Below are 70,991 nucleotides of genomic sequence, written 5' to 3' on the forward strand. Positions count from 1 at the left end.
GCCAACACGACCCAGTCCACTCATTCGCCAGACACAGCGCGGCGCACGGACGCACGGCCGCACACCTATCGAGTCGCGGATCACGTCCGGGCTCCGCGAGACGCCACCGTCCACATGCCTCACGCCCAGCAACCGGCTGGCGTCCGGCGGAGACGTGGGCCTGCTGGCGTCGGCTACGCCCGTACGCGGGCGGCACCGGCGCCGGGCGCAGAGCCGCCATGTGCACGACGACGACGAGTCCACGACGTTGCTAGCTGCTCTGCGCCTACTATTCAAGTCTACAGTTATCTAGCAGTAGGAGCACATGTTACGGGGCGGACAGTGCAACGCCAACGCGCAGGCAGCGACGGGCGGGGGGGCACTCCATCCCCGTATTTTCCTGCGGCGTTCACGCTGCGCGGCACGTGCCAATGCCAAGAGCTTGACCCGTGCTAGCCAGGTCTCGCCGCCGGTCTCCTCGTCGCAGCGTCTATTGAAACCAACCAACAACCTTGCGATACTCGTCGGTCAGTCTCTGAGACTACGCTTAATCTGCCCCCCCAAAATGTTAATGTCGATCGCATCACCCGGGCGAGCAAGCAACCGGTGACGAATCACCCATTTTCTTTGGGTTAGTTTTACGAGACTCCACGCTTTGGTCAAGAACAAATTGGAGGTCGGATTAATATAATTTGGCCATATAATTGCTTGACTTGACCAAATTTGCACTGCCCAGTTTGGCTCCACGCTAAACCTTAAATTTTGATCGAGTCGTGAGTCATCCCGTGATGCAATCATCTGGAACGGATAAACTGGTTTAGTTACAGCTGCTCCCTGCAGATTAACACAGAGAGCTTTGAACCGTACCGGTTGTGACGACGTGCTGATAAAGGGCTTCTTTCAGAGTGGAGTGGTTCCTTTTTCGCGCTACAGGAAATAAAAGGTGGTGGAACACAATTCTTTCCTTCCGTGCTGGCTGCCCCGATGGTTAGCGATAAAGTTCGGCTGCGTAGGCTTAGGCACGGCTACCGTGCCAAATTTGCTCTTAGCGGGGAAACGGAATGGCGGCAGCGGCGCACTAAAGTGTGCATACAAAGTCAAGAACTTATTGCCTTGTACACATGGGTCACGGGGAGCGTGCTATGATTCACAAAAACAAAACGATAACAATATTGAATAAGTCTAGCAATAATACGAGTGTATAGGGTACACGACTGGATCACTTGAATCGAGCATGCTATGATGATGATGTAGTCTTCACCGGCGTCCTACTCTAATTATATCCAGCCTTGTTTGACCGAAATACACACGATTAGTCATTTCAGTGGTTGTGGTTGTAGTAGCTTCTGGTTTGTCCTAACAGGATGACAATAGGCTCGTCTCTTTCTTTTTCCTAACGAAAGATAACACAAAGCTAGTAACCTCTCAAATCGGTAAGGCCCTAGGGGGGGGGGGGGGGGGGGGGGGGGGGGGGGGGGGCGCATAGCTTCTTCATAACATCAGAAATGAGCCAAACGTGCTAAGACAATCATTCTTGACGTTCAAGAGCTCTACAAAAAAAAAGTTCTAAAAAAACATCATCGTCAATAGCCATAAATTAATGGCACATCAAACACAACGAATAATTAAACAACTTTATGTTCGGACGGTACATTAACTGCTGCGATTAATAGGGTGTTCCTACAACAAACACCCATTAACCTGTCTCACCTGTCCACACGGAGAAGAGAGGGAGATCGAGCTATCTAATTAATTACGATTTACGCATACCGAATTTACCGATTACATGGTGGGTCTTTTATCAGTGAGGAGGGTAGGGTAGTAAGCCCGGCGCCGCGAAGGATGGCGACCACCGCCCGGTGAGCTCACCGGCCGGCCACCACCCAACGACGAAGCTGACGCGGACGCGGACGCGGACGCACGTGATGACGTACGTGCAGCGTCCCCCCGTCTCGTCTCCTTTGGCGCGGTGTAGGTGCGGAGCGCGGAGCTGCGCCGCGCGCGCTACGCCGGGACGCGCGCCGACCGCGGCGTGGCCGGCGTTGAGGGCGCCTCGGGCTCCGGCTCCGCGTTCAGGTCGAGGCCGGCGCGCGGCTGCGGCGGGGGGGCGGAGCGCTCGGCTGCGGCGGCGGTGACGGGCTCGTCCTCCGGCCGCGCCTGGGCGGGCGGCGTGGTCGGCGGCGGCGGGTCGGCGAAGTCCTCCCAGCAGAAGCTGGGCCGCCACGCCGGAGCGCGCGGGGCGGGGCGCGCGCCGGCGCCGCAGATGCGGCGGGAGGCGTCGCGCATGCGCCGGAGGATGGCGTAGAACTCCTCGACCTCGGCGTCGGAAGCCTCGTCGACGGCCGCAGGGGCAGGGTCTTCGCCGGCGATGTCGGCGGCGGCGCGCTTGCGCTTGGCGGTGGCGGTGGTCGGTTCCATGGTCTCACAGCGTGTCGGGCAGTGCGCGCGGAGGCGTTTGGTGGCTCAGAAGTGTTTTCGAAGAAAAAGAAAAAAAAGGCTGGTGGTTTATAAGCAAGCGTAGGGAATTAGGGGGGGGGGGGGGGGGGGGGGGGGGGGGGGGGGGAGGAGGGGAAGGCAATTGTGCCGGAATATTTTTCCTTGGAAATTTGGCCAGTGAGTGGTCTTCTTTTTCTAAGTAAGCTGGGGTCAAGTGTTGTGTGGGATATACTGTTATGGTTAACTATTCGTTCCATAACGTAAACATATCTTTGCAGCTAAAATCATTTGGCGCTATTATAACCAACTTCTTCACTTTAATTTTGAAGGCACCCCAAATTGTCATGGATTTGAAATGGTTGTGTCCAAAAAAAATAACCATACCTTTTTTTGAAAAATTGCCTATGACTTTTTGTTGGGCAGATTTAATCAATTTTCACCTAAATTCCTAACTAGTTGAAATTAGAAACCAAAGTATCTTTCAGCGACCAAGGCATATATTACTTCCGCGACCGCCACATATAATTGTGGCAAATTTCAACAATGCCCTTGATAAATTGTAGTCATATGGGAGCGGTGGCTTCAATCCGTGCACACAGATTGTCGTCTTGTACCTTTTTTAATAAGGTCAAGTGGAGGCGGCAAAGTTTTGGAATTTTCTTATAGTGCAGAAATTTTGGTAAAAATATTTTCACGTCAATTTGGCATCTACAATTGCTTCGACAAACTACATGTCCGTGTTTGTCCTCGAGCATAACTAATGCAACAAAAAAATTTAACGTACACCCAATGTAAAGCCACCAAATTAAATGATTACGTAGATAGAAATCAAAGTATCTTTCAGCGACCAAGGCATACATTACTTCCGCTACCGCCATACGATACTTGTGGCAAATTTTGAGAATTTTCTTGATAAATTGTTGTCATATGGGAGCGGTGGCTTCAATTCATGCAGACAAATTGTTGTCTTGTACCTGTTTTTTAATAAGGTAAAGTGGAAGCGGCAAAGTTTTGGAAATTTATATAGTGTGCCAAAATTTTGGTAAAAATATTTCCACATCAATTTGGTATCTACAATTTCTTCCACAAAACTACATGTTAGTGTTTATCCTCGACCATACCTAACACATCAAAAATGTTTAGCATACACCAAATGTAAAAGCCACCAAAATACTTCCACTACCGCCATATGATAATTGTGGAAAATTTCAACAATACCCAAGATAAATTGTCATCATATGGGGGTGGTGGCTTCAATTCGTGCACACAAATTGTCACCTTGTACCTTTTTAATAAGGCTAAGAGGAAGCAGCAAAGTTTTGGAATTTTTGTATAGTGTGCATAAATTTTGGTAAAAATATTCCACGTCAATTTGGCATCTACGATTGCTTCCGCAAACTACGTATCCGTGTTTGTCCTCGAGCATACCTAACGCAACAAAAATGTTTAGCTCAAACCTAATGTAAAGCCACCAAATTATATGATTACGTAGATAGAATCAAATTATCTTTCAATGACCAAGGTATGCATTACTTCCGCTATGGCCATATGATAATTGTGGCAAATTTTGACAATTAATACCGTTGATAAATTGTAGTCATATGGTAGTGGTGGCTTCAATTCATGCACACCATATTGTCGTCTTGTACCTTTTTTAATATGGTCAAATGGAAGCGGCAAAATTTTGGAATTTTCGTATAGTGCAGAAATTTTGGCAAAAATATTTCCACGTCAATTTGGCATCTATGATTGCTTCCACAAACTACATGTTTGTGTTTCTCCTCGACCATACCTCACGTAAAAAAATATTTAGTGTACCCTATGTAAAGCCATCGAATTAAATGATTATGTAGATAGAAATCAAAGTATCTTTCACCGACCAAGGCATACGTTACTTTTCGCTACCGTCATATGATAATTGTGGCAAATTTTGACAATGCCCTTGATAAATTGTAGTCATATGGGAGCGGTGGCTTCAATATGTTCACACAAACTATACTTAGTTTTGCGATATATTTAATAACGCAACTACGCAAGGAGTAAGAGTTAAATATAGAGTTTTCTTATTCAACCATTACTTGAAAATTAGACCAGATCATCGTAAGACGACATGCCTTGCCTCTCTCAAGGCCTTGACTATAGAAGCCAAAGTTTGGGCAATGGGCTTGGAAATTTTGGGCCTGTGATGCCTCATCCGAGCCCGTCCCAGGCAAAGGTGCCTTCTACCCTTGGGCCTAGGCCGGGCCTGGACCCACACGGTTAAGGTTGGCCAAGTATGGAATCTCAGTAATTTCACCACGTTACAAAATACTGAGGCCTGGTTTGGTTACCCTTGCTTTTTTTTATCACCCGTCACATTGAATGTTTAGATACTAATTAGGAGTATTAAACGTAGACTATCTACAAAATTCATTACAGAAGTGGAGGCTAAACGGTGAGACGAATCTATTAAACCTAATTAGTTCATGATTTGACAATGTGTTGCTACAGTAAACATTTGCTAATGATGGATTAATTAGACTTAATAGATTTATCTCGCCGTTTAGCCTCCACTTATATAATGGGTTTTGTAAATAGTCTACGTTTAATACTTCTAATTAGTATCTAAACATTCAATATGACACGTGGTAAAAATAAGCAAGGAACCAAACGCCTCCTGAGTTGCTGACGCTGGTCCCATTTGTGCGGGCAGACAGAGGCCAGAACTCTCGGCTGCCAATGCAATCACCAATAAATGGAACCTGTCTTGATTCCTCGCCAGGACTACGGAGCCCCACCTCTTACGCGCTTTCGTGCTATAGGGCCAGGAAGAAGAAGCCGCTTGCACGCTGCAAATATCATTTTAGCCTGTAGCCTCCCAGTGCAACGTCCCCTTCGCGCGTCTGAACCCAAGAAGTGGACGGCCGGCTAGCCGTCCGTGCAGTGTAGCAGCAGCATGTCGACGGGCTCGGGGACGCCTCCGATCCGCCCCGGCTGCCCGTCGCCGACTGACGTCACGAGACACCGTGCCCACACACCACTCGTGCGTCACGTCGGAGTAGGACACGACGTCCGCTACCACCGCTAGCTGCTGCTTCCTTATCGGCGTTTCCCATTAGTCAAAGAAGTTGCTTTCGGCGCCGGAAACTGCGTTAACAACAGCTGCATACGTCCTTGTTGAACAAGGACAGTGGCTGCCTACAAGTTATTCAGAGTACATGCTAGCGTGCTAATGCTAATTACCTGGAAGAAATACTGAAATTTCAGTTCTGTCCTTAGTGTCCTTTCCTCTCATCCATGAAGCATCCCATCTGGGAAGACGATGATGCCATCTGGTAGCTAGTGGAATGGGAGGAGGCCATTGGGGAACACGGAGGGCCAAAAGCTAGCTCCGAATCAGCCGGTACTAGCTTATTACAGTCATCGCAACACTTTATTTCCTGGTTATTCCCTGCTTTGCCTTTGATTTCTCGATTCCTTGGAGCGACGGTACGCTAAGAGAATTTACCTTTGTGGACAATTTGCAGGGAAAAATAGAGTAAAGTTGGCGCGCACTTGGTCGGGAATCACTCAATTTTTTCAAAAGCCTCGTAGATGATACCAGAGGCTAGTAAAATTCCCTCTGGGCTTCTACTTTCCAGAGAACTTCTCTATACCTCGCAGTTTTATAGCACACCAACCTTTACTTTTGTAAAGCTACATAGATCGATAGATCACAGATAGATACAGTGCCTTTTTGATCCTGAGATGCCCGTTTAAGTGAGTGCACTTCTTCTCGGCCAGCTTCCGGGAAGACTACTTCGTGCGTGCTAGGCCCATACCGTACTAGTTTAACAAACAAATGGAAAAAAGAATAAGGGAAACTTTGGGCGCGATAGATTTTGCTCAATCAACGTCAGTGTCAGAATAGTTGTTGAATGGACAATTATTGTTGTTCGGAGAACCGAGGGACCGATTTTTTTTTTATACGACTTACCATGGCATGTGCTTTACACGGTGCTTCCCTGCCCCGGAGTCCCGGACCTGTTAGCTAGCTTTGGAGAAGATATTACGCTTCAGCTTATCAACCACCGAACAGTATTTTTCTCTCACAACAAATCAGCCGTTTCAACTTCTCAACCAGCTTATAAGTCTATTTCGTTCCATCTTCCCCGCGTCCACAAATTGTACCCAAACTCGCGCGACCGAAAACGATTTGAGAGGTGGATATTGGATATCGGGTCCGCAACCGCAATGATCTCCTCCTGCGACAGCGCAAATCGGCGCGGGTCGACGTCCCGCGGCTGACATCAGGATGCTATCTTCAGTGTGCTGCCGTCACCGGGCGCCGGTAGGCCGGACATCACTACGAACCCTCACACCGTTCACCGGGACCCAGCCCCACCCCACGACGAGACTAGTTTGCCGGAAGCCACCTCGTGACCTTGACCGGGAAGCAGTGACCAGTTCAAGGTCTCCTTCCCATTCCCAGCCCAAGGTGATCCATCAGGCATTCAGGCCCCATTCCCATTCCCAGCCAAGCAGATGGATTCAGACGTCCATCATCGGAGTGAAGGCATCTGGGTCGAGGACAAGTGGACAAGGCCAAATGGAAAGCGTGGCAAGATGACGAGACATCGTATCGTATATTTGTGTCGTGGCGGTACGATCGATCGGGCGTCGCACAAAGTGCTCCAACTACGCGACTAGTGGAACTCGCAATCACCGAGCACGAGAAATGAAACGCGAATAGACGAGACGCAGCGGAATGATAAGAAAAATGCGCGCCGGCGAGGAGGGTCTTGCTCGAGGTGATGGTGTTCGGACGTGACGCGACGGCGAGGTGGCCGAGGAGGATGACGCTGACAGAGCGCACCGCACTGGTAATTGGGATCAACCTATGGGAAGAACCAAGGTGCCATGGCTTTACTTTAGCTGCTAGATCTGGGCTCGTACATTTGCTTGCTGCGATTTATCTTTGCAAGCCTTGGCTTTGGCTTTATTTTCATGAGACCTTCATGGCACACCTCAGTGGCCGTCAATCGTCATCGCTCTCTCTTTTTTGACTAATAATGTATTTAAGAGGGTATGGTGTCCAACAGAAGTGACCGGTAGTCGGTAGATGATGAGGACAAATAATCCTAGTAGTATATTTTTACTGAGAAAACGATATAAGATAAAGATACTTTTACTGGCGGATTGATTGTAAAATACAGAACTGCCACCTCTCTAGCAATGAGTCGTTAACAAAGCTGAGTTCTCCTAGCTGCACCGTGACCGTTGCCGGGAGACAAGATCGGCAGTTGCAGAGTTCGTTCCATTTCTGCTGCTCCACCCAACTGGCAGCCTCCTCAATGTAGGGGTTATGAACCAAGCATTGTTAGATTCCTAACTTCACCCTTTTTATTAAAAAAAACATCCTTACTTACACTTTAGCTACGCAACTGCCAGGACTGGCAACTGCTGAATGCAAGCACCCCCAGTTGCATGGCCAAGTGTGCCAGTGGTACAAGCGGGTGGATGGCACGGCACATTTGTGGTGGTGAGACTGAGACCTGCTGATTACCGCCTTTTGTGTCTGGTGTTAGCGAGCTGCTTGCATTGCAAACTTGCACACGTCGCCTCCGAAGGTTAGAGCGTACGAGGACCAGTCAGAATTGATTCTTCCTCTTCTGGTATCTACCATCCCGCCTGCTTGGTTACACGAAGCCGCCTCGCATCTCCATCTCCACGAAGACTAGCGAGGAGCCTTAGGGATCAGGATCTTATTTGGAGGTCGTCCTACTCGACTGGGAGTCTGGTACAATTCTCGGCATCTGCCGCTTCAGCTTGGTCACAGGAAATGCGCGATTGCAAGTTGCTTTGCAGTTGCAGGATCCATTTTTTCCGGTCACCACCCAGTTGTTGAATGAGGCCGACGCGGCGAGCAGTATATGGGCTATGCTATCATCGGCCCTCCCACCAGCGCGGCCTCTTTCACAGTTGTTGGGTTGCTGCTTCTCTTCCTCACCAGGGGGGCCGTAGCTATTGGGCTGATGATGATGTTGGTGGGCTGGTGGCAACTTCTGTGGGTTAAGTCAATTGGGTGGCGTACCTCTGAATTGTTCCGGGAAAAAAAAAAGCACTACCTCTGAATTTCATGTGCGAGGTTTTTAACGTAAGATCCAGGAGTTCTTTTAATCTTCCCCGGACCAATGCAACACGCATCAACGTGTCGTTTTTTCAATCGATTATGCAAGGGCCTTCACTATTCACTCCTCCTCAATCATTTGGCTCGTGCTGTCGTGCATGGTACAAACATCGCGTACACGATAACGCGAGAGGTGGCACCGTGGCGGTGTGTACCACTACCACACAACAGCACGCCCATGGGCCCTGGTCCGTGGCCATGACTCCGTCAGATTCTGCACCAGCGCCGGCGCGGGGCAGCAGTTCACGGCGTCCACAGGATAATGTGGTCCCGTCGCCGCGCGCCCGATTCATCGCAGAGAGCAGAGAGCAGAGAGCAGGGTGGTCCCGTGGATCCTTGCATGGCGGATGGCCTGGCCGCACGCGTTGTCCCCAGGGAGAAAAAAGATCCCGGCGTCCCATATGGCCCTATGGGCAGGCAGCGCCGGCGGGGCCCCGTGAGCAGGAGCACGAGTAAAACCTTCCTCCTCTGATCTCTCTCGTCTCGCATCGCATGTGACGATGTGAGGACAGCGGCCGTGGAAATGGACGAAAGCCCGGCCGTGCCCGTGTCTGACGGTGAGGGCTGAGGTGGGGCCCGACCCCTGCGGCGCGCGGCCACGCGGTGACGTACGTATTTATTACTAGTACTACAGCCATGGATCTACCGGTCTACGCATACGGTGTAGGTGAGCGCGCTGCTGAGCGCCTGAGCCCGAAAGCGACCACTCGTGCGATGTCATTCACGTCCTCCATCAGCATCAGGTCGGTGGCGTCCGTTCTCTGTGCGACGTCGTCACCTGTCAGATACCGTCGCCGCCTCGCCTATCGGACAGGCAAGGTGTTGCGTCGATCTCAAGACGATAGGTAGGGTGTTATGGCCGTCGCCTAGTACGTCAAGCAGTGCCGGTCCATGAGACCATGACTCCATGTGCGAGCAGATCGCTTGCTCCTGAACGAACGCCGCGTGCAGCATCTTCCGGCAAATCTCGAGACCAATCATTCGCCTGTGCACCGGGGGATCTCCGGGAACCACGCGGCAATGATCCCCTCCCTTCCTTGTGTTGTTCATCGATGAGCACACTGCTCATCCAAAGCAACGTCTTGTGATCTGTTTGGGACTGCTCCGCTCCAAAAAAGCGCCGCGGTCTCAGCGCTTGATCCTGGGGAGGCCGCACGCCTTGGTGAGGCTCTGCGCGGCGGGGCCATCGACGTAGTTGCTGTAGGCCGGGTCGCGCACGTACCGGCAGAGGCACGGCTGCTGCTTCTTCAGCTGCACGCAGCACCCCTGCTTCACCGCCCCGCCGAACCGGGCGCCGCCGCACGGGCTCAGCGCGGACGGGTTGCATGCCGCTGCGTCTAGCGGCTGCGCGGCCGCCACCAGCAGGACGCACAGCACAAGCATGGTGGTGGCCGTCGCCTTGCCCACAGCCATAGTCGACGTCGAGGGAGAGGGGGCGTCGGGGAACAGGAGATCGCGAGGGAGGGGGCGTCGGCGGGACAAGAGATCGTGCGTTGGTTTTTTTTTCCCCTCGTAGCGGTACGTGTGTAAATAGTAGTATTGGTGGGTAATTTTCATCTAATTTTTTGGAAGCACCATTTGAGGAACTTCAGAGAAACCTTGGAGTTACCCCAAATCAACCTTTTTTAGAGCTGGAGGTGTTTGACAAGATAAATTTGAAACGGAGCTGCAAAACTTGAAGCGAAGCGGTACGCCCTCAAACATGCCCTTACTAGGTAGTTGGCCCGGTGGAGACTAACTGATTTGCCGGGTGGGGAGGCTGGTTTGCCGGGTGGGTTTGTTTCGACATTTCGTGGCCTACCCGCCGGCCGCAGTCACGCGAGGCTGCCCGGCGCCGTGCCGACGGATGCGGAGGCAGGTCCCGGTGTCTGGTCTCTCCACTCTGGAGGTTTGCCTGTGGTTGGCTTGTGTCGCCTTGTACCGCGTTTCGCTGCTCGCCCCTTGTCAAGCTGCCAGCTCACCCCAACATTTTGCTGTTTGCGAAATGCATCAGCAAAAGATTCTCCAGTACGAGCTTGCGATAAACTAGTATGGTTAGCTAGTTGCCTTCTGAAATGGAACGACGACTGCCGACGAGTGAGCAATAAGCGTATGCATAAGTGGCCTGACCGTGAGAAGCGATCGAGGGAGAGGGAGGTCGGCTTCGATCCATCGGTCCATCCTGCCTTCGTGCTCATGAGGTGTCCCGAATCACTGCCCAATTCACGCAAGTCCAAGCGCGCGTGGCGTGGAGTAAAGGCTAAAGTGAGCGAACATGGGCGTGGATGGATATACGGATACAGACATGCGGTACAGTCACACTCACGCGCTGCCGGTGCCCGCCATGGCGTGCTCCACCAATCCGGCCAAGGTAAGGTGCGGTGCCCATGTTTCACGCCCTCTGCCGCGCTCTCAGTTTCAGCGCCTTGAGAGCTGCCAAATACTCAAGACTCAGAAGTTGGGTAGTCTATCTATCTTTATCTTATAATACAATAGTATTAAAAAAAAGCACCACATTCGTTGAGGGGTCTAGAAATTCCTATGTTAATTGGAAAAAAAGAAAAATATAAGATGTTAGATTTTATGATGATCTAACGATCCATACTAACCCGATCCATACTAACCCAAAGAGTTAACGTTCAATACGGTGAAAGCTTTATATAAAAAGAAAGAATCCGTATGATGGCCAGATCATATATATGTTTGTTCATGACGTCTGTCTCCCTTCTCAAGCAAACGAATATCCAGCCAAATCTCCTCCCAAAATAACAGATCAATCTTCGTCTCTTTTTACATGGAGTAGGAAACGGAAATATATGGAAAGAAATAGGAACTGGCTTGCCCCTTGATACATAGATGACCATCATCCCTCTGCATCAAGTATGCAGTCCCCTTGATACATAGATGACCATCATCCCCCTGCATCAAGTATGCAGTCGCAGGGTTGATTCATACTGCAACTCAGCAGCAGACACGCAAGCCTTGGACGTGTACACGAGGACTGCTACGATTTTGTAGGGCGAGCAGCATCTCCAAGGCACAAACACTAACACTTGCATGCAACAGTAGTGCAAGCAGCACACGATTGCAATGGCGGTCGAGCTCGCAAGCTAATTTAGCCAATAACATGAATTTCCGCTCTCATGTGCACATGAACATGCATTCTCTGCTGTAGAGCCAATCTCAGAAAAGTCTCGATTGTTTCGATTTATGGAATGTGCCGGCGGCAAATCCGTTGCTGAGGATTACGACGTGGTTCATCGACCTCGCAAAGGTCATTGTCTTGCTGAATGGACGGAGAGCATCTGCAACCTCGCACTCTATATGTCACATGAGGCTGTTCCAATACAAGATTATGGACTAAAAGATAAGACTAGATTCCAATACAAGATTATGGATGGCGTTTTTTGACAGTGGCGTCCTGCTAATACTCTTCAGAGCAATTTTCAATGTCAAATAAAATTAACAAATAGCTAAATTTAGAATAAAATAATATAAATGTTTTTTTATTCCACTGGTATAGGGAAGCAAATTCTTTAAATAGTAAAAAAACTCATTTAGAGTATAAATATTTAGTAGATAATTTCAAAAATAAAAATAATAAAAAGTATTTGATACCCACGTGGAATCAAAGAGTAAAATTAATGGTATAAAAAGGACAAATAGTTTGATTCATTAATGTAAAACAATGAGTACAAACAATGTAACAATAGATATACCATAAAGGGTGGAATTTAACCAAATATAAATATAGCATCCTTTGTCCATTGGAGTTGTGATAAGAGAAAAGAAAATGAATCGCTCCATAAAAACCAAACAAGTGTGACATATCCTCTCACCTTATATATTTCTTTTCATGTCATCTCTAACGTCGCCGACCACAACCATGGTAAGTGCTAAGGTAATAAGTTATTGATAATGGTCATCAAACCTTTAAGAGATAGTGTGTTGGTACCATCAACATGAAGAAGAATACTTCTCTAAGAGCAACTCCAGCGAACCCTCTAAACATCTTACTACCCTAAATGTAAAGGGTCAAGTAAAAAAATGCACTCCAGCAAGCCCCCTACTAGGCTTCCCATTTTGGGGAGACCTCCAAATTCCCCTATCCACGCTCCATTCTTGGGGGGTCTCTAGGGAGCTCTCTATCCATGGGGGCTATTGTTAGAGTTGGACACATTTTTGTGATTAAAAAATAGAGAGAACCCCATTTGACCTTTCGAGGATTTGGTTTGCAGGCTATTGCTAGAGTTGCTCTAACCTTACCAACAAAGGAGAAGGGCTCCAGAAGAGATAACCCCAAAGAAATTAGTACTTGAGAATTAAAAGAATATGCCACATAGTTCTGGAGTGCTAGAAATTTCTATGTTAACTGGTGATAAAAGAAAGATATATATTTTTTATTTATCATGGGCCCAGGTTATAATGGTGAACTAATTACATGAACATTGGAGACTTTAAAATAAAAAATTTGGATTAAAAGGAATTAAAGAAAATCATGAATGTTGTTGCACATACTAGCTAGAAAGACTAAAATAAATAGGGGGGGGGCATAACACAATCACGATATGTAGTGTGGAGCCACTCCAACATTGGAAAGAGAGTGAAACCAAAGGCACCCATTGACCCAATGTCCATAACCTAATGAAAGAACACATTGCATGTACTGCTCGCATCCCCAAAACATAAAAACTAGGTGAAAGAAATATTGCACGCATCTAAAAAATACATGCAAAAAAAGAAATATCATCAATGTTTGTGTTCCAGCGCACTGCCACACCAAAGTTAGAGACAAAGTATCATGGGACAACGCTTCTACAAGGATTAACACAAGAGTGCAATGTATATGCACCTCAACAAATTGGTGTTAATACAATTGGTGGGTGCAATGAGGGAGATGACAAAAGAGTCAAGGAGATCTATTGTGCCATAAATTTCCACAATCGCGGGTGAATGAATATGAGGTAGTACTGCATTCAATGATCAACGACAGAAATCATGCTACAACCTTAGCACATATTACGTACTCTATTCAAAACAATTTCAACATTAAAAGATATACTAAATTAATGAAACAATAAATAATTTTTAAAAAGGAGATTATGGTAAAATCAAAGTTCTACGATGGGTCCAAGCAGTTAATGTAATTAATTGAAATTAGCACTTCAGTTTTCATATGGCTTTGGAATGAAATAACAAGATAAAAGTCTATTTCAAATAGATATATACACCTCAACAAATTGGTGTTAATACAAATGGTGGGTGCAATGAGGGAGAGGACAGAAGAGCCAAGGAGATCCATTGTGCCATAATTTTTCACAATCGTGGGTGAATGAATATGAGGTAGTACTGCATTCAATGATCAACGATAGAAATCATGCTACATCCTTAGCACATATTCCATACTCTATTCAAAATATTTCAAAGTTAAAAGATATACCTAAATTAATGAAACAATAAATGAATTTTAAAAAGGAGATTGTGAACAATAAATGAATTTTAAAAAGGAGATTATGATAAAATCAAAGTTCTACAATGGGTCCAAGCAGTTAATATAATTAATTGAAATTAGCGCTTCAGTTTTCATATAGCTTTGGAATGAAATAAGAAGAGAAAAGTCTATGTCAAATAGATATAAATAAATACCAAAGTTTTTTAGTAAAAATAAACAAAACAGTATGTAGTTATATTGTCATATCTATCAGGAACAAAAAGACATACAAGACCCATACAAAATCTAATTCACAATAACTAAATTGTATACTAAAACTGAACTGGCTCATCTTCTTTATGGTGGAACCTACCAATCTAGGTTTTGAGTTCTTGACTCGCCATGAGTTTGCATTTTTTTTCTGTTTATTCCATAAATTAACTGCCGCTAGAGATCTGCCAGCTCAGTCTCTCAAAGGTGCTCCTAGGGGTAGGGTTGTGTGTGTGTATTCATAGGGGTGAGTGTGGAGATGTGTAAGTGGGTGCCTGCTTATGTACAGTTTTTTTGCAAAAAAAATTATACTAAAAAAAGGTGAAGAGTCTATATATTGAATACAATGTGGGAAAAAGTAAAACATACCCTCTACTTTTTGTGTTTTGCTCTTAATGACACCATTTCTCCAAACTACATAACACTAATAACGTAGATTGGGAGGGTGGACCTAGAAGCATCATGAAAAGACATATGTAATCATGTTTGTTAAATCCGTCAAGAAAATCTAGATAGTGTGTATTGATTGATTGTAAAAATTTATGATGTTTGCAGTAAAATAATCAAAAAAATAAAATAACAAATCTAGCCGCGCTATTTACGCGGGCCACCTTGCTAGTTATCTTAATACAATAGTGTCAAAAGAAGCCACCACATTCGCCGAGAGGGGCTAGAAATTACCATGTTAATCTGAAAAAATAAAAAAGATATAGACCGTTGGATTTTATGATAATCTGATGATGTAGATTCACTTAAGAGTCCCCATCGAATACAATTAGTAAATAAATAAATTCAGCATTAAAAAAGAAAATTAACACTAGCAGTATAGGAATCGGAAAGCAAATTATAAATAAATAAAGAGTCTATGTCAAAGTTGCCAGGTTGATCGGTTAAAAAAGGAAATTAACATTAGCAGTATAGGAATTGGAAAGCAAAGTCTATATTATAACGATGTGCATTTGAAGTCGAGCTGACCATTGCAAAATCCATCGTGGTCAGCGAAAAAGCTATAGTATACAAGAAAAGGAACTTTTCTAATTATCAATAGATGACAAATTTAGGTATACCATTCTTTTTTAAAAAGATGTAGTAGCTAGGAAATCATGTTAATCATGGGAAAAGGAAAAGAAGTGCACCAATTTGTTCCAGGTACGTCAGTATGTTGGATCATATATGCTGGACATAGCGTCTTAGAGGAACTTCAACAAGACTCCTACTCAAAAAGTAGGGACCAAAGCTAGAAAAATGAACTCCAACAGGTCCCTACTCAAACCCCTTGAGTAGGGAGGCACACAAATCCACCCTCTCAGCCCTTCTCCTTGGGTGGCTACATAAACCCCTACTTTATAATTGTGGTCATTTTTCTCTTCCCAAAGCACGTGTCACCACTTGGACCGCTACATCCCACCCTATGCACGAGCACCGCCACCTCCCCCGTCATTCCCATGCTCCCACGCCTAGGTCCTACCCTTCCCTAGGGTCACCACCGACCCTACGCTTCCCTGTCACCGCCTGAGCCCGGGATCTGCCATCGCAGAGTCCAAGCTCCCCCATCCCGCCACTCAAGCTCGAGCATAAAAACGAGTAGCAGGAGGAGAGGAGGGGTCGTTCCCCCCACCGCCAATCGAGCCCAAGCTCCCCGCTACTGCTCGAGGACGGAATGAGTAGAGGAGGAGAGGAGGGGCCGTCGGTGATCCCAAGCTCCTTCGCCGCCGCCGCCGCCCGTGATTCCGAGCTCCCCTGCAGTTGCCACTCCTTAGCTCGAGCAGACCCGAGACCGCATCATCACCCGCCATGCCTCGCTCATCACAGAGCTCGAGCAAGGGTGGCCATGCTCAGGGATGAGAGAGAAGAAAAGGGTGGGGGAGAGGAAGAGAGCAATATGGGAGAGAGAAGTGGGCGGAGGAAGCTAGTGGGAAGAAAAATGAGAGGGAAAAAAGAGTTAAGTCACTTACACATGAGTCCCACATTTCATAATAAAAGTAGGGGCTGATATTTAGGGGATATTACTGGAGTTGAGCGCAAAAAACCAAACCCAAATAAGTTGGAGCAACCCCTACTCAATAAAGTAGGAACCTGACGTAGAGGCTATTGCTGGAGCTGTTCTTAGAAACCCAACGTCCGCAACAGCGGCTCTATGAGGACAAGAATAATTAAAGACATCGAGGACTTGATAGCCGTGGAAGAAGCTAGGCAAGTGAAATCGAACCCCTTACTTGATGATTATGCAACTAGAATATGGCAACAACTTATGATACATTCAATTCAGGCAGTGGACTTCCATGGCAACATCGGAGGCGGTGATAGATTACAACGCATGCATGCGAAGCTGACAGAGATGGAGGTAAGCAACAACGGTTGGCAACATAGGAAAGAGGTGGTTCGGGACTACAATTGGCGCTAGATTGGCCATTGATGACATTGCTCTGGTTTGTGGGATTGGGGAAGGATGATGAGGTCGAGCAAGAAGAAAGAAGGGGCCAATGCATGGGCTCAGCTGGTGTGGAAAAGGTAAGTAGGAATGCACTATTAGCATAAGAATAAAACATATTAACTAGAACAACTCGACAAACATGCTGGCGGAGGGGCAAAGAAAAGAAGCAAGGATCACCAAACAACGGTATGCTCATGGTAGGCATGATGTCTAAGGTTATGTACTTTGTGTGCATATCGATGGAAGGCCAACACTTAGCATGATCCGCTCTGCATATTGTTGATGCCTTAATAATTGGTAATGAGACAATTCATCATGCATGGTAAAATATGTTGTATAGAAGTAGATTATACATTTGTTCCTAGAAGAAAAGGAAAGTCCGATTTGTTACATGCAAAGTCCATTACAGAGCACATACACTTTTACTTTTTTTTCTAAATTTCTTCAATGAATTTGATATATGTTTCAATGGATCTAAGCAGTCGATTTGAGATAATGGTGACATAGCTTATGGGAGGTCGTAGGAGGATCTGGGCAAATGAGAATCAAATGATGGAACGACACATAAATTATTTGGACAAAGTTTGGAAGGCAATGGGAGGGTAAAGGGTCGAATGGAGGGAACCGGATGAAGCACAGCTGTGCATGTGTCATCGAAGAACGTGGATGTGAAGCGGACATGTATATTCAGCAAAAGCATGCAGTGCAATGGTGATCTTGGTGAAATTGTTTAGAAATATTAGGTACAAAGATCGTAGGAAAAGGGAAGGCGGTACATGTACACATTGCAAACAAGTGATGAGGTAAAGCCCTTGATGCCTCACTCATAGCTCACGAAAGGAAGGCACCACTAGAACAAGAGGATGTTACAGTTACCGCAATAGCAGAGTAGTAAATATGCCACTAGAAATCCAAGAGGAGAGATCATGTTTGGATGCAAAGTATTTTTGCAACATTGAACATATACTACATTTTTCCAAAATATTTTAGATTTTAAAAGCTGACGGGTATTTGGATGCAACAAACTTTCTGGTTTTAAAAACATGGTACTATCAAAACCATAGTATTTTTGGAATTTTAAACAGTCCACTCAAGACCCTTTTTTTAAATCGTTGTTTTGCACGTCTTTGGCTTATAAAACTATAGTTTGTTGGTACTATAGTTTTTAAAACTATAACACCCAAACAAAAAATAAAGGGAATTCTTTTGAACCTGGTCTGCACTCGGCAGGCCAAAAGGATTGTGTTGTGCTCGCCCATTAGCGTTTTTGCTAACTAGGTTCAACTAAATTTGATATAGTTTTCACTTTATCTGCTTTAAATTTAAATTTCATAACAATTATATTAGTTCCTTAGAAATATGATTTTATTAGACAATAAAATAATGATGCTAAACTGTCTAACCTCATAACCAATTAATCAAAGGACATCAAATATAACCTCACACACATAATACTAATATATATGATTTTACATAGTGAATCTAGCTGCGCTACTAGCACGGGTAACCTTGCTAGTTTGGTACGTTCCACTGAACGCCCTTAAGAAATCAGAATGTGTTTGCATTTGCACGTAAAAACATTGCTTCCCGGCCGGCCCCAGGTCATTACTACACGCATGTCATTGGCGGGGGTAACCATCTTTGCAAGGCATGAGCAGCCAGACAAGGGTGCATGTGAACTCTGGAAGGTTGCAGCGCCTCGAGAACGAACATGCCTCATGGACATTGGTGCGCTTTGGCCTTTGGGGGCCTACCTCTCCGACGATCTCTATCTCCCTCTGCTTTTCGGTGATTATCTGCTTGTTGAGTGGCGTGCGTGGCAGTTTTCTTTCTCTCTCCAGTCACGAAAGTATCACGTCTTTTCCTTCCCTAGAAGAAGGAAACGCATCTTTTGTTGTCTTGTGGCGCCACTTCTTGACCAACTTCGTTCTACTGATTCTGTGATCACTTGATCAGTACTGCAACTGCCATGTGTTAGGCTCGATTAAAGCAAGGCTCCTGGTTTTGCAAGCGATGGATACTAGCAGTGCACACAGAACTCGAGTGAAAATAGACTAGTTCTTCTTTCTTTCTTAGATGTTTGAAGATTATTTATGTACCATGTTTTGGAGGTGCCAAAAAAAACCTAAAAGTCACGAGCAATATGTTAGGTGTGATTACGTGACTACGTCCATACAAACTTCCAAATTCAACGTGGGTTGTGATGACATTAACATTTAGAGGATACAGAATTGGCTAGGAGTGAGTTGCATACTTCTTTTTTTACTTTTATATCTTTTATAAATGAGATCGGATTTGAACTTCAATGTTTGCATTGACGTTGAAACTGAGTGGGAATAATGACTTTGTAAATTCTCTAACTGTTACCATTACATTCACCTAGGGAGTGTGGAAATGTCGATGAAGTCACTGGATATGGAGATGGTCCATAATCAAGTTATATCTAAGGTGCAATCAGAACAAGTTTTTATCATTTAAATTCTATAGGAATTTTCCTACTAGACACTTTTGGACCAAGTATCTTAAGACCTTATAAAACGACTTACTTTCTTCGACTCCACAGGATTCAAGACGATAAACTATTCTATCCTGTATTTCCCCCTATATGCACATTTTGAGAATTACCCATTCCAAAATCAGCCTTGAGTTTCACTTTATCGAAAGAATAAGACTTATATGCAAGTACAAATCGCAAAATACATGTGATGGAATAAGTTGACAACCAAGTACTTTGTTTAAACAGATTTCTGTTCAAAGGCACCTTTCCTTTTCTCCTTTTTGAAATGGATTAGTACGATTTCTGTTGATAAACAGCTTTTCTTTTCTTTTCTTTTTGAAATGAGTACGGAGAGTGGAAATCCTCTTTCCTAAAACCAGCAGCTGACATTCAGCGCTCTGCAAATCATCTGTCCTGGGCCCACTTATCAGTGATTGATGCATAGAATTAGGAGTGGACACGGAGCCTATAAAGCAGGAAAAGGTTCGGTATCCTCTGAACATGCCACTCAATGCACGCAGAGCTGCTCTCAGCTGCCACTGATCACTCCCCGCCATTACTCGTATTCACTACCGCAGACAGCTGCTGAAGCCTGAAGCTCTCCCTTCCTCTCCCCTCTCCTCTTCTCTCTAGGCATCTCGTCTTCACTGTCTCGCACCTCACACTGCGTCCCAGTGCCCACAGAGTAGCTGTACAAAGGGAGCTCGTGAGTGAGGGAGGGAAAAAAACAGTGGAGTGAGAACAGAGCAGCACGAAATGCTGTCATTTTCTCGCTCGCCTATCCTCTCCTACCTCCTGTGGTGCCTTGTGTTGTTGGCCTTGGCAAGCAGCAATGGCGTGGTTGCCACAGCGAAGCCAAAGGTTGGGTTCGGGTACAAGCTGGTGTCCCTGGTTCAGCTGCCCAACGGGGGAGGCCTTGTGGGCTACCTGCAGGTGAAGCAGCGCACCTCCACCTATGGCCCTGACATCCCTCGCCTCAGGCTCTTCGTCAAGTAAGAACATCCTCCACTAATCAATGGCTCTTGTTCACCCGCAAACAAAAGAATGGTAGTTCGTGTTTATCACATTTGTAAATGCTCGGTGTTCTATATTCTGCAGATGCCCTATCAATTGTTTTTTATTGGCTATCAATTGGTATTAGCACATAGTGTTGAGGAGAATGTCTGCTGTTGCAGTAATCGATTCTCTCCGTGAAGAGATATTATGCTAGATTTCAGGCTTAGCAAATTTCAAGATTGAATTGAATACTGCTCCATGCTTTTCATCTTGTTTGTCTTTCTGATGTCATCATATTTCAGAGTATGCCCCTGAGGTCATGCTCTAATGGTTTCCCAATCATGGCTTCCAATTATTCTAACACTCTCATGAGTGATGATCCAAAGAAGCACCCTGAGGTCATTTTCTAATGGCGCAATGCTGTGCAGGCACGAGACGAGGGAAAGGGTGCGCGTGCAGATCACCGATGCAGATAAGCAGAGGTGGGAGGTCCCCTACAACCTGCTACCGAGGGAGCCAGCCCCACCCGTGGCCGGCGGCAAGTTCACGGGCGCCCCCTTCACCGCCGCCGAGTACCCCGGCGAGGAGCTGGTGTTCACCTACGGCTGCGATCCGTTCTGGTTCGCCGTGCACCGCCGGTCCACCCGGCAGCCGCTGTTCAACACCAGCGCCGGCGCGCTGGTGTTCAAGGACCAGTACCTGGAGGTGTCGACGGCACTGCCCAAGGACGCAGCGCTGTACGGGCTCGGCGAGAACACGCAGCCGGGGGGGATCCGGCTGCGGCCCAACGACCCCTACACCCTCTACACCACGGACATCTCCGCCATCAACCTGAACACCGACCTCTACGGCTCGCACCCGGTGTACATGGACCTCCGGAGCCTGGGCGGCCGCGGCGTCGCGCACGCCGTGCTGCTGCTCAACAGCAACGGCATGGATGTGTTCTACAGGGGGACCTCGCTGACGTACAAGGTCATCGGAGGCCTTCTGGACTTCTACTTCTTCGCCGGGCCGACGCCGCTGGCCATCGTGGATCAGTACACGTCAATGATCGGCCGTCCCGCGCCCATGCCGTACTGGGCATTTGGTAAGCTTAGAGCCAATTTCATCTTTTTGTGCTGTCATTTACTACTTATTATCAGATTGGGATGATACAATCATTTGCATAAGTTGTGGTTAGCTAACTTCCGGATCGAAAACATATTCGCTTAAACTAATGGTTAGCTAACTTCCAGATTGATGGATAACATAAAGTTTCATCAGATGCCATGGATGGATAATTAGTTGTTGCCAGATTAGTTTGATACATTCGGTCCCTTATATTATGGTTTAGCTAGCTTTCAGAATGACTAATGAGATGTAGATCTTAGGAGACATAGGGCAGTCCATTTGCTGGATCAGATGACGTCCCAATGGATGATTGCATCATGTGACCTCTTTGCACAAAACAGAAAATCATGTAGTCTCTTTGTTAACAGATAATATACTCCAGTCACTTCATGGGCATCCAGTATGCCTTTCAGATTTTCAGTATTGCAAATATCCTCTGAAAACACTTTCCCTACCTTGCAAATTACACAACCAGATGCAATCTGTTTATGTCTCAGCAAAGTGCATGTTGAAGATATGCATGCAATGCGCAAATCTGCTAGCAGATGGGGTAGCTTGTTCTGAAGAAGTTTGGAACCTGAGAAAATGGCCAGACAGCAATTAGTTATTTTCCCTATTCAGTTCTATTGCATTGAATTTTTTATGTTATTGCTTTCGCCAGTTACATGCTTTTAGTACAAGAAACTATGGCAAGCGCGCATGTTCTTTGTTCTGAATGACATAGTCTGTACAAATTATGAATTATTTTTGCTAAAATATTCAATACTTCCAGAGTGACTGACGCTATGGATGAAACATTGTCACTCTGGTACACACTAATTTAACTTTGGGTGTTTTGGGATAGAAGATGGTAGTTTGTTCTGTAGATCAGTTGTTGTTGGACAGTGATAAGCTTGCAATATGTCCTATTCTCCAGTTGGTTAGTACCCCACTGACAGTGGTAAGCATGCATCATGTGAACTTCCTTTTTCAGAGAAAAAAAGAGAGAGACATGGAAGTTGCTCAATTTTCCTACAAGCAGATAGAATACAGAGACTTTGTTCCCTTGTGCTTGTAGCCATAACAATAACATAACGTCATAATCTGACATTCCGATCTGCCTTTCTGGAAGCCTGGAAACCGGGAGTGCTCGTATTATTGTCTTGCTTTATGAAATAGCAAGTTGATCTCTGCATCAACTATCAAATATACAACTTCCCAAATGCAGCCTTCCTTTACAAGATAGTGTGTCGCTAGTTTTGTATCTCCAGTGAGGCCATTCCAATAAGGATAAGGTCTTCCATGTGCTCTGTACTTATCTTGCCCAGTTCATGGACCACTCAGAATATATATCAACCCTGAGAACCAAATCACACTACAATTAATTTTGCCGATTCGGATGCTGCATATTGAATTTCATGCCATATGTGTTGGCCGGATACTATCACCATTTACTTGCTTTTGTGCTAGTAATAAAACAGAGTCGTAGTGTGAATGTGAATGTTCAGGGATGCAAATCATGAACCCTTCTGCTGTTATCATTCCAATTTCAGACAATGCATTATTTCCATTTCCCTGAATCAATACTAGTTGCATTTTCAAGAAAAGAAACTTGTTGTCTCTGAATACTACTATGCATAAATTCTTGTACTCTGAAATTCATCAAGTCTCTGAATGCTCCATGTGCTTGTCTTCAGGGTTCCACCAATGCAGGTGGGGGTACAAGAACCTTTCGGTGGTTGAGGGTGTTGTGGAGGGCTACCGGAATGCCCAGATACCCCTTGACGTGATCTGGAATGATGACGATCACATGGATGCTGCCAAGGACTTCACACTCGACCCTGTCAACTATCCACGGCCGAAGCTGCTAGCATTCCTCGACAAGATCCATGCACGGGGGATGAAGTATATTGTCCTCATCGACCCTGGCATCGCTGTGAACAACTCCTATGGTGTCTACCAGCGTGGCATGGCCCGTGACATCTTCATCAAGCTGGATGGGCAGCCATACCTTGCCCAGGTCTGGCCTGGCCCTGTCTACTTCCCGGACTTCCTCAACCCAAACGGTGTGTCATGGTGGATCGACGAGGTGCGGAGGTTTCATGACCTTGTCCCGGTGGATGGCCTCTGGATCGACATGAATGAAGCATCCAACTTCTGCACTGGCAAGTGCACAATCCCAAAGAAGCACCAGTGCCCGATTCCTGACTCGAAGACACCATGGGTGTGCTGCCTGGATTGCAAGAACCTCACAAACACCAGATGGGATGAGCCGCCTTACAAGATCAATGCCTCGGGACAGACCGCTCGGCTCGGCTTCAACACCATTGCAACAAGTGCCAGTCACTACAATGGCATCCTGGAGTACAATGCACACAGCCTGTATGGGTTCTCGCAGGCCATTGCCACGCACAAGGCCCTGCAAGGGCTCCAGGGGAAGAGGCCGTTTATCCTGACGCGCTCCACTTTCGTCGGTTCGGGCGCGTACGCCGCACACTGGACTGGCGACAACAAGGGCACGTGGGAAAATCTCCAGTACTCCATCCCGACGATGCTCAACTTTGGCATCTTCGGCATGCCCATGGTTGGCTCGGACATCTGTGGCTTCTACCCCTCGCCGACCGAGGAGCTCTGCAACCGGTGGATCGAACTCGGGGCCTTCTACCCGTTCTCCAGGGACCATGCCAACTTCGCCTCGCCGAGACAGGAGCTCTACGTCTGGGAGTCCGTGGCGAAGTCCGCGCGGAACGCGCTCGGCATGCGGTACAAGCTGCTCCCGTACCTGTACACGCTCAACTACCAAGCGCACCTGACCGGTGCCCCGGTGGCACGGCCAGTGTTCTTCTCCTTCCCGGACTTCACGCCGTGCTACGGGCTGAGCACGCAGTTCCTGCTCGGCTCGAGCGTCATGGTGTCCCCGGTGCTCGAGGAGGGCGCCACCTCGGTGAGCGCCATGTTCCCGCCGGGCACCTGGTACAACCTGTTCGACACGACGAAGGTGGTGGTGTCCAAGAGCGGCGCCCCGGTGAGGCTCGACGCGCCGCTGAACGAGATCAACGTGCACGTGTACCAGGGCACGGTCTTGCCGATGCAGCGCGGCGGGGTGATCTCCAAGGACGCCCGGGCGACGCCGTTCACGCTGGTGGTCGCGTTCCCCTACGGCGCCACGCAGGCGGACGCGGAGGGCGCCGTGTACGTGGACGACGACGAGCGGCCGGAGATGGTGCTCGCGGAGGGGCAGGCGACGTACGTGCGCTTCCACGCGAGCGTGCGCGGCAAGGCCGTGACGGTGAGGTCGGAGGTGCAGATGGGGAGCTTCAGCCTGCACAAGGGCCTGGTCATCGAGAAGGTGTCGGTGCTGGGGCTGGAGGGCACCGGCAAGGACCTCGCCATCCAGGTGGACGGCGCGGACGCCACCGCCGTCGCGACGTCGATCCCTTACTTCGCGGCCGGTGGCAACGCCAAGCTGCAAGGGGAAGACGGCTTGGAGGACAGCAAGAGGAGCGTGTCGGTGGAGGTCGGCGGGCTGGCACTGCCGCTGGGGAAGAGCTTCACCATGACCTGGAACATGCGGATCGAAGCATAGGTCTTCGGTGCTTCCACCTGGAATGAGGGCCTTGTTCCTTGTCTGATTTAGATGGTAGATCTTGCCATTGCTGCTGCGAGTCCAGATTCTGAAGACTTGTCATCTGAGGTGCTCTGCGCAAGGAGCAGCGCACTCGGACAGTGGCACAGAATCTCTGATTTTTCATCAGGATTTAAGCCTCGCTGGAATAAGATTGAATATTTAACGTCTGCATAATTTGATGAATGAACACTTCGACATGAGAACCAACAATCTCGACTTGGAGAGATCAGTGTTGTGAGGAATGTTTATCAAATTCTAATTCAGATTTAGATGGTAAATTGCATCTGCATGAGTGCTTAAGCCTTGTTCCATCCATCATCCATGTCTGAGGCCATGTTTAGTTTCCTCTAAACTCCCAACTTTGACACTATGCAAAAATAAGATTCCCCATCACATCAAACTTACGGTACATGCATGGAGTACTAAATGTAGACGAAATAAAAAACTAATTGCACAGTTTTGTTGTACTTTGCGAGACGAATCTTTTGAGCCTAATTAGTCAATATTTGAACAACAATTCACAAATACAAACGAAATGCTACAGTTGCGCATTTATGGCAAAATGCCAATTTTGCCACTCCCAAATTGGGAACTAAACAAGGCCTGATTTAGGAAGATCCTGCGATGCTCTATGCAAGGAACAGCGCACTCAGACAGTGGCACAGAATCTCGAATTCCTGCGTGATTTTAAGCCTTTGCTTGGATAAGATCGAATCTTTAACATTCTGCATAATTTGATGGATGAACACATGACGAATTGAGAACCAACAATCTTGACTTGGAATGATCAACGCGGCGAGAAATGTTTATCAAATGTCACCTTAGCTTATAAACACGCGCTCGATCATGTTCCACTGGTGGTTCTCGGCAGCAGCACCCGTGCCGCCGTCTCGCCCACCTCCATCGTCGGGCAAACGCGTCGCCGTGAGCTTCTTTCTAAACCGGTGATACCGCCGGAGATGCCCGACCTACACTGAAAAACCTGACCGCTTCCAGTAGATGTATGGATAGGGTTTCCCTGTTCAAAGTTTGTGGGCTCAAATCATATACGCCCATTACAAACACAGGCCCATTCCTGAAGCGTATGGACCGTGCATCTAGAACACCGGCCAATTTATGAAGCCTTGTGCGCTACAGATACATGGACAATTTTCCTTTTTCTTTGGTATATAACTAAGGAGGGAACATATTGGCAGTTAGGCACCAATGTGGAAATCATATACTTCTTTTAAAAAATCATATACTACTTACGAAATAACTTGTCACTTGTGCCATGGCTTCCACGTAATAAAAAATGGAATTTTTAAAAGACCCGTACGAACACACGCACCATACATGCAAGCTGCAACCGGTCCCTGTACTGAATTCAAGTTTGGCGCGCTCTGAACACACAGTCTAAAAGTTTACCACCGTGATACCGAGCAAGACTGTGAAAAAAAAATTCTTGCGCCGACGATTGCACGCGTGATAGTCATGTTCGATCATGGAGTGCAAATCTAATTTGCCCGTGCCTCACGGTCACGGGAGCACGAGGCGCCGCAGGACGGTTCTCGAAGGAAAAAAAAAACCGAGAATGGCGCTTGCCGCGACGGCCGGTATACAAAAGCATTTTTTTTTTGTTACAGTAGTACGGTGCCCACCGCATCGTGTCGCGACGGGAGCGTGAAGCCGCAACCGACCAAACTGCTTCATCTCCGCTCTCCGCCCTCTCCGGTGTCGAAAAAGAACGTGGTGCTCCGCACCGATCGGCTCTGTCAAGGTCACGTCACGTCGCGATGGGCCTCGCGGCGCCAACCGAACCGCGCATGGCACGCCCGAGGGCAGGCCGCGAGCAGGCGACGTCGACGGCCACGGGCCAGCTCGCTCAGTTGGCTTATCAATTATATTTTGCTCTTACAATATTTCGATCGTTTCAACTTTTCAGTTTGTTTATATGTTGAAGTGTTTATATGTTGAAGCGAAGAGGCTCGGGTCAGCGGACAGGGCAAATCGCGCGCCAGTGTGCCCCGCGGCCCGCACCGCACCTTTCGTGGCGCCCGAGGCGCCGACTCCCCGTCCCTCCTCCCAGGCTCCCACGAGGCGCACTGGCGCACGGCCGGGAGACGCCGACGACGAGCCTTGGCCGCGGTGGCCGGAGGAGCAAAGCACCGCCGGCCTCATGCTCCCCCGGCGCAGTGCCGGCGAGAAGAGCGCCGAAAAGCCGCCATCCCGCCACGGGAATCCGTGGTGCCCTCCTCGGGCGCGAACCGCCAAGCACCTTTCCCACCGTTTTTTTAAAAATGCTCGCCCGAGGTGAAGCTGCAAGCAACGCAGAGTGTGCAGTAACAACTGCGGGCTCGGTCACCAAGGCATGCCTGGTGCCTGCACTTGCACAGCGCCGCGCGGCGTGAGCCAGTACCTGACACGCCCGCCCGTGTCAGTCAGGTCCGTCCACGATCCACGGAGGAAGCGTGACAGGAAAAGAAGCCAGGCGCCGTACCGCAATGAACTCGAGCCGCAGCGGTGCGTGCGCACTGCGCATGCACACCACGTCGCGTGTCGCGTCGCATGCCTGCCTCCCCTGCGCCCGGCTGTCCCCGTGCCTGGCCTGGCCGGATCCCGCTTAGGCGTTTGATTTCCTCCCTCATTTTTAGCACGTGTCATTCAGATACTACTTAGGAGTATTAAACATAGACTATTTATAAAACATATTAAGGCTAAACGGCGAGACTATTTATAAAACATATTACATAAGTGGAGGCTAAACGGCGAGACGAATCTATTGAGCCTAATTAATCCATCATTAGCAAATATTTATTGTAGCAACAAATTATCAAATTATGGACTAATTAAATTTAATAGATTCGTCTCGTCGTTTAGCCTCCGATTATGTAATGAGTTTTTTAAATAGTCTACCTTTAAATACTTCTAATTAATAGGTGCTAAAAATAAGCTGCGGAAACCAAACGAGGCCGCCCGTCGGATGCCTGCCGCGGACGGGGGGTGTCCCTGTCGGCGACGACCCATCAATATTCAACATTCAACGCTTTGCTTCGAGAGCGGTGCTGCCGGCTGCCGCCTGCTACCGGAACCGGTCTTTACAGCCTGGTAGTCCTCCAGTGCTGCCGCTTCTTTATTTGTCGTGGCAGGAGGCGTCACTGCTCCGGTGCTGCCGTCCGCCATCTTTTCGTTACTTCGGGGGTGTTTGATCCGGGCTAAATTTTAGCTCCTGTCACATCGAATGTTTGGATACTAATTAGGAGTATTAAATATAGTCTAATTACAAAATCAATTTCACAACCCCTAGGCTAAATCGCGAGACGAATCTACTAAGCCTAATTAGTCCATGATTTGACAATATGGTGCTACAGTAAACATTCGCTAATGATGGATTAATTAGGCTTAATAGATTCGTCTCGTGATTTAGCCTAGGGGTTCTGCAATTAGTTTTGTAATTAGATCATGTTTAGTCCTCCTAATTAGTATCCGAATATTCGATGTGACACGGACAAAATTTTAGCTCCAGGATCCAAACACCCCGACGTCTTTTTACCGCGCGCGGACAACGGGTGAAAAGATCACATCGAACCGGCCAGATGTACAGTACACGGGGCCTGCAGGCCTGCTGCTGTCATATTTCTTTTCTTCTCAAGGTGATCCGTCTTTTCGGTACTGATGACTGACACAGCAGGCAGCAGGCCGTCCGGATTGCTCCTCACATCACATGCAGTCATGCAGGTCAAGGCGCCAACCGACCGGTCACCCGGTCCGTGCAATCAGAGTCCGAGGCAATCTCGAGCACCGTGGCGTGGCGTGCTGTACCCTGGCTGTCACTGCATCGGCGGGTCGTCCTCACCGCCTCGTCCCATCCCCATCACAAATCAGAATCCGCCGCAGTCGCCTGTCCACCCTATGCAAGCCGCCAAGCCCAACCCTCCCGCGCCGGCCAGTGTCGCCCGGTCGCGGAAGGTGGCGGCGGCGGGCGAGAACGAGAGGGTAGCGCCAAACCCAGGTGAGACCAGCCAGCCCGCACCCGCCCCCGCGCCTGCGCCGCCCGCGCCCGGGCGTTGCCGACTGCCTGGCCACGCAAGCCCTTTCGTACGACCCGATAAACCCACGCTCACGCCCGTCACGTGACCGCGATCCGTGGTTCTGGTCCAGCCAAGGAATTTTGGCGCACGCCCGACATGGCCAACCGGCAGCGGCTGTCGTCGCCGGCCGCCGCGCTGGAACGCCCGTGGCCTGCCCCGCCGCCCGTCCACGTCCAACAGTCTCGCGCCACCTCCACGGCGGCGGCCTGGGGGCTGGCGCGGATCGCGTGGACCGCGCCATCACCGCGCGCGTCGCACGACAAAATTCCGTCCCTTCCCTGCCATCCTTCACTCCCGCCGGGGACCAGCGCGCGCGGCCGCCGGCCGTGATCCACCACCGCGGCGTCCGCTTTCGCGCCGGCGCCTTGCCGTTGCTTTCAACCGCTGCTGGCGGTACCTACAAGTGGGCCGCGGTACGTGCTGGGGATTTCCTTTTCAGAGCCGGACAGGGGCAGCGAGCCGTGACAGCGTCGCGTGTTGGCGTTGCCTGCGCTGGCACGGGCGCGCCGAACGGGCGCGTCCGTACGCGACGGAGCCCGCGGGCGGACGCGCCACGATTTCGTGCCGTCGTACTCGTACCACCCCTGCCGACACCGCGGATTCGTCGCCGTCGTCGTGCGGCAGGCAGACGATCTTGGGCGCACGTCGTCTCGCGGATATGGCCTTGGCCCGGCCTCGCAGCGATGCTGACCGGCGTGTGCGCAATTCGAAAGATACGGTGACCCGTGGTGGCCCTTTGCTTATCCTTTTGCTTCGTCTGCGTCCATCTTACTCTTATCGGATGGGAGTATAATTCCCTGTCGTTTTACGCGATGCACTGTGTACCTCGTGCCGGGAAAGAGAAGCACGACGTGACGGCAGGGAAATCGACTTCAGCTTTCGCGTTTGTGTGTGTAGGCTTGTGCTACAACGATTTCTGGTAGCCAGCCAGGCTGAGCTACTTCTGCTACGACCCTACCCCGCCGCTATGACTATGAGAGAGGAAATTAGCAAGGAAAAGCCGCGCAATCTTCGCCGGAACACTCCAATTTGGCAGCTGCTAATGATTGGCAACAGCTCAGAGCCTCAGACAGGAACCGAACAAACGACCGGATCACTGGATCAGCAGATGGGATCCCACCGGGGCAACAGCTCGACCCGCTGCCAGTCTGGTAGTAAGGTAAAGTGCGCTTTGTTTAATGCGAGTCAAAGGACCATGAGATCGTCGCCGGCTGCCCATAAAGGAGATGGGTGGCGCATGCGAGTGCGGCCGGCTGCCGATAAAGGAGAGGTGGGGAGGACAGCCACCGACCGGCAGCAGCCCAACTTGCGAGCGAGCGAGGGCGAGACATCCATAATTCGACGCGGCGTGCGTGACCACGGGCGAACGGACACTGATTAAGATGCACCAGCAGTGGCACCGGCACACATGGCACCATGCCGCCACGGCGACCTCCTTTTCTCTCGTGTCGGCGCGCCGGGCATGGTTACCAGCCAGAAAGAGCTGCGAGCCTGGGCTGGGAGCATTGCATTGTGTAATGTACTCGTGTTTTCCAGCTTCCTAGGGACTTCCAACAGTGGGGATCATTACCAAGCGCTTGGGTGACGGTAGCTAGCCGAGCGCGCGCCAGAACGTGGCGAACGCGACATGGGCGCGTGAAGCGTGCAAACGGGAGCTGGTCACATCACGGCGCGGCAGCGACGTGCCCAGACCACTACCGTCCGGCCGTGACTGATCGATCGAGCGTCCGCACGCTCCGGACGGGACGGGAGCAGCAACAGCGATACGACTGCGCGGCGCGTCAATCGGTGGAGAATCCGAGGAGATCTGCCTCGAGCGTGGCCGTACGGAGGTCGAGGCTAGTGGGCGGCTTTTTGTACGCGCACGCGAGCTGCAACAGCAGAGTGCCGCATGGCTGCGTGCCGCCCGCCGCGCCGACCGGGCGCAGGGGTTTCTGCCGGCGTACTGGGAGCGTGAGACGCGGACGCCACGAGCGAGCGCACACAGCTCTTGAAGCCGTACGTGTGCCGTCGGCGCTCACGCTCGGTGGTGGCTGGCAGGGATCGTCACGGTCAAGGAGCAACCCCTATTTTAAAACAAAGATCAAGTTTCATAGATATAATAATATTATAAGTAAATAACAGTAAAAAAATAAATAATGATTTACTAGCACAAATATATAACTTAATCTCAAAAAAAAACTCCAAACTTCCCGAGCAATCAACTGGAGACTGCGTACGCCTAAAACTCAGCATCATCTTCATAAAACTTCACACACCTTCTTCTGAGCACCAGTTATTAAGAGTAAGTACACATATGGTTGGTACTCAGCAAGGTCACAAGAAATAAAAGGAATAACAATTTAAGTCCATCTTCATATGTTTATTAATCATCTGAGGGTTCAGGCCGTTCTTTACCGTGAGTACAGTTGATATATCAGTTTTACACTCTGCAAAGATTGTACACTTTCACCACAAGTCATGTAAAAGTTCAAAAGAACTTTGGACCCAACCATGTTGTGCGAAAGTAGGTACTTATCACACTACCAAGGTGTGACTACACACGGAGGCTGCAAGGCCTTTACAAAGATTCCCTAATAAGTGGTAACCCGCTAAGGTTTCGGGGTGTGACGTGCATAAACCTTCCTAATGGGCATAGTGTCTTAGCAAAGCCCACTTCCCAAGAGGATCGACCTATACAACGACTCAGTCCCCCCTTTTGCCCTTTCGGTAAGATTATCCCAAACTAGAGTCTCTAATTAATTAGACAAGATCAGAGCCATATAGTTCTTGTGGTTGCATTGTTTTCATGGGTGGTCACTCCATGTTCCAATTGATGCATGGTATTCTTGTAAATAAGCATAGATAGAAGGATGGTTAGGGACACTTGCCTTTCTCCAACAAAAAGTTACTCTTACTACTCTTCAGCACTTGCTCTCTTGAAACTCTTAATTGAAAGAGTTGTTTAAATAAGCATTAACCAAATTTATATTAGCTATGAAAACGTGGGGTTAAACTCTAATTAGATTTTAATTTAGAAAAGCAACTATATAAGTATTTAATTACATTAATATTTTGAATAAACTACAAAATAGAGAATATGATCAACATTGCTTGTAATGCGTAATTTAGTTTGATATGACTCTAACGTAATAAGAAGAAGGTTAAACGAATTTAAAACGTGAAATCTATGGATTAAACAAGGTTCTAATGGCTTAAATAGGATTAACTATAGATCTCAGGGCTAGCAGAGAAGATTGGCAAGACACATGGAATAGTGCTCGCCATTAGATCAAGCCTAGGGTTAGATCTGCTAAAGTGCTCGGGTTGGATTGGTTTGCAGGAATCTAAACTTTCAGGGAGCTTTTTGTAAAACTCAGAAGACAAGAAAGGTGAATAATTACAGAGTTTTTTGGGGATCTATTTGCAAGATTGGGGTCTTCTTCTTCCCATCTGCGGCGGCTTTGGCCGGCCGGTTGGGCGGCGCTCCGGCGAGCTGGGACCAAGGCGAAGAGGGGAAACGAGAAAGGAGGTCGAGGGGATCTTGAATTATTGCTCACCGGCGACGGGGAAGTGGGACCAATGGAGTCCAAATAAAATATTTGGAGCTCGTGACAAGGATTCGAATAAATTCCAATAAAATCTGAAAAATTCTCAGAGGAACTTAATCTTCATCTAGACGCATTTTTGAAACTTTTGCACTCATGAAACACCATAATGCATCGGTGTGAATGCAACACATAAAGAACCACTTTATTTAATTAAAGAAAAATAACCAATTGTTTTTCTTATTCTAAATTTCCTGTCAAGAAAATAAATGTGAAGAAAAAATTTAAAATTAGAAGAAAATTATTGTTTAATCGTTCTTTCCGATCACATCCTGAAATAAATTTTTTTTGAGGGTGTGCGACAATTGCCATGTTTGTAGCCACGCTTGGATTATAATCTAAGCGACGATTTTCTCGCTTCTTACTTTTCGCTTCTCGTAGTTCAAATTTCTGAAGCGGCTTACCACATAAGCGAGAATCGGTGGAAATAAGCAAAGCGTTTGGCGGGATTCTCACTTATTTCCACCGATAAGCCGCTTATAAGCGGAAACTAACAGGGCCAATAGCGATGGGACGAGGGGTTTTGCAGTTTGGCACAGGACTAATGAGAACAAGCAAACACTCGAAAAGCTTAGAAAGTATGTTGTCAGACCAGTGCAGAGCAAATACTGTTGATAGGCCTTATTTAGTTGCCAAAGTTTGGAGGTGCCAAATTACTGTTACAACACTGTAGCACACTGTAGCGTTTCGTTTGTATTTGTGAATTATTGTCCAAATATCGACTAATTAGGCTCAAAAGATTCGTCTCGCAAAGTACAACAAAACTATGCAATTAGTTTTTAATTTCGTCTACATTTAGTACTCCGTGCATGTACCGCAAGTTTGATGTGATGGGGAATCTTCTTTTTGTATAGTGCTAAAATTGGGAGTTGGGGGTGAACTAAACAAGCGCACAGATTTGGTCGATCCATGTGGCGACTGACTCGGGTCACAGGGCATGCTTCCACAAGCAGAGGAACAAGCTTTCAGATACGGACCAGAAACCTTGCTTCACCAAATTAGCTGCACAGAACGACAAATGGCAGTAAGTGGGAGGAGGGAGGTCCCGCCATTTTTTGGGCCCATTATCAAGGGACAATTAGTTGCCAAAACCTGGAAGTGCAAGCAAAGACCGACTGATACGGTACTTCACCGTAATCAACAAGTATATGGGTATCAACTCTGATAAATAATGCTGAAAGATTTCACAACCAAACTTTATCTTAGAGGACGTTTTCTTCCACCGACTTATTTTTAGCACGTGTCACATCGAATGTTTAGATACTAATTAGGAGTATTAAACGTAGACTATTTACAAAATCCATTACATAAGAAGAATCTAAACGGCGAGACGAATCTATTAAGCCTAATTAAACCTAATTAACCCATCATTAGCAAATGTTTACTGTAGCAACACATTGTCAAATCATGGACTAATTAGCCTTGTTAACAGTTAAGGTGATCTTGTTCATAAAAACATTGGGGATCCAAATCAAACGCGATGGAACTGATGAGACATTTTATAATGGATACGATAATATTGAAAGCAACTCGCAGATGGGAACTCGAGCAGTGGGCAAGAGGCCACACTCCCAGTATCTGGGTAGTTGCAAATTCCACTGAGAAACCTGAACTGCTAGAACATGGACATCTCGAACTCCAACGACCTGATCGCATGCCCACAGCTTCAGTTAACCAGAAACTGCAATAATCCTCCTAGTGTTCACAGCAACCCGTGCACTGAGATTGCGTGTTTATCCTCTCAAAACTTGATTAAGCACGAGCTGCGAAGATAGACTGGGATCATGCTTAGGGGCTGTTTGGCAATTTAACACCTGGACAGTAATTAGAAGTTTTAAATATACGTTAATTATAAAACTAATTGCATAGACGAAGTGTAATTCGCGGGACGAATCTATTAAGCCTAATTAGTACATGATTTAACAATATGGTGCTACGGTAACCATTTGCTAATGATTGAATTAATTAGGCTTAATAGATTCATCTCGCAAATTAGCACATGGTTCTGCAATTAGTTTTATAATTAGCTCGAATTAGCACAAAGTTCTGCAATTAGTTTTATAAGTTGCTCATGTGTAGTTCTCTTAGGATCCGAATATCTGAGGTGACCCAAAATAAAGTTTAACACCTCATAGGTGCGCTGCGCTGCCTACCACCAACGCTCGAACAGGGAAGAAGATGGCGCCAGCTTGAACAACCAAATCGCACATGATCAAGCACGGGACAGTCGAGCACAGAGCACGATCGATGGAGCAACCAAGAGCATTTTCGATTGATTGATAGCATACACTAGTCTCCTAGCTACCTCGCCTACATATTCCTCCACCGCCATTCTTCCCGGTTCCTGTACCAAAACAATACCCCGGCCGGAGCAACACGGGCAAAAGGCAGCGGCACCTGCTCCGGCGGCTCGTCCCTATCCCTCTACCCGATTTCACCAAATGCTCCAGATGTCGTGGTCGAATGCGTCCACCTCGGCGTCGCCGGCGCGGCCGCCGGTGCACCGGAAGTCCTCCTCGACGAAGGGAAACCACCCGAGCAGCTTCTCCTCGTCCACGCCCCACGTCCACCACGCCGCCGCCTCAAGCCCGGCGTCGAGGTCCCAGCAGTCCACGGACCGCGCGTCCGCCTCCCCGTCCGCCGCCGCGCACACGTCCGGGACCATCGGCGCCATCTCCGCCCCGGGCGAAGCCGCATTAGCGGCGGCGGCGGCGGCTGCGGCCGCGACCGCCGCGGCGCGAGCCGTCGCCGCTGCGGGTTTCTTGTTGGCGCCCGCCTTGGGCTGCCGCGGCTGCTTGGCGGCCCGGCGCTGCGGCTTGGCGGGGTTCGCGGCGGTGCCGGGCTCCTGCGGGTCCTCTACCTTGGGCTGCTGCGCTCTGGTTCGCTTCATGGCCGGCAGGCTGCTCTGCTTCCCGGAGGCGGAATGCTTGGCTCTGCACTCTGCTCTGGAGTTCTGAGGGGGAGGCGGCGAGGGAGTGAGAGTGTGTGAGAGCTGTGGAGGTTCGTGTCGTTTGGGCGCGCGTCCTTTTGTAGGAGTAGGAGGCCGGGTGGGGGGAGCGGCTTTGGTTTTTGCCTTGGACTCCGGGAGGAAGGGGTGCGGCGCGGCAAGGCAAGTGGGCTGGTCGCTCGTGACACGCCCCCAAGTGGTTTGGGTCGACGCCGCCGGCGCAGCAGCCGGTTTGCGCGACCAGTTCCAGTTGGTGCGTCCTTCTCGTCTCGGCGGGTTTCATGTGTGTGTGCAGCTCACCTAGGCTGGCCGACTGGCCGACTGGCCGAGTCGAGTACCCGCCGGGATCGTGATGGAAACTGGTGTCGACGGACGCGACTGGGCGGGCACACCCAACTCGCTGTCACGCATCGCTGTTGCTGAGCCCAGCCGGTAAACTTTACGATCAGATTATCTTGTTATCGCTCAATGTTTGTACTAGCCAACGACAAAGATTTATGCGCGGTTCGTGATCCTCATGCTTCGGTCTCCTGCGTCGCACCGTTCGTAGGATATACGACGACGTGCGAGCGACGAGGTCCCCGGCCGGTAGAAAACGCACGCTGGCGTGTCACGTTCCAGCCGCGCGGCACGGCAGCCTGTTACGGGTACGGTCGATCGGTAGGTCACGGCATGTGCACGTAGCTGACGCCCGGCCAGGCATGGAACATGGGGCCGCGCGGCCGGCCGAGGCGGCGCTCGATCTAAGCGCGCGCCCCGCGGTCACGTGGAACCGCCGGCGACTTGGGAAGATGGGCGGCGTGGGGGATCGCGTGCGCCCGCGCCGATGGCACGCCGACATCGTGAAGCGCTCGTACTAGCAGCGAAGCACACAGGTTGGAAGCCAATTCCGCGCGTCGGCATGCTGTGCTGCGTGCACTGGAGTCCGGGAGCTGTAAAACCTCCGCATGTGAGTGCTGTATATGTTGTCAATGGCTGCAAGATCTTCTCAGTATTTTAGTCTCTTTCTACGGGTATATACCAGGACCGTACAAGTACATTTTTTTAGAAACAGGACCGTACAAGTACGCTGCAGAAGCACAACAGGGTCCACGAGTACGAGTGAAGAGGAAGCCGTCGTCGGTGGCGTATGACTGTATCATGTTGGGCAAGCGGTTAGGGCGTATTTAAGGGCCGACAGGGCGTGGCCGCATGTCGGCAAACCCGCCGGGGTTGATTGCGAGCCGGCAGACGAGACGGACGGGGGCCTCGCGTCACTCACCTCAAGTGGCCGGGTGCAAGCGGCGCACGGCACGGCAGCCAGCAACTCAGCCAGCCTGCCTGCCGCTCTGACAGGCGGGGGAAGAGGATTAGGGTGCGGGCAGTTGGGTTGGGTCTGGCCCGTCCGGGCGCCGCTGGCGGCAACTTGGCGTTGCCGGCCGCGCGCCGCTACGGCGCTACCCGCTAGCCCCCCTGTCGGCCAGGTCGCCGCCTCCGCGCGACGCGGCGGGAGATGTCGGCGTCGCCTTGCTGTGCTCGCCCACGCTGCGCTGTCCGTTTTCGATGACGATGAGATTGAGGGCGGGTCGCGATCGCCGCCGGTGGTGCCGGAGGGCCAACTTGACGGGGTCGGGCCAACCCGCCCACGTGCGGCGGCGATCCCGGCGCATTCATTCGTGCTCGCCGCGAAATTAAACTAGTCACCGACGTTGGTTGCGGATCGGGGGAGGAGTTGGCCCACGAACTGGGATCGTGCGCTCGTGCCGTGCCGCCCGGCGGCGGCGGTGCCGACCACGCAAACAGCTGAGTAGGCGAGTAGCTGAGCTGAAAAAAGAGGTTGGGGAGTTGTGGGCTGGGCCAGGGAGCTCACATACTACGACGACTCGTACGTAGCCCACACCTGCTTAGGTTAAATTAAGGCCCATAAGCACACGGCCCACTAGCTCATGTTTATGGACATCACTAAGTAGTAACCAGGTAGTTCTCCTGGACTCCTGGTTGGGCCTCTGCGTGTGAACGAACGGGAAAGCTCATGGGCCTCGAGATCTTTGCTGGCACCTGTTGTGGCGCCCAGGGAATGAAAATGAAAGATCGAGGCGTGCACACATTAGAAAATAAGAAGCGGTATCTCGTATTGCTACACGAACTAGTGGACGGTCTTATTCTATACTGTCGTGCCAGAAAATATACTGGCGCACAATATCAATTTCCACCGACACAGATACACAGATAGATGCACCACCAGCAATCCAGCATGATCCATGCAAAACACACGCACCCACACACGAACAAAAGAAAAAACAAAAGGCAAAGGCGCCCCCGTCTCGTCCCTATCCGCGCGGTGTGCCTCGTCATCATATGCTCCGCCACGCGCGGCACGTTTCGGTGTCCGCGCGCCTCTGACCTCTGAGCTCCCCGTCCCCGCCGTGTCACTGTCACGTCATGTGATTTGGTGCCCGAGACATTCCCTCGCTCCCCTCGCCGGTCGCGTCGGACAGAGGGGAGCTTTGTTCGGCGTGCCGGCCGGCCCTGATGCTCGCCTTTGCCCCGACGATTCCCGCCCCACCCAGCTTTTCCTCGCAACTTGTTGCTTGGATCCAAGCCGCATTTGGCCGTACGGGTGCGCGACAGGGACTCGGTTTTGCTTCAAGCTTAAACAAAGATGCTTGCTAACACCCTTGTTGCAGGCGTGTTTCCGGGCGACCGTGCAACGCACCAGTGCTTTGTTCGAGGATCAACAGACGACAGGCACGGTGGGTGTGGAGTAGGAAGGGTTGGTTCTTGGTTGGTCTACCGGATCCTCTCAGTTAACTCCTTCTCAATTTATTTTTCTTCTTTTTTTTCCTTTTCCAAAAGGAACTAGTACAAACAAACTCGTCTCTCTCGATGGGTCACTTTGGTATGGTACTTGTCCTTTGTGAAGAAGCTACACGTTTGCAGTTGCAGCATCCGGAGGAGTCAGGTCAGGCCGGTGCCGGTCGCGTAACGGGAGATGCATGCCGATGCTTCCAGTCGGAGTAGACTGGTGTCGAACGGGTCGGGTGCTACACCTTGTAGCCAGAGTGATGGGCGCAGCTCTAGGCTTTGGTGGTGCTATTCTGCTATTAGTGCCATGAATTACTACTCGAGTAATAGCCTGCTGACCCTCACGTTGATTGACGCTGAAGGCTGATGAAACACTGCTGCTTTACAGCTGTACCTTATGCTGAACAAGCAAGTGAAGTTTGTATAGGTATAGCTCTCTGCAGATAAGTTTCGGTTAAAAAGAAGATCGAAAAGCGTAGGGCGCGGCGTAGGGAGTGCCTTATCCTTTTCGCAAGTAGCGTAAGCGCTAGATTTCACTGTCGCTAAATCGCCATGATCAGATTCGTGTCGCACTCGGATGGCTGCGTGTATGTAATAAACAGGCAGGACCCATGATTAAATTCATGAGAGGAGCCGCGATGAAAAGGGTCCCGTTCCTGTATTCGCTTTTTAAAAATATAAAAAAGAAAAAGAGTGGAGAACACATTATTTCTTCTCTTGTTTTATTTCGCCGTCCCTGTCATGGTGGCAGAAAATCAACACGTATGCAACGGGTACGGTTCCTCAGAAAAGCAAAAGCCGCGGTACTGAACCGGGTACTAAGGGAGCGTTTGGTTCCTCGAGATAAAAGTTTAGTCCGTATCACATTAAATATTCGGAGACTAATTAGGATGATTAAATATGAGTTAATTATAAAACTAATGCATAGATGGAGGCTAAACGGCGAGACGAATCTATTAAGCCTAATTAGTCCATGATTTGATAATGTGGTGCTACAGTAACCATTTGCTAATTATGAATTAATAGATTCGTCTCGCTGTTTAGCCTCCATCTGTGGAGTGGGTTTTGTAAATAGTCTATATTTAATACTTCTAATTAGTATCTAAACATTCGATGTGACAGAAACTAAACTTTAAGGGGAGGAACCAAACACCCCCTAAGGCTCCCGTTGGTTGGACTTTTGGGGCTCCTTTTGTTCCCAAAAGCCTAAAGCCAACCAAAGGGCACAAGGAGGTAGCGTGGCTTTGTCCAAATGTAGATTTCTTTGTAGTAGGAATGTCCCAGCCAGCTCAGACCTGCTCTCACCGGCTGTGGGAGGAGAAACTTCAGTTTATTTACCCGCCTGCCACTCCTAAGTGAGGATACTGGTTTGATTCACATGCCCCGACGAAAAACAAGGTCGCAACCTCCTCCGCCGCTGCGCAGGCTCCTCCGGTGCGAGCTGCCTCCGCCGCCGCTACCGCTGTGGGCGCGGGCGCGGGCGACCTCTGCCGCGAGCTCCTCCTCCGCCCTGAGCCTCCTCCGCCCCGAGTCTCCTCCGCCTCGAGCTTCTCCGCCACCGCAAGCCTCCTCCGTTGCCGCGTGGTCTCCTCCAGCGCGAGTCTCCTCCACCGCCGCGAGCTCCTCCACTGCCGCGCGGGCTCCTCCGACGTGAGCCTCCTCCTCCGCTGTCGCTATGGTCTCCTCCACCGCCGTGGGCGCGGGCGTGGGCGAGGCCCGGCCGCCGCTACTCCTTGGCCAGTGAGAGGAAGAAGAAGGGGCTAACGAGCGGGGTCAGCTCGTCAGTGAGAGAGGGAGAGAGTTGAGTGGGGAGGGTTGTGGATGACACGTGGGGTCCGCTTAACAGTTTTCTCAAAAGCCACAGCTGCCTAACCAAATGGCTTTCGGCTTTCTCACAGCCCATACCTCATAGCAGCTTTTCAACAGCCTATAGCCCACAACAGTTTTTCCAAAAGCCACAGCTCAACCAAACACACCTTAAGGTTGTGATTGGTAGGTTGCATAGCCCCTACCCATGCTTGTGGAATGCAACCCACCAGTGTTTGGTAGGGTGCAGAGGGGTCTTATGTAGACTTGGACTGTGCAAAATGCTAGGTAAGACCTGCATTCGGGGAAACGAAGTCCACCCGTGTTCCCGGCTATGCAGGCTTGGCAGCACCACCTTCGTGGGCCTGGATTGGCCACCCGCCCGCTTATCTTGTGCAACGAACAAAACTAGGTGCCCCCACTAGGGTTATCGCCGCACAGTCCCATTCGCGCCGCCGCCTGTTGCTTCTCGCCCTCGCTCGCCCTCCCGCTCCCGCTCTCCCTCTCGCTCGGTGCCGTTGCCATTGTTGGAAGACCATCGGAGGAGGCTTTCAGCTCCCTCTCGACATCCGCAAGTACCCAATTGTGTTGATTGGCCCCCAACCTCTGTGCTCCGCTCCCGTCCCCCCTATCTGGTTCATTGTCTCACATGTTCTTGGTTTTTGGGTTCTTCTTGGTAGAGTAGAGGAGCCGGATCTGGTGTTTTCTTGTTGTATGAGTTGTTTGCGGCCAGATGTGGGTTGATTTCACGAAAATCTTAAACAGACGTTGATGTTTGTGGTAGGATGTAGTTAGATTTGTCGAATAATCTTTGTTGGCGTTGATGTTTACAACTAGATCTGTATGTTGTGCTCTTGTATCTTGTGTGGTCGATGTTGTTTGTGATAAGATATGAGGTTGGTCGATCAAAATGTTTAGTTTTGCACTGGTATTAATTAATTTTGTTGTCCTCTTGTTATAGATATGGATGATGAACTTGCTACTAGGCGCCGCCAGCTGATTGTCAGGGGTGCAACACTAGTTTCTGTCATCAATGTATGGTTGATGATTAGGTTTTGTCGCCGTGCACTTGCCAGGCCTGATATCCCCTTTGCTCCTATGCTAGAGAGAGATGAACAAAGATAAAAGAACCTTGCCCACATCTACAACTCCACTGATACTCAATGTGTAAACCAACTTAGGATGAAAAGAGCCCCATTTTTCTAGCTGTGTGATCTTTTCCGCACTAGGGGTTTGCTCAAGGACAGCATCCACATTAACATTGAGGAGCATATTGCAATGTTCCTTCATGTTGTAGGTCAAAACCAAAGGTTTAGGTGCATCCAAGTTCCATTCTTAAGATCCATTGAAACCATCAGTAGGTATTTTCAAGACGTGGGGGAGCTTGTCACACCCGATTTTAAGGACAAAATCGAGTGCATTAAATACATGTGCGCCAGGATCAAGTTACACACATGTACGACAATAGTGAATAACAAAGATAGTGCTAAATTGAATAAAGAGAGTATTAACCATTATTACATGACCGAAAGTCTCAATAAAACATAAGCCTAACTTATTACGCAGCGGAACTTCATAGACGACGACAACTCCACAGGCAGTTGACTGAAGAAACGTACGCCTAGAACTCCTCAAAGTCGTGTAGATACTCCTCTTCCCAATTAGCTTGGTCTGAACAGCGGTTTTGCAAGGGTGAGTACACTTATGGTTGGTACTCAACAAGTCGTGGGGAATAGTATAGTGTAAGGCAAATCAAGGTATGGCTAAGGCATAATTAGCATTCGCTTTTAATTAAGTTGGTCAAGTTTTATTAGCAGTTAACTAAGTATAAGTTCATACCACCCGAAATTAAACATGATCATAAATAAAGTAAGCAACATATGCATGAAATGATAACAAGTTAAATCCATCTTCCGATAATATTATCATGTGAGGGTCCAGGCCGCTCTTAACCGTGAGCACGACTGATCGATCAGTTTTACACTCTGCAGAGGTAGCACATCTTTACCCACAAGTCGCGTAAAAGTTCAATAGAACTTTGGACCCAACCATGCGGTGTTTGCAAGGCACCATACCACACTTCCGAGGTGTGATTGCATAGGGACGCTACGAGGCCTTTACAAAGATTCATTAATCAGTGGTAACCCGCTAAGGTTTTGGTGTCTGGCGTGCACAACCCATCCCAGGCAAAATGCAACGACTCAGTCCCCCCTCTTGCCTCATCACGAGTAAGGTCACCCCAGACTAAGGTTTCTAATTATTCAGCCAAGACCAGAGCCATTTAGTCTTGTGGTAGCACTGTTTTCCTGGGTGGTCGCTCCATGTTCCGATTAATAACACATGTTCTTGTATTAATGAAAGGTATAACGGAAGTAAAGCAAGATTAAACATTGTGTGTAGTTAAACCACCATGTACCAAGTAAGCACTAAGCATAAGCTACCCAACATAAAGTAAACCGGTTGGTCAAGGCAAAGGTAAATCAATCTAGGCGAACCTTAATTGGGACCCATCAATTTAATCTTAACATGTGCATAGCATAAACGTTGAGTACAAGAAAGTAAAGGTGTATAGGACGAAAAGGTAGTGATCAAGGAGACAACTTGCCTTCTTGGCCTTGCTCCTGCTGTTCGTACTCCTCGAAGGGTTGATCTTCAACTCCCTCGAACAGCGGGACGTCTACACGCGTCACACGAGCACAAACAAGCAAATATGGGAAAAAGTAAGAAAACAGTACACCAATAATAGTTAAACAGAGAAAACAAGCTTGAAAAGTTGATCTTCGCTTTAAAACGAACACATGGATATAAAGAACACGAAAATCGGAGTTAAGATGCAAAAGATATGATTAAAACAAGATCCAGGGACTTTTGTGAGAGAAAAACAAAACTTTTAGGGCCTATCCGCGAAAACCGAGGGCTTATACGTAATTACGCGTATAAACCGAAGGTCTGACGCGCAAAAACTCAAATCCGGACGGCGGGTTGATTTCTGGAAAGCTTAAGGGTCAAACCGAAAAGTGCGAGGGCAGATCTGTAAATATTTTTCAACGCGATCTGGACTGCGGGTTGATTTGCGGAAAAGGCGGGGGCTTAAGAGAAAAAGCGGCACGGCGCGACTCGGTTGACCGTGACGCGGCCGGATTGACTTGCCGTGAGCCGTCGGATCTTGATCCGACGGTCGCGGTCGTCGATGACTCGCGGCGGCGGCGGGAAAAGAACGGCCGGCGGCAGCTAGCGGCGGCGCGCGACGGCGAGCGGCGGCGGTTCGCCGGAGTTGGCCGAAACGGCGCTCCGGAGCACGGTTTGGCGCGCGGATTGCACCAGAAGCAAGAAGGGAACACGGCGAACTCGTTTTGGGGGTTCTTGACGACCGGAGCTCACCGGAGGCGGTGCTTGACGGCGGGGAAGAGGCGGCGGCGCTGGAGCTTTGGGGGCGCTAGTGTTTCGGGTGCTTCGGCGTGGGTGCTTGAGGCCGGGAGGAGGCGGCGGCTTATATAGGGGCGGTGCTTGGAGATAGAGGCCTCGGATTTGAACTCCCCGGAAGAAACGGAGCGGGAGAGGGAGGCCGTTGCGGAGACGGCGGCGCGGCGGTTGCGGGAGGAGTCCCGGCCGAAGGTGGGAGACGACGGCGGGCCCCACCTGTCGGCGGTAGCGGGCGATAGGTGGGCCGGCGCAGCGTCGTGGGCCGTCGCGCGTTCGCGGGCCAAGGGGAAGAGGTGAAGCGGCGGGCCGCGGAGGTGGGAGCGACGGGCCGGCGAAAGGAAAGGTGGGCTGCCGGCAGAGCTGCTGCGGCTGGGCCGCGCGGGAGTAAGGAGCAAAGGGGCTGGGCCGAAAGAAGAAGAAGAAAGAGGAGGAAAGGTGGATGCGGCCCAGGAGAGTAAAAGAGAAAATAAAAGAGAGGGAGAAAGGAAAAATGTTTTGGGAAATCAAATTTAAATTTGGAAATTCAAAATTTGATTCAAACTCAAGCAATCAAAATAAATGCACCAGCATGAATGCACAATTAACTCCTATGATGAATTTAATTAAATTAAAGAAAATGAATTTAAATGTCTAGAATTTAAATGACACCCTAATTTGAGCAAATTTTAATGAATTTGAATTATTCAAAATTTTGGGTGTTACAGAGCTTAGAGGAGAGATGATCATGACTAGTTTTGTGCTACGATGGTGAGTTCCTGAACATGCCTCTGGAGAACTACCCTCAGATGCATGTCATTTTTGACAGTGGAGTGGCTACTAGGAGGTTTGCCATGGGGTCCAATGACCCTCTGGGGGACCCTGCTGACGTAGAGACAATCAATGTTGATGCAGATGCTCCTGTTCCTACTAAAGCCACTGCAAAAGGTTCTGACTCTAAGGGCAAGAGTGATGGATAGACTTTGGGCAAGAGGAAGAGGGTCACTACAGAAGAAGAAGGAGCGTCAATGCAAGGCTTAACTGATGATGTCTGGGGCTTTGCTGGGGCTGTTACCTCTTCCATTCATGCAGAAGGAACACTTGGGATCATGAAGGCTGTCATGGGGTGCTCCAAGTTCAGCAAGGTGCAGCAGATGTTCTGTTTGGATCACTTGATGGAGCATAAGCGATCTGCCCTAGACTTCATCGACATGGACAATGAAGAGAGGGACCTCTGGCTAGCTTGTCACTTGAGCAAGCATGGCATGCTTGCCTGATCCAAGAATTCCAACAACTAAAAACTTTTTGGATGACATCTAACCACCTAACTATTTGAGCCATTTGGCTGCTTTGTAACTAATGTTGGTGCCTTGAATGGTGAAACAGTTGCATGTTCTATAAATTAGGATTCTCTGGTGGTGGGTAATGCATACTAGATGGTATGCCTAGGATAGCATTCCTGGTTGCAAACTCAGACGATTGGTATGTTGTGATGTGGTAGTTTAAAATTTGAAGTATTTGTTGTGCTATGATGTTGCTTTGTGCTGTTATTATTTAATGTGCTTCACCTTGATTTACTTTCAACATCCTCTTGTCTCACTGACTGATGCAATGTTAACATGTAGAGATGAAGTGGTATGTGGTGTTTAAGGGGAGGAAGCCTGGTGTATACGATGATTGGAACACTTGCCAAGCTCAAGTTTCTGAGTTTAGCCATGCTAGGTACCAGAGTTTCAAGTCAAGGGAAGAGGCAATGATGGCGTACAATGGCAATAGAATGGGAGTTGAAGAGGCACATATTAGCAAGACGACACCGCATGTTACCGATAGAGGGTCCTATGATGTCCTTGCCTTCATAAATACGGCTCTACTAGCAATGATCATGATCCTACTGTTGTTAATTTGTGTTAAGTTGTATTCCATGTAATTTTTCATGATCCTACTGCTACCAATGATCATGATGTATTGTATAAGTAATGAGATTCATGAATGTATTGTATTAGTAAAGAGATTCAGGCCATGTTAACATTAACACATGAAATATGCCATTCATCATTCACCAATCAAGCAGTTCACCAAACAGCAAGTTCATATGGCATGCATCATACTTAAACATTAGTCACCATTTCTTGAACACAACCCAACTAGAACCCAAGCCAAGGCAAAGTACCAAGATTAATCATCACTACATTTTTACAAAACAAAAGCCTAGGAGACTTTGATGAATGGTCAGGAGACCCAAGACACACAGTTCATCAGTCACACTACCAAACTAGAACCCCAAACAAACCAAACTATCAAGAGTGTGGCCTCTTAGTCATCATCAGTCACTTGTTCTTGAACACAACTGCTAGCAGAACTGTAATGAGCACACCAAACAAAGATAGGATCGGACCATACAACATCTTCTTGTCGTTACAATCACTCATGATCCTATTCTCCATACTAGAGCGTGTTATCCTTGCAAGCCTAGTCCTCATTGCCATTTCCCTTTCCAGGCTCTCCTTCTCCTTGATGAGGCTCTCCTTCTCCCTAGTTCATTCAACCTTCTCCACCAAAAGTGCTTCTTTCTCTTCATAAACATCATTCCTAAGTTGAATAGCTGCCAATAGATCGACCTGAGCCTCATTAGCTTGCTTCTTGAACTTGCCAACGACTTCCCAAATGGATGCAACCACTTTCTGAAACATTGGTGGCCACTTGTCATCTATCCACTCAACAAAGTCACACTTGTTCTCCTTCCCCTGCAACCACAGGCAAAAAGATCAACCTATCATACAATCAATCAAAACATCTTACAGGGAACAACCTATCACAATGACTCATCAAATCTTACCCTCAGTGGACAAGCGAGTTAAAAGCGCCTGGTGTTCTTCCCATCCTAGCACAATATGCGCCTAGGACGCTTCCCATGGTGGCATCTCAACTTAGTTTCAGTGTCAAAACCTCCCCACTCCTTTTTTTCGTTCCTTCATTGAATTCACTAACAAAAACACTCTACAAAGGACATATGCGTAAAATTTAGTCAATCTACCTCTAAATCCCCATTGCACAACACACATCCTCAATCCACCTAGTGAAATCCTAGATCCCCAATCGACCTAACCCTGTTGCTAAGAATGATGCGGAGACGGACAAACTTGAGATCCGCCGATGGTGGATGAGTTGGTGTTGGGCTCGGATGACGACTTCTCGGAATCCCCAGGGGAGGAAGATCCACCGCTTCGGCCACTTCCACCTCTCCCACCGCTTCCATTGCTTCCCCCACCGGCCACTGCAGCCTTCTTCTCCTCCCGCTCCTTCGCCTTCTCCTTGTGGGCATGGTACCGAAGGCAGGCCTCACAAGGACGGCCAGCCTCACAAACGAAGAGGGTGGCCACCAGAGGGGATCTCACCTCATCAGACTGCGAGGGGCTACGACTACCGCGGGCACACCCGTTCAACCTCCAATCGTTGTCTTCTCCGCCGACCATCGCGGTGTGATGACCGACCCCAAAACATTCAAGATAATCTAATCCAAGTCCATGATCCCCTATCTCAGCTTTACCGAGTTCAAGTGCTCAACCTCCAGTCCGGCCCCGACCCCGGGAACCCGACCCCTCTCCGCTGTTTCCTAGATCCGACCCCTGCCGACCCCGAATCCCCACAACCGGATCCTTCGAAGTCTCTTAGCAGTCTTCCTTCAATCTGAGCAGTGGGCCAACCAAGACTGACCGATGGACCCACAAAATATTTTCCCCAGATCTCCCGCGACAGACGCACTCGAGTAAGCATGCCCGCTTCAAAGCTTCTCCGCCGCGTGGCTCGTTTCCTCCGACACCCGCCGCTCCGCCCCGTTGCCGGCCGCGACCGGATGGATATCCGCGCCCCCTTCCCCAATCGCAGCGGAAGCCCCCTTGCAACCCTTTCTGCAGCACCTCGGAGCCTGCGCCCATCATCACCTCGCCGGACCCCCGGCTGCAGAGCCGATGCCGCCCGTCTTTTCCGCCGCCTCTCCACCGTCGCGCCACCCCAGATGCGCTACGCGACGATTCCTCCTTCGCCAACCCCGACCTCGGTCGCGCAGCTCCTTTCCCGCCTTGTCAGTGCTGCGCTCCGACATTCTGTTGCTTCGCGCTCGCCCGCGCGACTGCAGCCCGCCTGTCTTCTCACCTGTGCGCCCTCGCTTCTAGCGCCGTTCCCCCGGTCACCTCCATCAGATCCGCCGCACGACGATGCCCACCTCCGCCAAATCTCAACCACCGGCAAAACCGCGCCTACGCCGCCCCGTCTCTGGTGCCCAATGGCCGACGGTGTCATCCCCGAAGTCCTGCTCCGCCGCCCAGCTGCTCAATCGCCGCCCCGGCAGCGCACTCCATCGCCTCTTTCCGGTCTTCGTGCTGCTCCCGCTCTCTCTCTCTCTCTCTTCCGCGCAGCTATAAAAAGGGGATGCCAGAGCCCTGCCGGAATTCCCTTCGCCATTGCTGCCCTTCCGCCTTGCTCCCTGCTTCGTGCTCAAGGTGCTACCGCCTAAGTCCTTGAGGAACTCTCGTCTCTGCTCAACACCCGCCTTCCCAAACCACCCAGCCGCTTACTCCTCCGTGGGGTGCTAGAGCTTGCTTGTGTCCACAAGAAGCACCGCCGCCGCCGGAGCACCGCCGGACATCGCCGCTGCCCAAGTCTTAGTGCTTCCATCCTTCCGCCCAAGTCTGCTCCTTCCCGACCCCAAGCTCCACCTGTGAACCGAAGGTAAGCTGCCGACCTTTTTTCCGCCTCGTCCGACCCTGCCTGTTTCGCCGACCCTTTCTCCGCCTCGCCCGAGGGCTCGGCTGTATCTTTTTCCTTGACCCGAGGGTATATGTGTAAAAATCGGGGACTTCTCTGTGTTAAGCCTGAGCACCCCCCCAGCACATCTACTCCTCTAGTCTAAGGGTTAGATCATGAGTTCCTTTCCATCCGACCCTTTTACTTGCTCTCCACCAACCCAAGCGAACTTCCCCACCTTTTTTCGTAGCTTTGCTACTAGTCTCTGGGCTAAAACTTGCAAGTGTTGCTGTTGAAATAACCGTCTAAATGCTAACTCTTGCATTGCATTCGTGTAGAGCTGCGTCTTGCCGACGGCGTCTACGAGTTGTACCCGGCGCCAGAAGACGAAGCTGTAGCCGAGCTCCCACTTCCAGAAGCCGAAGCCGCCCTAGCAGAAGAACCGTTCCCTTCCTCCTCGCTTGAAGGCAAGCCCCGGACGCATGAACCCCATGTCTTTCCCCAAACTTGCGCATGCCTTCTTCTTTATGTTTGTGCATTTACGTATAGAAGTTGTTTGAAACCGTAGATGCATGGCGTAGTCCCTTGACATGAACACTAGATGTTGGACCGAGTAGATGCTTTGCTTAAAAAGGAAGTGGTAAAAGTCGAGTGATTCCCTGTCACTCGCGAGTTGTAGGAGTTGGTTGTTTTTCCTCCTGTCACAACTATAAGGATGATGGACGGGGCATGTTTTGGTTAATTCTTTGGTGGTCGGCTGATCGCCCCGTCTGTCTATGGAACTTGCTAAGGCCCGACAGTGGTGGTGTTCGTGATCAAGTGTTTGAAAGTACTAACCTCATACTTATTATGGGATGAGTAAGCCTAGTACCGGATTGAACCTAGACGTGAGCGGTCGCCCCAGTGTCCTTGGAACGGAGTTCCCCTGCGGCCGCACGTGGTGGCAAGCGTGGTCACAGAACGGCAGAGGCCAGGTCTGTGGAACCTTGCACCAAAGGAAATGGGCCCGACACGGGTTAGGGGATTGATGGGGAAGGCCGACACAGGAAGCGACCCTCGGTGGTGCGCGGATGTCGTGAGGTTAGGTTCACCATGCATGGTTAAAGAACTCGAATCGATTCGTCTGCCTCTCACAGTTTGAGACTGATTGATCGCTATGCTACACTGAGTAATAAAGGAATCTGATGATGACATGGTCTTGATGATGATATATACACCCTTTGGTTGGTTCTATGTTTGCTTAGAGTAAGTGCCAACTTAGACCGGTTAATGAACCTAGAATCTGAGCTAAAACTTGAAAATAAGGATCCACATAGTGCTTTTGGCAAACAACCCCTCAGCCAAAGAGCCTTGCATGTCTAGAAGTGGTGGAGTAGCTTCCTCCTGTCGGTTAAGTCTTGTTGAGCTTAGTAGCTCAGCCTTGTTGTGGCTTTTCTTTTTCAGGTGAAGCCGTTGCTCCCGAGCCTTCTCCTGTTGGCACTTGGCCGCCCCAACTCCCTCCGGGTTGGACGGTCGAGTGGGATCCCTCCTCGGATGGTGAGGAGAGGGAGCACTGACGTCTTGGCTGGCCTCACCAAGGACGTCCGACCCCTGCGTTTAGCTTCCGCTCTTTTACCTTTCGTTGTTTGTTGTTGAACTAAATGGTCAATTTGTTTAACTCAATGGACTTGTTGTATTCTCTGGAACCGCTCACCTTCGTGTGAGTTTGCTAATTCGGTCCTGTTCAAGTGGTTAAATCGGATGAAATCCGACGGCACTTCGTGTTAACTTGGCTAAGGCATGAGTGTCGCGTATTAGACGACTTAACCATGTTTAATCAAGCTAATCCGAGGTGGATCCGCCACATGCGGGCAACGAATCGCCGGAGTACCTGAATCGCCAGAGACAAAAGAGTGCAAGAGGAAATGGGGGCGGTGAAAATAACGGCGAGTGACCGCTAGGGTTAGGATGGCTGGGTATATACGATGCCCTCGGATGAAGGGGTATCCTTACCCGAGCTGTGCAAGTGGTAAGCCCATCTAGGATATGCACCCTACCAAACACCACGAGATAGGCCAATTTTATGCAGCCCAATAGCTTATGCACCCTACCAATCACATGCTTGCACAGGCCAAAACTCCTTATGCACCCTACCAAACACGGGCTAATATAGTAAGCCTAGCCACGCTTGAACCGGCCATGGGCTACTCCTAGCCAGGCTCCAACCTATGCACCCTACCAATCACTATAAAAGAAGACCGAGCGTAGCTCAGGTGGCTACTGGGAGGGTGTTCGCCCAGCCTGCCCGGGTTCGATCCCTGGGATCGGACCTAGGTACTTCATTGGGGTTTTTCCCCAGTTGCGCTCAGGATTAGTCCTAAGTTTGCTAGGATACACACACGTGTGCGCGTAAGTGGTACTGCATGTTTCCCGTGCACTAGAGGTTTAGGCCTCCCAATCTTTTCCATAAGCGTGTGTGCGCGTGTGGTGTGTGGAATTCGTTGTTTGTGTGTGTCCTTGTTGTACACTCTCAAGGAAAAAACCAATCACCATAAAAAAAAGCAACGATCCAGGGCCAGTTTCCGCGGACATCACACGGGAACAAAGCGCGAAATCGTGTGCAGCCGCGGCATCTTTTCGTTTCGGTGCTCCTTTCCCAGCTTAGTCGTGATCCACAGCAGCATAGCAGTAGCAGATCATGCAGAACCAGTGTGAGAAGCTCAGGCACCGACAGTGACATGGTTAAAAGCCAGGGCCGCGGCTTGATTCTCCAGAGGCCATAGCTGGTACCATCTTGCCAAAGCATGGTTCTAGAAGAGCTTTACCTAACCTAAGAGCATCAGAGTTCATCAGTTGGGAAAATCAAAGGAAACTGGTCTGCTGATGCCCCTTTTCTATGTGTTTGGCCGGCAAGTTCAGATGAAGCTGCAGAGGGGGGTCCAGTAGTTTCCAAAGCTGATTAAATAAAAGAAAAAGGAGATGCCATGTTGGAACTGGGAGACAAAAGTGGCAAGAATTCAGGGCCATGCTTCTGGAACTAGAGTTGATTGAGCTTTCTATCTTGTACAGATTCCTATTGGATGGGTCATGGATGGCCACCAGCACCACGCACTAATAGGGATGGATTGCTTGCTGTGGCCTCCGTGATTGACATAAACAAATAAAGATATGGCCTTGTTGTACTGGTGTCCAGTGCTGGCTTCATTTCACATCAAAGGTATCCCCTAATAAAGCCATAAGATATGGTCTTGCTGATTGAAAGTCTAGTGCTGGCTTCAACTCTGAAGCAAAAGGGGAATTTTAAAAGACTAGAGGAGGCAGCACAAGGTAGTGGCAGATAGATACCACTCAGTGCAATGCGAGTTCAAGTCTACTCCGGTGCTGAAACTGAGCACACCATGCTGACCCGGGTATGCTGCTTTTGGTGTCAGGAATTGTGGCAAATGGTTGGATAATGCATCGACAGCAAATGGTGATTGATGAGCAAAAGGTGGACTGAAAGCAGTGGGAAATGATGCTAGAATTTGTCTGTCATGATTTAGGGGAAGAGAGGGCCCGGGTAATGTTGTGTGTTAGGTCAACACCATAGGTTGGCGGTCACCCATAATCTCTGGTTTCCTTTGTCTCCGACTTCCACACACGCTAGTGCTCTAGTCCACTCCATGCTCAAGCACAGCACTAGCAAGTTGCAACTCCGTCCTATGTACTTCGCTACTACCCAATACGAAGTAGGTGAATAAGCAGGACCATCTAGGCCGGTTGACATTTCCTTTGGAAAAATTTGCATTTCATGTGCACGTACGATTGCGGAGGAAACATGAGGAAAAGGCGAGGTCCAATAAAATACTTGGAAAGTCCTTATTTTGTCGCTTTGTTTTCATATCTAATCACACAAGGATATAACTTCATTCGCCAAACTGAATTTAGTCAACAAGTACTATTTTGAACTATTAAATTTCTTTTGATGGCACATTACTATATGTAGCAATCAAAATAACGAGGATAGATGGATCAAAAGTATGCTCACTTGGGCCTTTAGAGAACTTTTGTTGCAGTTAGAGCATATATTTAGTTTGTTTAAATGAACCCACACTTCAATTATATCTTCTAATTATTTGTACTTTTATCCTTTTGTGTTCTACGTATGTATTTTCTTATTCAACTTAGGTCACCACAGTGAGAAATTCGTCCTCTTTCAACCTTGTCGCCAGACATTGCTTAATTCCATGAAATTTTAATTAATCATTATACTCGCCACTGGTAGGGCGAGTTAATCTAGTTCTTTGTTTAGAGCTTGATACCCAAAGCAGTAACTGAGGATATCATATATTATGTGACCACATTTGTTAAAAACTAGCTAATAGATAGGTGTGTTCATGAACGCACTGAAGCATATACATAGGTTGGATTAGATTTATTTTTTAAAAACGAAATATGGCCTAAAGGCTGAGACTAAACTATCAAAAGTGCAATTAGCAGCTTCTTTAAAAAAAGGGGTGCAATTAGCCAACTTTTAAGTGGATGGCATTTAAGAAGTAGAGAATTTTGCATAGATCCTTCAGCATGCCAATAAGGACATCAAAGAGAGAATAAATTAGATTACCATCCTTTAGGAATTTCTTCCAACACAGCCAAAATTCTTCCATGATGTCATTGATTAGGGATTAGTCTATAATAGTGTTCTCCTAGATAGCAAATGACAGCACTCGTATCTATTCCTCCCTTGAGTAGCTACTCTAGCTAGGTTAGGGTTGATCCAGTGCACTTAATTAATTTAATCTGGGCTTAAACAACACAAGTTGCTGGCCTTTACACCGGCGGCTTGTGTCAATCCAGATGAGCACTTTCACTATTATCACTTTTACCTAGTCATATGCTAATTAGTTCATGGTGCCTATCTCTGTCTAGGGTGTAGGGCAAGTGCCAAATGCCAACACTTTGCTTCAATTTGGTTGTGGATAAAGTTAGCCACATCACTGTTACAATTATTGGAGCAAACATGCAACAACACCCCTGTTTCAATTTCGAAGTACTAGTTTTTTTTCCCCTCGGGAGAAGTAGGCGTCTTCAACGTATAAACTCTCCCGCTTTATTTATTTCAAGAAACCCTCTCCCACAAAGAGAAGAAATTAAAAGAGATTTAAAATCCACTTTGAAATAGAGTGCTTTCATAATATGACGATCTTCGTTGAAATTAAACATACATAGATTAAAAAAATCTACAGTCAAAGGCATCCTAAGTGCTATAATAAAACCATATCACCATCAAAAGCGTTACCCTTCTCTCGACAAATTGACTTATTTTTTGTGACAGAGAGAGCAGTATATCTCACTCTCAACTCATAGGCTGCCGAAGCGCTAGATTGCTAATTGATCGAATAAAAGTTGCTTGCAAACGCCTGTCGTGACCTCATAAGCACAACTAGTCTAGGCTATCTCCCTATCACTATCTTGCCCTCTCGGTCATGAGGAGATCAAGCTGTCGACGTGGCATTTGCCTCTCAAGAAATAAAAGGCCCCATCTTTTCCTCTTTCTATAGTGCTCATCGTTTTGTTTGTGGACGAATTGGTGTCTGCTCAAGTATCATGTGCCGCGTGTGACAACGATGGCATTCAGAACCTGCAAGAAGCCCTGGGAACTTTGAACAAAAGAACACTAGATTATTGTGCTCTCCCCCTTTTCAAATGTTGAGCACTTCTGACCCAGATGAGTGATGGATGACTTGGACTTTTGTATCTGGCCAATGTACAATTTTTATGCTTATAGTATATGAGTACTACGTACATGCAGGCGTGCATATAGAAGGACAAGCTTAACTTTGATAGAGGAACCCAGTCGTTTGGTTTGCTTATTGTTGACAGTTGATTATTAATTAATTAATTAGTGCTTGGATAGTTGGATGACACAATAATTTCCTCCATGTTTGGTGTGATGGTCCTGCTTCCTTGATGTGTGCTGCCCACAGCTCGATCAGTATGCTTGATGCAGACAGGACATGTGATTTTTCACCTGTTTTTGAAGCAACACACCAAGAGCTTCTCCTCCTGAAAAGTGAAAATGATTTTGTTGTGGATCAGGTAAATCCGGGACCCATGCGTCTCTTCTTCTCAAGTGAAAAATCGTGAATCATTTTCACGTACGTGCAATAATGGAGCCGAAGTCAGATGGGCGGCAGCTGCACGTACACCACCATTCGATCGAGCTGGAAGTCCCTATTCAGTTTGGATTCTGGTTCCTATACGACTCGTTTTTCATCAGGTATATGCATGTGCGATGCTCTCTGAACATGTCTTCAGATGCTTACCAATTGGTGACAAAATGAAAGCTGAACAATTCCAGGCGGCACCACCATCCATACGTGTGTGCCAATCTTGTTGTGCTTATTATGAAATCCATTTGTGCTGTCGTCGTAACTAAAGCCAGCCTATTATAATAATCTAATGGTGCCGTAAACCACTAAAGTTCAGAAGTTGTTTACTTGTTTGTCAAACATGTATACTCTTTTACCTATATATTGACCCAATCCGTTCTTCCCCCAGACTCATTCAACATCCAACCATGGCTGTGACTTTGATCTTTGAAATGGAAAAGAGAGGAAGGATACGAACGGGAAAATGTTATGCTTGAGTCAGACAATCAGACTACATAGAACAATATTGGAGGTAGTTTCTGTCAAAAGCTCAAAATCCAGTCCAAACAGCTGGGAAAAAAACAAAAAGCGAAATCTAAGACTGCAGACATAGCCACCGTTAACAAATCAAATACGCGTAGCCGGCGTGCATGATTGCCCTGGCGTTGACATTAACCCCACAAGTTCTCAAATCTCAACCATGACCCATGTGTGTGTAGTGCTCTTAGAATATCAGAATATGCTTAGCCGTCGTAATGGTTGAATTCGTACCCTTCTTGTTTTTTGGGGTAAAGATATACGAGAATTCGTAACATTCATAAGTACATGAACATTTAGTTCAAACATGGACGGGCATGGTGCTCAACGGCAGCCTGTACACATGATCCACCTATGGACGGGTGCTGGCAAGTCATGGTGTTGGATCGTTGATCCAATCATGTAATATGATGCAGGCGTGCCATCAGTTTCGCAACAACGTGATCAGCATTCCAGTAACAGGTGTCCTAAACTTCTAATCGTGCCTTGGCGCATACACCTGGCTACTGCAGCCAAGCATCTCTGGTACATGCGCCGAGAGTGTGACGCAACTAATTCGGAAGCTGACAGAGCACAGTTGAGAACACTGTCGCCTGAGGTTGGCTTGATCATTATCTTCCAGGACAAACGAGATTAAAGAGCTGATTTGAGCGGTTGAACCTCCACTGCACCGCACTCTCCTAATCTTTTATAATCACTGTATCCGTCTCTGAAGCAGAGGGTACTGTAATTTCCTGCGATCTGCCGATGCGACGAAATAGAGGATGTGCACGTTTCCGGACAGGTTCCCGCCACTTGCACGCTGCGAGACAGGAAATAAACAATGGTGATTCCGAGGGACGTGAAAGCGGCCGGCTTCCATCTGGCCGGCGGCGGCCGGCGTCCACATATCCGGCGGCGGCAGGCTCATCGGCCCGTCGGCTAGCTACAAGCATGCCGCGTCAAGCTCTGCACGGCTCTAGCAGCCAACCACGAGAACGACGACTTGGATGTTATCATCCACGGATTGCTTCCTGTTCGTGCACGCTGCATGGAGTACAGTACTATGCCGAGGACGAGAGATGCATCGGACGAGGCAATTCTGCGGTTCTTTACCGGGGAGGGCATTTGCGGGCGCCGTTGGATCCTTGCTCTGGGATGGGTGCAAGAGTTAATTAGTGAAGGGGCTGAGTTAGTAAACAGTTAATAGATTTGCTTGTGTTGATACCCGTGACCATGGAACCTTCATGGTCCAAGGTACCGGCAGGACATTAGCCCAATCTTTTTTTTCTTTTGTTTTAATTTATTATCTGAAGATCAAAAACAAATATTGGGCATAACATCTCTTCTAGTAGAAATTCAAAAATTTATAATCACATATTGTGGGTGATTTCTTCTTCGAAATTCAAAAAAATTATAATCACATATTGTGGGTGATTTCTTCTTTTCATTAAAAACATCAGCATGAACTAAAAATAAAAATAAATAAATACGGGGGCATAAAAAACATCGCCACGAAAAATAAATGAATTCGGGGGCATAAAAAAATCGCCACTCTCTTTTTCAACCATGTTTCGAGTGAGATTAATCCGGAAAAACATTTGAACGAAACGCCATATTTAGGCTCTGTTTGGCATGGCTCCTACTCTGGGTGGAGCTGCTCCACTCCTGAACTCCACATGGAGCCAGCTCCGCTCCAAAACTCCAGAACAAAAATGGGGTGTTTGGCTAGACGGGTGCTCTCAGCTCCAAAAAAGATCGATTTCAGTGTGGGTTGCCATTGTTGCCCCCTAATTAAGGCCCCACTTGTCATCCTCTCTATCCCATCTTCTTCTTCCCCTTTTTCCACTGTACTGTGCCGCACACGGGAGACCCTCCACGGGCGGCGGGGTGGGCGGCGACGGGGGCGGCGACGGGCGGCGGGGCCAGGTGGCGGGCGGCGGGGTGCGCGGCGCGGGGCGGCGACGGGCGGCGGGGCAGCTTGGGCGGCGACGGGTGACGACGGGCGGCGGGCGGCGACGGGCGACGGGCGCGGTGACGGGCGACGACGGGCGATGGGCGGGCGGCGACGGGCGACGGGCGCGGTGACGGGCGACGACGGGCGGCGAGCGGCGACGGGCGCGGTGACGGGAGGTGGGGCGGCGACGGGCGGCGGGGCGGCGACGGGCGGCGACAGGCGACGACGGGCGACGGGCGCGGCGACAGGCGCGGTGACGGGCGGCGGGGCGGCGACGGGTGCGGCGATGGGCGACGGGCGGCGACGGGTGGCGGGCAGCGACGGCGGCGACGGGCGGGGCTCTGGCGGCGAGTGGGGCTCGGGAGAATAGAAGGGAGAATAGAATGAAACGTTTTTTTGTGTAATCAGTGGCATTGGTGGGTAATTACCCATCAACTCTACGAGGAGGTTCAAAAGAGAGGTTTCTGGAGCAGCAAAAGAGGTGCTCCAAAACTCCACCTCCATTTGCACTACAGCTCCATGGAGTTGGCAACTCCATGGAGTTTTGGAGTTGGGGTGTTTGGCTGAATTTTTTGATGGAGTTGCTGGAGTTTAGGAGTGGAGCCACGCCAAACAGGGCCTTACATTTGTTGGCGTAAAATCTCAACCTAAGTCTTCTGCGTTAAACAACACGGAGGACTTGGGAGATCTGCTTAACTCCAGTGCAGCCTCCAAATCAGCTCGCGAGTGGTGCAAGGCGTGCCAGTCAATTTGACCTGAAAATTGACAAGGTAAACATTAAATTCCTGAGCCGATCGACGGCGAAGCCTTTCGAACACTTGGGTAGGCGTTCTTGAATAAACATCACGACAGATAGATATCTAACGTAAGCATGCAGTGTGGATAGATAAAACATTAATGCTATGTATCATCGGCTATATGAGCCGACGGGCTATGATAAAATATTGTAGCACAACAGCATAGAAGGAGCCCTTTGTTAATAATGCGCCCATGAGATAAATTAATAGATCTAGTCAATGTCACTTAGATAAGGTAACACGAATGAGAGGGTATTGACATCAATCTATTAACCTAAAAGATTAGAACACAGCAAACAAGGATCTCTTGCCTATCGCTTACAAGCTAATTAAGCTAATAAAACCTAATCAATATCATGATCGTGTAATTGAACTTAGACAAGGTAACACGGTGAGAGGGTATTAACTTCGGCCGATTAATTCAACTAGACAAGCTCGCACAGCAAGACCTCGTACGTGCCCCTATCGGCTCAATGACGTCATCATGCTTCCGTGAGATATGAATAAGACCCGACCGAAGCATCAGCTCTCAACAGTAGCATGCTGATGTCAGGGGCTTGGTTAGCAATACGAGGGGCAGGAGTAAAAATCTATCGGACCTAGCATATATAAAGTAATAAAAGCATGCAAAGTCTACCATCCGATACGATTTGATAACTATGAACGTTTAAACAGGGCAAGGGAGCCGATGAGGACTACCTAACCAGATCTAAACCGTTCGATAACTGTGAGCGCTTGATCGATACAATGCAACGTAATAAAATCAAACAACTCGATAACTACGAGAAACCGTCGAAGACAAGCAGAATATTAGACAAAACCTAGAAAATTCTACTTGCAATCTAAGATAATTCGATAACTAACCACACAACCGAATATCAGATTATAAGACTTAACTTAGAAAGTTCTGACAGAGGTCGTAATGATCAGTTAACGGTACTTACAACCTCACCTGAGATCGAAACCGATGCAGTTGTGCACGCGGGAAGGAACTCGTCGAATCTACTCTACTCCCACTCTTGGCGACGTGGTGACAAAAAGTTGTATTTGATTGATTGATGATTATTGATTACAAGGCTCCCGAGTGTATATTTATACCCTGGAGTATGCTAAAATTCTAGTCAAATACGACATGAACTAATGCTAAAATCCTAGTCGAATACGACATATTTCTTAAAACTATTAAAGATAAATTTCACATTTTCCCTTATTTAGAACTATTAAAGATAAATCTCCGCAATTTCTTATTTGGTGAATCGATTTCGCACTAAAATAAATCTACACGCTTTCATTTATAGGAGTCGATTTCGCTTTTTCAGAGTGGGCTCACCTGGTGTTCCATCGACTTTGGAATCGTGATCAACAGCTGTTAGTCTTAATCCACGCGACTTCATCGGCAACCCCCTTTTCTCTCTCCATCGGTTGTGAGAAACCCCTTTTCTCTCTCCATCGGTTGTGAGAAACTTATTCATAGCGGTGTCAACAACATTCCATGGTGCAAAATAATTTTCATTCAATTTACTTTTATCCACATCATGCAGCAATGAGCATTTCGCCAAATAAATTTACAGGCAAGTGTAAAAGTTATACAAATACAAACACGAACATACAAAAAAAATTAAAAAGAAAAGCTTCAGATTGTACAAAAGATTGAAAGGAAAACTTCAGATATCATGTAGACCTAATAAAAAATAAAAAAAATGAAAAATTACATTTCTTCTCGTTGGATGCTCATCACAAGGGAAATGCAGATGCCAAGGCACACAAGCTGCAACCTAAATCAAAAAACAAGAAGCAAGTGCCGCCGCTTTCTTCATCTTCCTCCCTGGATCCAAAGCCTTTTCCACGAATCCGACAAGGACACGATGATGTCGGGCAGATTCACCTCCAGATCTGCATGGTGGGAGAGGGGAGAGAGAGACTGGGGAAGCAACTTACCTCAAACCTTGCCCGCACCGGCCGCTCCTCGCCGGGTCCGAGCTTATCGTCACCTGGAAGGGCACCCTCCACCATGGATCCCGCCGGGAGGGTTGGGGAAGTGGCATGGACCAGATCCGGCCTTGCGTTGTACCATGGGAAGAGAGCTGGAGTAGGAGATGGTGGGGTCTCATGCGTCGCACGCCGGCATCCCCCGGGCGCCACCATCGCCGGCCGCGCAGCTCGTCCCCTCGGCTTCCTCCTCTGGCATCACCTCATGACCGCGTGAGAGAAAGGAGAGAGAAAGTGAAAGGATGGATGAAGGAGGAGAGAGAACCAGAGAGAACGTGCATCGGGGAGGGGGCAGGTCGAGGAGGCGTGGGGAGAGAAATTAAATGAGGAAAGTTTAATCTAGTTTCTAATCTGCCATTCTTGCACTAATCTTTCCACTACTCTCTCACCTTTGATTCGCAATCCTACGGCATATCAAATGCCCGCCGGAGTACGCAACCTCCGGAGGGGATTTTCAGGAGCCCGCTACCCTGTCCCGTGATGCCGAGAAATTAATAGCACAGCAAAAGAAAAGTCGTATGTATGCGAAGGAGGATAATATTTTCTCACCCACCTAGACAAACCATATTAGAAGGACATCACATATGTGGATATCGCTTTCGGGATGATACTAGCAATGATGTCATCGACGAAAAAGTACATGCATTTTCTTTAGCCCATCATTCCTTTCTCATTAAGCATCCGTTTTCAAATCCGTTTACACCATTATATTTTTTGCACTAGATCTACGAAACAAGATCTATATTCACTATATTTTGAAACTGGCTGTCAACTTATACTAGTGCATAGTAGCTACTTATATACAAATTGTGCAACAACTTATGTGTGAATCTTAATGTACATACTAAGAAATAATTTTTTAGATACAATGCAATATCTTATGTGTAGGCAATATATCAAACTTATACAGAGATAGCAGGGCAATTTATATTGTATGTATTGTCTAGTAACAAGATAAATGTGTCATATTGTGCAAAGGATTGTAACAACTCGTGTGAAGCAATATGACAATTTATGTAGTATGCTTGATATCACTAATGTAGAGACAAATGTGGTTGCTAAGAGTTTTACACATAAGTTGCTCTATACTTAGTACATAAATAACTACACTACATTCAATATAAATTGTTAGTACACAAAAAGAGTACTCTAAAATATATGCATCATGGATTTTGTTTCGTAGATTTCATCATAAGAAATGCAGTGGTGAAAATGAAATTAAAAATGGACACTCCATTAGAAAGTTATCGCATTTTTTAAGTGAAAAAACAGAAAAAAAGTATGGGCTATAGCAACCCACATGCCGCAGCAGGTCGTGCGTAGGTCGCGCGCTCATGCGCTGGCGCGATCCCGCACGCAGTAGCTTTTTCCTTTCAAGATGCATCGTTGCCAACTCTGTAACGCTTCAAAGAAGTTATCACATGGTTACCTGTTAACGATCGGTGCGGGGTAGCTGGTCACGACGCCGCACTCAGTGCACGATCCTGACGCGGTGATGGCTCCGTCCGTGCTAGTTGGCCCTATCGATTAGCTTCTGGAATGAACGGTGGAAGATCAGAGGGAGGTTAGGTTCGTGCCCCTCCCTCCGTACAAACGTTGAATCGTCAGTGAGTGAAAGAACACGAGTTGTCATGATCGGGTGCGTGCAGCGTAGCAACCAGTTCGGTTGATCCTAGCTAAGATAAGCTAGGTAGGTAGCTTGTCGTGCTGAGATTCTGTTTGTTGTTTGAATTTCAACAGAGAACTGCTATGAAGCTCAAACAAATAGCAAATTTTTTGTGCAGCTTCCGAGAAGCTGGAAATCCAGAAAAGTTGAATGTATATGAAAAAAAGTAGAAAGGTCAGTTTTATGAGCTTTTCGTAGCTTTTTAAGCTCAGGAAGGTAAACACATCTTCTAAAAGAAAAGTTAGCGTTGATTTTTCGGAATAAAAAGTCAGAAGCAGATTTTTCAAAAAAGATGAAAAGCTGCGGCTCCCTAGTAGCTAGGCCAGGCCAAGCGGCGAGCGCGCGCCGGTGGGCATGCGCGTAACTCCGGCACGCTTGATCGGTGGGCCGTCGTTTTCGCGAGCGGCGCGCGTCGCCGTCGGCGTGGGGGAGGACGGGCTGCGGCCTGTGCCGGCCGGCCCGGCCGGCTTTCGTCTCGATCGGCGGGTGGGCGCGCGGCGTGGCTACGTCGAGTACGTACGTGCTCGGCGGGGGGCCGCGCGCGGCGCGTGAGCGCACTTGTGCGTACGTGCACGCTCGATCTGGAGTTCTGGATGGATTCATGCACCGAAGAAAAGGAAACTGCATATGGTACAGGGGAAATCAATTCCTGGCTGGAAGCGATCCGGTACGGTACTTACCTGGAGAGTGCAATGATCGTGGTGTGTACTGTGGCGTCGGATGAGGGAGTCGTGACGGGGAAGGAAAACCAAACTTTGTCCCCTCCAAGCCTACTTGTCTGGCAAAGACGATTCCGGTCTAAAATAGCGGTTTTGCAGGAGGCTGGAAGCACTCGACAGGTCTGAACTGCTGTGACTGAACCGCATTCGTGGAACTTCTTTGGGAGGGACACCAACTTTTTTTTTAAAAAAAAAGAAAAACAGAGAAGAGGCGTGTGGTGCGGGCAGACAACATGCGAGGAACATCGAGGCCACACGCCAAAAATGAAAAAGAGTGCCTGGACGTGGGAGGGAAAACGAGGAGGTAGGGCCCCACCTGCCTAGCCGGCCATGCTGTCCCGCGTTGCAGACGAACGGCACGAGCACGAGGCGAGGAGGAGGAAAAAAAGGGAGACGGAAAAGATCCCACGCCTCCGGTGCCATCCCTCGCCCCGATCCGCGCCCACATCGGGTGACGTGGACGTGCACGACGCCCCCCTCCCCTCCTCCGGGCCGGGCCTCCTCCATTCCATACGCACACAGCTCGTACAACATTAACCACTGAACATACTCACCCTTACTGACATAGCAGCCCAAATCACTGGGTCCCGCATGGCATAGAGAAAGAGCTAGATACATTAGTCGTACGTCTGATTTCTTGGACGAGGGGAGCCACCGCTGTCACGCGATTCCACGTGGGGCCCCCATCCACGCCCGCTACGGCAAACCGCGATACGAAATCCCAGAACTACCCCTCTTTCTTTTCCTTCCTCTGATCCTCTCCCTGGCGCGTACGACCCGTCCGGACCACCATAAATGCGCCTCCGCGACCGGATGCCCCCGCGCCGTCCCTGCGCCCGGCTCACGTGGACCTCGCGCCCTTCCCCTACTCCACCGACCCCAGCGGATCACTGGTTCACCACCACCGCACCGCGCACCGCAAGCAGCAGCGGCAATAAAGATGCGCCGTTTATTACACCACCAATAATACCGTGTCAGTGCAGTTGCCTATACCTGCCTGCTCCTCCTCTCCTCTCGTCTTGTGTTGCTGTCCCCCCCGGAGTGGAACTGGTGCCGCCATGTCACGCGCGCGTGGACCGCCGGATCATACGGCTCCGGCCTCCGGGCACTATAATTAACAGTTGCTGTCTACTTCCGCCTCGAGCCCAAGCCAATTATTTTATCATCATGATTTTTAATCTCGCTAGCGACGCTCAATGCCTCAATTATTCTAGGCTTGTAGCCGACGTCGCCATGTACCGTCACGCGACCGATCTATACCGTAAGAGCAAGGAGGGGGCCGGCCGGCAAACCCGGCCCCCGTGCCGGGCCACGCCACGCGCCTCGTCGGCCTTGCGATGGAGATGACGGGAACGCCCCCGGTGACCCTGACGTGGTGAGTCCTGCAGCCGGGTTAAACCGTCATTTTCAAAAGAAGTTTTATGGATAATAAATAAGCTGTCACATAGATAATTTTAATGACATGACACACTATTATTTATAAGGTAAAAGAAAAGAGTGATTTTCACGATCTTTGTATCTTACATGTAGTCTTAAAACATTAAAAAATGAAACTATACATTGAACGAGCTATTTTATCTATAAACTAAAGAGCTATTTTATCTATAAACTAAATACATTCAAGCTTACTTAACAATTTTAGAATATGAAACTTTGAATTTGCATTGAGAACGGAGCGATGTCCGCTCCTCGGGGGTCTAAACCGGAGGATTCACTGATTCAGTCGTGCGCGAGCGGACGGGGTCCGGCGGGTGCCACCCGCGGAGTGAAGCGATGGGTGCGGGCCACATGGCAGCAGCGGCACGGGGGGCACGCGCCGACGTGTTGTGCTTGTGCTGCTGCTCGCGGCGGCCCCTGGCGCGCGCGGCCTGACGCGGCACGGGAGCCACGAGGGCCGATGCGGTGAGCCGATACCATCATACCAGCGGGAATCGGCTGGTGCTCGCGTAGCCGGTGGAGACAAGACGAGATGAGCCGCGGCTGGTGGTGGTGTGGTAGGCGGGGGTCACGTGGGTGAGACGCGTGGTGGGGATAGGTACGGGCACCTAACCCCCACGCCGGATTTGGATCGGATCTGGTCAGCCACCGCTGGCGGGCTGGCGGCAGCCAAGGCCGAGCCGAGCCGCACGTCCAAGCCCATCATCCTCCTCCGCTTTCCTGCTTCTCGTGCGCACGGCGAAAAGCTACGGAGGGGCGCATTCTCGTCTTCGGTTGAGAATTTTCCGATATTTGCATTTCGTTTCATAACGACATTTTTATCTTAAACATTGTTTGTATAGCATTTTGACCTTTTGGATGAGCAGTAGTAGGTGCTGTTTTAACATTGGTAGGAGTTCCAAATGATTTGCTGACCTTTTTAGCAATTTTTAATTGCATTTGACCCCTTAGAAAAACAGTTTGTCTATGAATATATTCTCTCCTTTAAAACATGAGTATAGTAGGCATTAAATTACATACTTTTAATTTTCAAGAAGTACGGTGGCTGGCTTTCTCTTGGGCACGGTGCTCCTGCGTCTTCGGCGCAGCAACATGCATACAGGACTGGTGGGAGCATCTGGTAGCGATTCAGCCGGCAAACAACAGAAAAAGGGGTCTCCACGCTCTTCATGCTGGTGGGACCGCACCTTTGAAAAGAACGGAACGCCCGTCTGTTTGATCAACGCTCGGCGCCGGTATCCATCATTCTAGATAGGATTAAAAGCGAGGCCGACCTGTGGATCGCAGCTGGGGCGCGTAAACTAGGTAGTTTGTTTTGTGAGTGATCCGCATGAGGCAGCGCACGTGAGCGTGCTTTGTAAACAAACATTCTTCTAATTAATACAAAGATGCGCAGCTCTCTTGCGCATTCGAGAAAAAAAATGATATATCTAACGTCAGGAACATATAGTGGTGTTGCACTTGCACCTTAGAAAATTGTTGCGGGTCAGGATGTTCTTCATATTCATTTTGTCCCCCCTCTTTTATGTTTTTAGGATAGTTCCTTTGTACTTTGCTGTTTAGTGCAGCAAGCCTCCAATTTACATGTTTGCATGTCATTTGGTTTTGGTTAGCTATGAACAATTGCTTGTTTAGCTTCAAGTACTGAGATATGGGTAGACACATGCGGGTAGCCATGAACAATGCAATCAAGTTTATGAGAGGGAACCACGGCCTTCTTCTTTCTCCGTCTGGACTCTGGCGACACGGGCCCGAAGAGATGCATGCCTCCTCGTTCTTATCGGCCTGCACGAATCAGTCCAGTTTGTTTGTATTCCTCCAAACCAAATGCCTTTGCCGGAAACGCAACAGTGCAGCAGCTAGAAACACCATGTTGGGCGGATGGCGCGACGATACGGGATGGGTGGACGAAACGAGCGTAGCATGCCGAGGAAACTGGCTGTACAGCCACCAGCATCCTCATTCCTCGTCACCGGTATCAGTCACAAATCAGGATTTCATCGGACGCACACTATTACCTCAACGCAGAGAAGGACGCGTCTCCTCTGTTCTTTGCCGGGGCAGGCAGGCCGAACCGACGTCGAAAGCAGGGGACGGAGCGCACCCCCTTCGAGCGCATGCAGGAGAACCAGTGACGCGCACGCAGGCGGGTCTAGGGATGGTGCAGCGTGTTACGTGACATCTGGGTCGGTCGGGCACGGCGGCACGGGCAGGGAGGGTACTTGCGGAAGCGACGCGGCATGGTTGGCATGCGTGCCTGCCGATGCCTACGTGACTCGACCACTCCATCCATCTATCTCTCGCCCGGCCGGTCGCGTTGATCGGTTGATGCCTTCTTCTTCCGTTCCAGGTCTTGATTCCTCGGCCACCAGCCGTCGACTTGACTAAGCATGGATTGCGTACCCGCGCGGCGTCGCACGCGAAAGCGACGACCGCGGCGTACGCACACGACCTAGTAGTGGACGCATGCTCATGCGTGTCCCTGACCCCGACTGTCATACGAGCCCATGGAGACACGACGCCGGAAAAAAAAAACGCTTGTTACAAATAAACTTGTGTCTCCCGCGCCACTCGGTTTATTTTGTCCTCCGCTAGGCAATTGCGACAGACCTGCGGGTGCGTAAGCCTTTGGATTTTTTTTTTGAAAAAGAGGATTTAAAATTTCGAAGTGACATCTGCACGGAGTGTTGTTTGTTCTTTTTGTGTCGTGGTACATCAACCACCAGATGGGTGTTATCGTGTTGTTCTCGTTCTAGGTAGCGGTCAATACCACCGATGTTACTTCACCGATGTTACTTAAGGAGCCCCTTTTGATTGTAGTTGGAGCGACTCGCACTGACAACGGGAGTTAGACCTAATCGAATAATTAGTAATTGCAATTTGGCTTTCGGTCAATTTAGCTGCTCAATGGCCGTGGGATCAAACTCAGCAAAGTTGCCTCCGTACTTCAGTGTTCTCCACACGAAGGGACAAATGGGAGTGGGAGGACAATCTGAAGACATGAGAACGCTGGCGATTTAACAACTGAAGGTGAGTCCACGGTAGGTTTGTCAGTTTTTGAGGTTCCTCAGTGAATCATACAAAGCCATTGACGTGTGAAATCAAGCAGTACATCAGATAAAAAATAATGGAGTAGTCGTGACCGTGCACATCACGGTGAAAACAAAGAAACTGATAGACAATAGCTTCCAATAGCGTCATCGTCTATAATAAGTTACTGAATACTACTGACCCAGAAAAAAAAATACTGGCTTTGAACTTTAGTGTAGCAAATAGGAAAAAAATTTCGAGCTGTAGTAACAAGTTACTGATCAAGATAATGTCAGTTTCGACCGATAGAAAAAAAAATGTTCCACAGTGTATTCCCTCCATCCTCAAATATTGCTACGTTTAGCTTTTCAAAATTCATTTTTTTTTAACTTTGACCAACAATATCTCTAAAAATAATTTATTATAATAATTGGTTTCATGATAAATCGACTAACATTATTTTTATGCTATTAGTCTCTAGATCATTTCTCTATTTGCAGTCAAAGTTGAAAAAATTGGACTTTAAAAAATCTAAACGTAGCTATATTCTGGGATGGAGGGAGAAGTAGCAAAAGCTGACAAATGGTTGGATAGGAGCATTGTGAAGTTTGGCTACGGAAATGAAAGATCACGGTTGGCCAAGTTCAATTACACTGCGGTGGTTCTAGCCCAGCCGTTGAGTGGTCCGAGTCCACTACCGTGGGGAAAAGTAAAACCGTAAAACCACGAAAAGGTAAAACTACCACCAACTAACACCGTGGACCAGCGGGAGCCCAGTAGCCCACCACACAAACGCGGCTAGGCAAAGATACCGAGCCGCGCTTCGCCGGCTCAAGCCTAATAAGCGAAAGAGAGATCGCTGTCGGCTCGGCTCGCGGACACGAAGGTTCCCATGCGCCGGACTTGAACCGCAGCTGATAGCGGACGCAAGAATCGAATTTAAATCGGGAAATCGAGGGTGGAAAAAAATTGGGGGGAAAAAGGCGACACGCCCGTGACGGATGGCCCCAGAATCCCGATCTCGACGCTCCCGCGCGCTTTTGCGCCCAGGCCCCCGCCACGATCCGTTATCCCGCGGCTCCGGTGGTTTTGTTTATTCGCAAAAGTGCCCCTGGGGAGAGCTCGGTCCGTGGCCCACCCGTTTTTCGCGCCGCGCACCCTGGGAGAGCCGGGTTTCGCAGATGCCACGGACGGTTGGGTCACATGCTTGGTGCTTGCGTGGGAGCGTGGCGTTTCCCAAATAAAGGTGGCTGGGTGCGTCGTACAACTTGGGGTTGGGTTGGGTCGGGACGGGTTGGCTCCGCGTGTCGCTTCCCGACTCCGGTCATTGCGTGCGGTGCGCCGGATCTCGAGAGAGAAAGGGGACGGGTATAATGCCCATTTCTCATACGAATTCTACTGCAGAATGGGAAGGGTTAAAATGCAACCATTTCATCATAATTATTTGTTCAATTAATAGAAAATATTTATGAATTTTACCGATAAAATACATGTCTCAGTTAAAAATAATCAAACTAGTATTAAAATGCAACGGTCTCACCAATATTGAAAACATATTTAATGTAAAATGTTTATGAATTTTACCGACAACAATACATGTTTCAGTGAAAAAATGAAATTAGTTAAATAGATAAATTTGTCGAATTTGACTGAACGCACCCAGCGGGCACGTTCTGGAAATCCTTTGCAGATCAGCCTTTAAATAAAGCATAGCTGGATCCAACTCCTGTTTTCTAACTAAAAAGAGACCCCGTCTGGGCTAAAGAGCACCACTAACCAATCCAGGCAGACAGATGGCTTTTCTATCTTTCATAGGGTAGGAAGGCAAAAAAAGAAAAAGAAAAACAGGGGAAGAAATATCGAAGGGAAGGCGTCGCCGTTCAAACACCACACACGCCCCAATCCACCCATCCAGTCGCGGGCGTGGACAAAACAGGCACGGACGGAGACGGAGACGGAGACGCGGACTCGCCCACTTGACCCGGCCGGTCTTCCAGATGGCGCGCAGGCCCCCCAGGCTGCGCCCACGCACGCACACGCACCCAACCCATCACCGTCCGCCCGCCTGTCGTCGCGGCGCAGCCCCCCAACCAAATAAAGAAAAGCAAACCAAATCAGAGAGAGAGAGAGGGAGGGGACTAGTACTTGCATCGCAGGCTTGCCTGCGCCACCGCACTCGCGACCAAACCAAACCGCGCGGCGCGAGTTTTTTGCGGAAACCCCCCTGCGAGAGCCGTCGCCCACCCGCGGCCAACGCTATATAAGGCGGCCCCCAACTCGGCGACGCTGCGCAAAACACCTCGCTTTTTGTACTCTTCCGTCTTTGCCCTCGCGCTATCGCCTCCGGTGCATTGCTCGGCCGGCGTGTACTTGTACACCCAGCGAGGGAGGGAGGAGGGAAATACAAAGAAAGAAAAACAAGTCTAGCCTTTGGCTTTAGTTGAGCTTGTTCCTTCGTTCGTTCATGGAGAGCTCTTCTCATAAGCGGGCGCGGGAGGCGGCGGCGGACCTCTCCGCCGGCGAGGGCGGCGCGCTGCCGGAGGCCGACGCCAAGAGGCTGCGGCCCGAGGACCTGCTCGACATGCTCGACGATGACACCGACGCGGCAACCGCCGGCGACCTGGCGTCCGTCATGCGAAGCCTCGAGGAGGAGATAGCCAGCTTCGACGAGGCCGGAGCCACCGCCGCCGCTGCGCCGCCGGCGCACCACCAGCAGCAGCCGGAGCTCGGGTTCCTGCTCGAGGCCTCGGACGACGAGCTCGGGCTCCCGCCGGCGGGGGCCTCCTCTTCGTCGGAGGACGCCGGCGGCGCGGCCGGGGAGGAGCCGGACGTGGCCGCCGGGCTCGACGGCCAGATCTGGGGGTTCGAGGACGAGATAGACGGAGGCTTCGGCGGCTACTCGCCGGAGGCGGCCGCCGCGGCCGCCGCGGCGGCGGCGTGGGACGACGACGGCTTCGACGCCGGCCTATTCGCGTTCGGCGACGACGCTTGCGGGCCCTCGGATCTCGCGGCCCTGCGCCACGAGACCATGCCGGCCGTCTGATGACGGGCCCCGGCCGGCCGGCTGACCGGCCCGCCAGTGGATTAGCGTTTTTTCTTTTTCTTGCTCTTTTATTTTTACCCTTGGCTAACCTTAGCTGGTACTACCCTTTTTTTTAACCTTGGTGTAAAGTTTTTAGAAGGGTAAAAACAGAGGCGTGGGAACTTGGGGGAAGGTTCCGACTTCCGACCGGGGGAAAAGAATCTGAAAATGGTTTCCCTTTTTGCCCTTGGGATTTATTTCTCGCCTATTATATAGCATGAAAAAAAGAAGAAATAAGCTAGCGAGCAAGTAAAATACAGCAGTGAAGTCAAAACAAAGATGCGGCCACGTTGGTTGCGTGGATGGAGGTTAATACAATGACATGTGGCTGCTGCAAGGGCGCTGACCTACTGACGTGACAGACCGAAATCTTAGAAAAAAAGATCTGCGATGAATTGTGGACTGAAAAATTAATGGCCATTGTTTTTCATCAGACAAAAAAATAATGGATGGGAATACTCGTAAAGTTCCACCACTCCAGTTTGAAGAATCCGTGAATTCCACCAATTTATTTTGTAATATACTATAATTAACTGCCAAGAACTTTACTTGGATGGAGAGGATAATTCTGGCCGGTATGGTTGACCTGGTGGAACAGAGAACTGTTCGCATTTCCTGTGAATGCGATAAGTCCACAGGAAAAGGGCGTGAGCCACCGGCTGCCATGGTTCGGCCGTTGCCGTCGTCGTGAGGCAATCGATGGGCGCGGTGGAAATGTTCGCGAGGGAACAGCGAGCGGTGGAGCTGTCTCGTGTCAAATTCTGAACCTGAGCTTCCTCATACATTTTATTTTTCGTCACTGACACAAAAGACTTTTACAAAAAAAAACAGTACTTTTCGCCGTGCGTGCTGTCAGGCAAGCAATTTCTCATCTTACACAGCGAAGCTGCTAGACTACTACTAGTTGGCGAGACTATTTTCTTTTTAATATATGATGAGTCGTCAAAAATTAAGTAAGATTCTTTTCATGAGATTAGCCGTGCACGATGCAAACGGAGCATCTGATTTGCATGATATTGACCATGCTTTTCAGATATGCGCTTAGAAAACACGTATATAAGACGTGGCCCTTTTTTGTCGTCTCTCATGTGGATCAGTTGGGAAGATGCATGGTAAGTCGGTAACTACCCCTAGAGATCTAATCTAGTCCTGCAAAGTTTTATTTACTTTATCATAATATTCTTGGCTTTGGCTCTGCAGAGTCATTAGGAATTTTTTACACTTGCAAAAGAGAGGTTAGTAGGAACTTGGAACTTCTCTCGACTCTCGCAGCTGATTCATAGAGTGAGAAGAAGGTGGAATGCTGAAACTGAAGCATGAGAGAAACCAACCAAACGGCCCGACGAAACCAGACACACAAACACATGCCGCGCGCCTTGAATGAGACGGCCACCACGACCCCATACAAAAGTTGCGGGCCCGCGCGCCCGCCCCCGTCACGGCACGGCATGAAACGAGTCGAGTC

At 49.0% G+C, this 70,991-nt stretch overlaps 4 protein-coding genes across 4 annotated transcripts; 2 read left to right on the top strand and 2 right to left on the bottom strand.

The window, feature by feature from the left end:
- Positions 1-1,562: 1,562 nt before the first annotated feature.
- LOC117855508 (protein NEGATIVE REGULATOR OF RESISTANCE) lies at positions 1,563-2,487 on the bottom strand. The gene has a single exon (XM_034737884.2). The coding sequence runs from the start codon at positions 2,395-2,397 to the stop codon at positions 1,984-1,986; it is 414 nt and encodes a 137-aa protein (XP_034593775.1). The 5' UTR covers positions 2,398-2,487; the 3' UTR covers positions 1,563-1,983.
- Positions 2,488-19,665: 17,178 nt separating this feature from the next.
- On the top strand, positions 19,666-25,187 carry LOC117857303 (alpha-xylosidase 1). The gene is made up of 3 exons (XM_034739902.2): positions 19,666-20,166; positions 20,599-21,257; positions 22,957-25,187. The coding sequence occupies exons 1-3, from the start codon at positions 19,931-19,933 to the stop codon at positions 24,843-24,845; spliced, it is 2,784 nt and encodes a 927-aa protein (XP_034595793.1). The 5' UTR covers positions 19,666-19,930; the 3' UTR covers positions 24,846-25,187.
- A 9,605-nt stretch (positions 25,188-34,792) lies between these two features.
- Positions 34,793-35,688, bottom strand: LOC117855387 (uncharacterized). Its single transcript, XM_034737730.2, has one exon. It carries the CDS (start codon positions 35,432-35,434, stop codon positions 34,979-34,981), a length of 456 nt encoding a protein of 151 aa, XP_034593621.1. The 5' UTR covers positions 35,435-35,688; the 3' UTR covers positions 34,793-34,978.
- A 32,895-nt stretch (positions 35,689-68,583) lies between these two features.
- On the top strand, positions 68,584-69,723 carry LOC117859090 (uncharacterized). The gene has a single exon (XM_034742272.2). It carries the CDS (start codon positions 68,909-68,911, stop codon positions 69,485-69,487), a length of 579 nt encoding a protein of 192 aa, XP_034598163.1. The 5' UTR covers positions 68,584-68,908; the 3' UTR covers positions 69,488-69,723.
- Positions 69,724-70,991: the final 1,268 nt, after the last annotated feature.

The sequence above is a fragment of the Setaria viridis genome, chromosome 5 (assembly GCF_005286985.2).
Source record: "Setaria viridis chromosome 5, Setaria_viridis_v4.0, whole genome shotgun sequence".
Classification (NCBI taxonomy): domain Eukaryota; kingdom Viridiplantae; phylum Streptophyta; class Magnoliopsida; order Poales; family Poaceae; genus Setaria; species Setaria viridis.

Bases quoted from the DNA above. Each gene is read 5' to 3' on its own strand.
- LOC117859090 (XM_034742272.2), top strand. From the start codon at position 68,909: ATGGAGAGCTCTTCTCATAAGCGGGCGCGGGAGGCGGCGGCGGACCTC.
- LOC117855508 (XM_034737884.2), bottom strand. From the start codon at position 2,397: ATGGAACCGACCACCGCCACCGCCAAGCGCAAGCGCGCCGCCGCCGAC.
- LOC117855387 (XM_034737730.2), bottom strand. From the start codon at position 35,434: ATGAAGCGAACCAGAGCGCAGCAGCCCAAGGTAGAGGACCCGCAGGAG.
- LOC117857303 (XM_034739902.2), top strand. From the start codon at position 19,931: ATGCTGTCATTTTCTCGCTCGCCTATCCTCTCCTACCTCCTGTGGTGC. The intron at 20,167-20,598 runs GTAAGAACATCC...AATGCTGTGCAG, and splicing joins CGCCTCAGGCTCTTCGTCAA to GCACGAGACGAGGGAAAGGG. The intron at 21,258-22,956 runs GTAAGCTTAGAG...GCTTGTCTTCAG, and splicing joins CATGCCGTACTGGGCATTTG to GGTTCCACCAATGCAGGTGG.